This window comes from Chiloscyllium plagiosum, chromosome 7 (assembly GCF_004010195.1).
Source record: "Chiloscyllium plagiosum isolate BGI_BamShark_2017 chromosome 7, ASM401019v2, whole genome shotgun sequence".
Taxonomy (NCBI): Eukaryota; Metazoa; Chordata; class Chondrichthyes; order Orectolobiformes; family Hemiscylliidae; genus Chiloscyllium; species Chiloscyllium plagiosum.
This window is the reverse complement of record NC_057716.1, coordinates 34280116-34346159: the sequence shown is the minus strand read 5'-3', so window position 1 is coordinate 34346159 and position 66044 is coordinate 34280116. Positions and strand designations below refer to the sequence as shown.

The following is a 66044-nucleotide window of genomic DNA, read 5'->3' as shown; positions in this document are numbered from 1 at the left end:
TACAACCTCAACATGATGTCTGAACTCCTATACTCAAATGACTGAGCAGTGAAGGCAAGTGTGATAAACACCTTTTAACCATCCTATCTACCTGTGACTTATATTTTGAAGAATTATGTACCTGATCCCTTAGGTCTCTCTGTTCTACAACATAACCTAGGGCACTACCAATAAATGTATAAGTCCTGTCCTTGATCAACTGGGTCAATGGGCTGAGAAGTGGCAGATCTTTTTTAATTTGGATAAATATGACGCATTGCATTTTGGTAATACAAACAAGATCTCTTTGTAATTCTTCACTGTCCACTATACCACCAATTTTGGTGTCATCCACAAACTTACTGACTATGCTTCCTATATTCTCCTCCAAATCATTTGTATAAATGACAAAAGTGGACTCATCCCCAATCCCTGTAGAACACTGCTGGTTACAGGCCTCCAGTCTGAAAAACAACCATCCATCGCCACCCTCTGTATTCTACCATAAAGCCAATTTTGTATCCAATTGGCAAGCTCATCCTGAATCCCATGTAATCTAACTTTACTAATTAGTCTACCACACGCAGTACCTTGTCAAAGGCTTTACTAAAGCCTCATCAATCTTTTTGGTTACTTCCTCAAAAAACTCAAATCAAGCTTGTGAGACATGATTTCCCTCGCACAAAACCATGCTGACTATCCCTAATCATTCCTTGCCTCTCCAAATGCATGTAAATGCTATCTTTCAGAATCACCTCCAAAAACTTACCCACCATAGGTGTCAGACTCACAGATCTGTAATCCCCATGCTTGTCCTGACGGCCTTTCTCAAATAAAGGTACAACATTAGCCTCCCTCCAGTCCTTCAGCATTTGCATGGTTATAGACGATATAAATATTTCCACTAGGGACTCTGCAATTTCCTCCCTAATTTTCCACAACGTCCTAGAATATACTTGACCAGGTCCCGGAGATTTATCAACTTTTATGTTTTCTAAGACCTCCAGCACTTCCTCTTCTGTAATGAGAACTGTTTTCAAAACATCTAGTGATGGACTTACTCATTTCCCTAATTTAATCTATCAAAACTTCTCATCACTTTAAGTCCTTCAACCTTTTTAATTCCAAGGAAATTAGTCTTAACTCTTTCAGCCACTTCCATAGTTGGAGTCTCTGTCTGCCACTGATAATAGATATCATGGGCTCTCTGCATATCAATGCCTTTCAAAATTGTGCCATTTTTGTCTTTCTATATTCATTCTCACGAAGGTCATGACTTTGCATTAATCTGCTGTAACTTCCATTTGGCATGTTTCTCCCCATTTCAACACCGATCACCAATGTAAAGCTATGTCCTCTACATGAAGATTTCTCTTTAGGTTCTTCACATGAATTCACTGGCTTGGGTGCAGCACCATCTTGTGTTGTTGAATTTATCTTGAATTACATGTGCAAATATTTTGTACAGGATCTTCTCCTTTTGGATGAAACCATTAGTGAAAATTGAACTGAACCACCTGGATGTCTGTAGGCTAATGAATGCACATCTAGATAAGGCGACAGGCTGGATAGAATCTAACTTGTTTATTTAGCAGGATAAAAATTGGGCACTAAGTGACAATTTGCTGTTTATTTTGTGAGGTAAGGATTGCTCACTGCACTTAATGAAATAAAGGTTAGTCACTATTTAAATGTATACAGCTTCTGTGAATACGGATTATTTACTGTAACTATTTGGAATGTATGGATAAGTAAAACCTCTTAAATAGCACAGCTTGAGAAATTTAGCTTTTCCAGTTTAAATTTATCAATTGGGCTATCAATCATCCATTTGAAAGCCATTATAAATTTCCATGAGGATGGTCTGCACTACATCTGTCAAACAGATGGTCCGAACACATTCTTCCAAGTTTCAAGTTTCTTCAAATGTCTTTCATCCACTGTGTTCATGAGCTGAAAACAGAAACTGAAGTGTTTATATCAATGTCCTAAAAGAGATATAGATTGAAATGAACAACATATATCAATTTCAAGATGGTGGTTAGCCAGAGAACTGCTCATTCACTAGAGGACAAACTAAACTCTGTTTTAGTAAAGAAAAATGCTTACAATTATGATGCAGGGTCAACAAGGCACTTGCAAAACCTTTCACAGAACTGCTATCAAACACAATGGACATCAAGCTACTGCAGGAAATATTAGAAGTGTAGACCAAACTTGGACAGAGACAAGTCTTAAGGAGCAGCTTCCAGAAGTAGAAAGATGGCAGGGTTTAGAAACATAATTCCAGAGCTTGGAGCTTAGGCAGCTAAAGGTTCCTTAAAACCTGGAATAACAAGACTACAAATGGTAAAGCACACATATCTCAGAGATCTGTAAAGCCAGAGCAGTCACCGAAATAGGGGTGGGGATCACCATGGAGAATTCTGAAAACAGTGGAGGTAGGCAAGCACAGGGGTGGTAATTGAACAAAATTTGGTACACATTAGGATATGAACAGCAGTGATTTTTATGAGCTTACGTTTATAAATAATGGAAAATGGTGGTTGCCCAGTACATTAGCGTAGTCAAATTTAGAAAAGAAAGACCTGTATTTAGATAGCAGTTTTCACAACGAGACAACTCAGGTCTTTACATTCAATTAAGTACTTTTGTAGCAAGTTATGACACAGCTGTATAAAACCTTGATTTGGCTTCGACTGGTTGATCTGGGGAGGCATTTGAGAAGGTACAGACAAGATTCACAACAATGGTTCCAGCAAAGAAAATTTCAGTTACTTCTGTAGATGGATTGAAGAAGTTCGGACTGTTTTCATCTAAGACTGAGAGGAAATTTGGTAGAGTATTCAAAATCATGATAGGTTCAGACAGAGTGGTTAGAGAGAAACTATTCTTACTGATGGAAGAATCACAATCCAGAGTTAAGATAATTGATGAAAATGCGATGCAAAGTGAAACCTTTTTTTCATGCAGTAAGTGATTGGCATCTGAAATGCATTGGGTTAAAGTGTGGACAAAGTCAATTCAATGGAGGTGTTCAATAGGGAATTGGATTGTTTGAAAACGTGGAAGCAATGGGGAGAATGCATGGAAGTAGATGTACTTCTTTTAAGAGCCAGCACAGACACACCAAGCTGTGTGGCCACTTTCTGTGCTGTAAGCATCCTATGATTCTAATACTTTTGTATTGTCAGAAAAGGCTAGAGCTAATAAAGGCATGGATAAAAGAATCAGTTGAATCACTGGGACAATGTCAGGAAACTGGAATTAAGCAATGGAGATAATATGATTCAGAAGATCATCTCAGGATCAAACAGGATCAAGGTTGCAAACAGGCTGGTTCAATCTTAGAAAGTGACCAGCAAGGTTATCCAATCACAGGAAATGGGCTATGCTCTGATTTGAAATCTTGAAATGCACCCAAGCTTAAAATTCAGACAAGGCTTCAGAATAATCATTGACAGTTTAGGAATACAGACCACTCGTATAAATAGTAGACTGGTCTCATAACTATCCAAGTTTGTGTGATTCATTATTGAACAGTGCTGCATATTTATTCCTGAGCTTTCAGGGTGGCTGCAGTTTATTAAAAAAGGACAGATCAAAATGTTTGATTGTTACTCACTAATCTGAAAACAAAACGTGAGTTCTGCAAGGATAATTCAGAGCACTTAAAGGAGCCCCAGGATTTTAAGGAAAAGAGGAAACCTGCACGGCAAACCATTTGACTGATCTTTCTACAGGAAGTGAAATTGACTTGAATTCAGTGCATCAGTCAAAAATAAATGCCTGTTCTTAAAAGTTCTCACAACCAGTAAGGACCATTGCTTCAGAAGTGATTCTCACATTTGAGGGTTTGGATGCTCCAAAATCCTTAAGCTCTGAGAAGAAATATCCCATCATAAAGGAGATGGTACAGTCAACAGCAGTTTGCAGATACCGGTTGAGGAATAGTAATTGATATCTGCAGAGGATGGCAGTCCTCTAATGCACAAGTGTTGTAAAAATGATGGAACATTAGCTTTTATCTCAATGGTAATAGAATACAAAAGTGAGGAAACAGTACTTCAACTGTATATAGCATTGGTCCATTCCCATCTCGTGTACTATGGTTAGTTCTGAAAACTGAAACTCAGGCAAGACATTGACCTTGGAGTATGTGGATTGCAGATTCACCAAATAATATCAGGATGAAGGGATGATCTAATTTAAGTGTTTAAAGGGATAGAAATGATCAAACTCCTTTATTTTCCCCAGTGGAAGAATCCAGAATAAGGAGGCATAACCTTAAAAGTATCATCAAGAAATGAATTTAGGAAGCAATTCTGCTTGGATATTCCCCAAATCAAATTCTATTTTTTGTGATTCATTTATGGAATGTGGTGCCCATACCCAATAGCTTTTCAACTAAACGGTTTGTAAGGCATTTCAAAGAGCATTTAAGAGTCAACCACATTGCATTGGGTCTAGAGTCACTATTAGGCCAAAGTTAAAATTTTAACTTTGTACACCCCAGTCCAACACCGGCATCTCCGAATCATGACTATTAGGCCAGGCTGGGTAAGGACGAGAGATTTCCTTCCCCAGAGGACATTATTAAACCAGCTGGGTTTTACAACAAATCAATGATAGCTGTCATGATTGCCATTACTTTGAGATTAACTTTCAATTCCAATTTTATTAAAGTTAAAAATCACACAACACCAGGATATAGTCCAACAGGTTTATTTGGAAGCATTAGCTTTAAATCTGTTGGACTATAACCTGGTGTTGTGTGATTTTTAACTTTGTCCACCCCAGTCCAACGCTGGCACTTACAAATCAATTTTATTAAAGTCCATCTGCTGTTATGGTGGGATTTGACTCAGTGATCCTGATTTGGGCCTTTAGAACATTGAACATATACAGCACAGGAACAGGCCCTTCAGCCCACCATGTCTGTACCAACCATAGCGCCATTCTACACTAATCCCATCTGCTTGCACATAGTCAGTCCCCTCTATTCCCTGTTTGCTCATGTGTCTCTGTAAATGTCTCTTAAACGTTGCTATCGTATGCTTCTACTACTTCCCCTGGTAGGATGTTACAGGTACCTACTATCCTCTGTGTAAAAAACTTGCCTCGCACATTTTGTTTAAACTTTCCCCTTCTCACCTATACTCCCTAGTATTTAACATTTCCACCCTGGGCAAAAAATACTCCAACTATCCACCCTATCCATCTCCCTCATAATTCTATAAACTTCTATCAGGTCACCCCTTAACTTCCGATGCTCTGCCGAAAACATTCCAAATTCTTCCAACCTCTCCTTCTCACTAATTGATGCCAAATCAGGCAAAATCCTGGTGAACCTATTTTGCATTCTCTCCAAAGCCTCCACATCCTTCCTATAGTGTGGCAATCTTTCTGGAAGATCTGATATTGCATCCCAAGATCCCTCTGTTATATCAATGCTTCTAAGGGTCATAAATATACTTTCCTCTTGCTTTTGACCTCTCAAAATGCATCACCTCACACTTGCCCAGCTTAAACTCCATCTGGAATTTCTCTCCCCAACTTTCCAATTGATCTATATCCCTCTGCATCCTTTGACAACCTTCCTCACTATCCACAATGCCAACAATTTGCATGTCATCTTCAAACTTACTAATCAGATGCCTACATTTTCATCCAAATTATTTATATTTACATTCCAAACAACAGCGATCCCAACACTGATCCTTGTACAACAACATTGGTCACAAGCATGTCAGCAAAACACCACAACTATCCTCAGTCTTCCAAGACGAAGCTAATTTTGTACCCAACTTACCAACTCACCATGGATTCCATGTGACTTAATCTTCTGAACAAGCTTACCATGAGGGATCTTGTCAGATGCCTTTATAAAGTCCATGTAAATAACATCCACTACCCTATCCTCAATAAGTTTTGTCACTTCCTCAAAAAACTCAAAGTCAAGGTGACTATACTTAATATGTCCATCTTTTTCCAAATGCAAATACATCCTGTCTCTAAAAATCTCCTCCAATCTCCTCCTCCTCTCCTCTACCATTGATGTAAGGTGCGTCGGCCTATAATTTTCTGCCTTATCCCTGTTTCTTAAACAAAGGAACAACACTGGGTACTCTCCAATCTGCTAGGATCTCACCTGTGGTGAAACAGGATACAAAGATCTCTGTTCAGGCCCCAGCAATCTCTATCCTTGACTCCCTCAGTATTCTGGGAGAGATCCCATCAGGCTCCACGGACTTAGTTACCTTAATGTTTTTCAAGACACCTAACAACTTTGCCTTATTATAACACGCTCTAGAATATTATCATACACTTCACCATCAGCCATGTCCTTCTTGGTGAACACCAATGCGAAGCACTCATAAAGGATCTCACCCACTTCCTCTGGCTCCACACATAAACTCCCTCCTTTGGCCTTGACTGGACTTATCCTTACCCTCACTACCCTCTTGCTCCTAATATATGTATAAAATACTTCGGCATTCTCCTTAATCAGACTTGCCAAGGACATTTTATGACCCCTTTTAGCTCTCCTAATTCATTGTTTAAGTTCTTTTCTGCTTCCTTTATATTCATTAAGAGCATTGTCTGATTTCAGTTTCCTAAACTTTGCATGTACGTCCTTTATCTTTTTGACTAAACTTTCAATATATCTTGTCATCCAGGGTTCCTGAATGTTTCCATCAAGACAAACAATCAGGGCTTCGAACCTAGGATTTGTCCCATAATAATGCGATGCAAGGCCCAACCTGCTAATCATATCCCAACACCAACAAGCCAATGATGTAAAATGAGCCAATGGATTCCCACTGTCTCTCCCCTCGTGTTACAGTAACTGCTAGGTGTTCTTTACTGGGAGGCTGTTGTCTAATTCCGTTTTTTTTATTCATCATGGTGTATTGTGCAGATATCTAAATGACTGGAGGCTGCTCTTATCCACCCACCCTCCTGCAAATGTTTTATGATAATCGACAGCTAAGCTCCAACAGCTACCATGCAGCCAAACTTACCTTAACACACATCACCTTCAGGTATGGAGCATTCAGCACCTACAGTCCAGGAGGCATTCGGGAGTAGTTTCCATCAACTGCTTCCCTTCAAATAAAAAAGCACTTGTATTTTTATCACTTCTCACCACAACTCCTGGGATGTCCAAGCACTAGGAATTCACTGAATTACTTGTGAAATGCATTGTTTTGTGGTAATGTTCAAGAGCACAACAACGTTCAACAAACAGCATTCAAGGTGAATGATTTGTTAATTATTATGGTTCAGACTTGAAATGAAGTGCCCTGTTTTTAATGTTATTATGGGATCTTTAATGGGATCTATCAGAGGAAGCAGATAGATCTTGGATTAAACTCTTCTCCAAAGAGCAGCACCTCTAGCATTGCAGCAATTCCTCAATTCTCAATGTCAAACTTGATTATGGGGAAGGATTTTCACAGGATTTCACCACAGAAGCTTGATCAGAAATCCTGAAGTAAAACATTCCAGGGTATGTGTGATCAAGTTCGAGAGTGAGATGTAAATCCAACTTTTGACAGCAACAAGTTTGTATCATTGAGGAAGGGTAGCCCATTTAGGATAGCAGTGAGGAAGATATTTTTCTCTTGGAGCGTAATGAATCTGTGGAAATCTTTATCTAGGACGGCTATCAAGTATATTCAAGGCTGAAATAAACATTTTTTTAAAAATTACTAAGGGTTATGGGGAGAAGGCAGAAAAGTGGAATTGAGAATTATCAGATTGAATCTCATTGAATGGCAAAGCAGACTTGTTGGGCCAAATGGCCTCCTTCTGCTCCTACATTTTATGGTCTTATGATCATGCATTTGGTTAACAGGCAGCAATGGAAAATTCTGATGGGCAGAACAGGAACAATCAGAAGATAGGTTTTAATAAAAACTGTTAACTCTACTGGTATTCACTTACGTCTGTAATGCAGGGAGCGTCACTGTTGGGCCCATAACATGTTGAACTGAAGGCTGGATACTGCTGTGCTGCGCCATGGGGTTGGAAGGTAGCAAGGATGGCCACAATGGGTGTCCTATTGGTGGGAGAGGTGGATGCGGTGTGGGTTGGCCCTGCGTAGAGTAGTGGTGATGGTGGTGCACGGAAGATGGACGAGATTTCTCAGCTTTCACAACAAGTGGCACTGCTGGCTGAACATCCTGCAGTTTTGGAGGAAGGTAACTCATCAATTCCAGAAGACACACTTACACAGATCGAAGGCAGTTCAAAACTTATTTGAAGTCAACTTTATTTTGTAGTGGAAACTGAATATATTTCTGACCTGAAAAGATTGTATCTTCATTACACACTGGTGTAAAAATTGTGACAAAATAGTAGACATATTAAAGTCTTCTGGTTTTACTTAGCTTTTTTGTAGAGGTTAAGGAACTAGGGAGAGAATAGGGCTCCTTAAAAATCATTGAGGCTGTCTATATGTGCAACCACAGGATATGCATGAGATATTAATATTTTGCATCAGGATTTACTGTGGAGAAAGACATGGAAGCTAGGAAACTTGGGGAAATAAGTAGTGATATCTTGAAAAGATTTACAAGGATGTTACAGAGACTGGAAGGTTTGAGTTAGAGCCTGGATAGGCTATGACTTCTTTTCCCTGGAGCATCAGAAGCTACGGGGTGACCTTATAGAGGTGTATAAAATCATGACGGACACAGAAAAGGTGAATAGCCAAGGTCTTTTCACCAAGGTTGACAGTCCAAAACTAGAGGGCACAGGCTTAAGGTGAGAGGGGAAAGATTTCACAACTTTTGTTGTGAGATCAACTTTTGTCACACACATATGGAATGAGCTGTCAGAGGAACTGGTAGAGACGGGTTCAGTTACAACATTTCAAAGACATTTGTACAAATACATGAATAGGAAGGGTTTAGAGGGATATGGGCCAAATGCAGGGAGATGGGATTCGTTTAGTTTAGGAAACCTGGTCAGCATGAATGAGTTGGGCCAAAAGGGCTGCATACCTCTATAACTCTATAACTGAATGGCCTCCTTCAATGCCAGAATAACTCTATGGCACACTTGAATCAGTGACTGTGTTAGACAAGCTGTGGATATTTGAGCTATGGCTACCCCAGAGTCACATTAGATATTGAAAGACCAAACATCGTGGGCACAATATAGGACAGGGAGTGGTGAAGCCTCAGCTAAACCAGTAAAAGTGACAAAGTCCAGGCCTCAACCAGGGAGTAAGAAGCAAGTCCAGGATTAATTGTAGTCCTTGGTTGTTAGCCATCACTTCTCATGTTGTTGCCTGAGCCACCTTCCTTCCACTCCTTCTAAGATCTGACTGAAGAAACAGAATCCAGTCTGGTACTGTGTAAGAGGTGGAGGCTACTTTCAGAAACCTGGACAAGTGCTCTTTAGCAATCACTCATATTCCCAGACTGTAGCCAAAAATTTGATTGATAAATGGATTCATCAGCAGCAAGTTTGGGAGATGTATTCTCTCAAATTGTTGAGGAAGAGGAATGTCTTAATCTTTGCCTGAAGATTCATCTCAGGAGCACCGATATACTATGAAAAAGACAAGTCAATTAAACAGGCCATAGAAGCCCTGACACACAACCTTCTGGTGCAGCAATTTCTCCAAAGTAACCAACCCATTGGTCCCTTAATAGTCAGTCCAACAAAGAAAGACTTCATTACTTGAGCCCTCTTGTTTGAATTGGAGCTTGAACACATGCCTCTCCTGAGAGCGTGCCCTCTGCGCTAAGTGCAATGGCTCCATGTGGGGGACAGATTGGGATGTGTGGCAGGGTGACTTAACATCAGTCAGTTCTCAGAGGAGTATGTTCCTTTTATGCTAACTAACCCGGAAATGGGAAGAGCCTTCCCCAGCCAGCAAGTAGTCGTCCTGGAAAGAGGATGAGAGTCAAAGAACTGAGAGACTTATGCAAATTAAAAGGTCATGAAACTTGAATTATGAAAAAAATGTTAATAAGCAAAAGCAGTTCTGAACCAGTAGGACTTGTAACAGTGTCTGTAACTAACTTAATCAAAGTACATGCTGGCATATCTAACTACCACTTGTTTTCTCTCCCAGCATCCTCTCATTGCTACCTTCAAATGTACTATTTGCAAGATGCACTGCAGAAATTCACCAAAGATCCTTAGAAAGCACCTTCCAAACCCATGGCCACTTCCATCTAGAAGCACAAAGGCAGCAGATACATGAGAACACCACCACCTGCAAGTTCATCTCCAAGCCACTCACCACCCTGACTTGGAAACATATCGGAGTGGAGAAAATGAAGACTGCAGATGCTGGAGATCTGGGTCGAGAGTGTGGTGCTGGTAAAGCATAGCAGGTCAGGCAGCATCCGAGGAGCAGGAGAATCGAGGTTTCGGGCAAAAGCCCTTCATCAGGAATAAGGCTGTGAGAAGACGGGGCGGTGAGATAAATGGGAGGGGGGGTGGAGCTGAGAGTGCAATGGGTAGATGATTAGTAGTCAAGGCCGGCTGCTTCAGATTCAGAAACAATTCATGGTATTTGGTATCTTGTTGAGTTGTCATAGAATGAGTGACATAAATGACACGTACATATTCAGAAGGGCCACCTGAAAATGATGTTCTTCTCTCTAGATGTCTGATTTTCACAAACAATGTCATGGATTTTATCAGGCAACCTTTCCACTTCCAGTTATGAAAACATGTTCAATGCATTGGACCATGCTGAGACATACAGTGACTGCGAGGTATAGAATGGAAGAATTCAAAGGCTCAGTGAACAAGTACAAGTGTATTAGGCTCCCTTCTATTTCAACTTTGCAAGATCAATGCTATCTACACATAAAATTTATTCCTCAGTAAATAAGAAAACAGAGATGCCTGGAAAAACTTAGGAATACCTAATTCATTTTCATTAACTATAGTATTTTCTCAAGTCATAGAAATTGTTGCCACTTGTAATGGAGTGATTCACAATCCTATATTCAAGATATATTGCAGGACATACCTGGCCTTTATCAGCCTGGATGGTTTGTGGTCAGTTCTGAGGGAAGACCACAATTACATTGCCCATGGATGACAGGTAGTCAGCATTAAGGGAGATCCATGGCACAGGTGAGTCCATGGCTGAGAGGCAGACAGTCCTGCACAAGGTCTACAACCTAAAATGTTCAATGGAAGACAATGGCACATGATTGGCACTTCCTAAATGACCCGCTGGAAAGTGTTACAGGAGCTTCGAAACAGTCCAAACAATGTGATGAATGACAGGTGCTAAGTCCTGAGGAAGGCCCATGGCAAAGATGGTCTAATGAATGAAAGGTAGTGTGGACTGTAGTTGGTCCAGAGGGGAGAGGAACTGAGATCGGTTTGTCAGGAAGATTTTCTTACCTGTCCATGAGAAACCACAGGACTGACAGAACCACAGTTGCTGGGCTGACAGAATGCCATTGGAGGTAGTGCTTTCAACATCATATTATGCATAATGATTTGATGCATCTGGGCATTTTGCATTAACATCAGCTCCACCATGTCTGTGTGCAAATTAATAAAAGATTATAGGAAACATAAAATAGTTTTGGGAATACAATTTGTATAAAAACATAGCCTTACTCTTCCACCACAGATTCTCCTGACATATGCTAAAAACATGAATTTTACGAACAATGTATGACCCTTTTTTACACAAGATTGGAGAGATTCGGTTTGATCACATTTGTAGACAGTGCTTCTTAATTGACAATGGCAGTGTTCACATGAAATTGGTTAAAGGACAGAGAATAGAGATGGTGAGAAACAGCTGTTTTTCAGATTAGTTGTCTCCTCAAGTATTGGTATGAGGAGCAATAGCCTGGACTTGAGCATAGAGGGCATAATTCAGACAACACAAAAGTTGAAAATGCAATGAACTGTGACAACTGTAACAAAGTTAAAGACTTAAAAGATCTACCTAGTGAAGCAGCAGCCTCCATTTGCAGCAGCAGGAATGGTGACAGCATGGACCAGGGGGCTGCCGGGAAGGTAGTGCAGGGAACTTGTACCTGAAGTGGGAAGTGGAAGGGGAGGTCCTGGATGAATACTTTGCTTCAGCACTCATTACTGAGAGGGACCTTGTTGTTTGCGAGGACAGCGTGAAACAGGCTGATATACTTGAACAGATTGATGTTAAGGAGGAGGATATACTGAAAAGTTTGAATAACATAATGATAGATAAGTCCCCTGGGCCAGACGAGATATACCCTAGGTTACTAAAGAAAGCGAGGGAAGAGATTGCTGCACCTTTGGTGATGATCTTCACATCCTCACTCTCCACGGGAGTAGTGCCAGATGATTACAAGGTGGTAAATGTTATCCCCCTGTTCAAGAAAGGGAATAGGGATAATCTTGGGAATTACAGAGCAATCAGTCTAATGTCTGTGATGGCCAAAGTATTGGAGAGGATTCTGAGAGACAGGATTTATGATTACTTGGAAAACCATAGTTTGATTAGAGATTATCAGCATGGCTTTGTGGGGGATAGGTCATGCTTCACAAGCCTTATTGAATTCTTTGATGACAAAGCACAAAACACATTGGTGAAGGTAGAGCCGTATATATGGTGTATATGGATTTTAGCCAGGTGTTTGATAAGGTTCCCCATGGTAGGCTCATTCAGAAAGTGAGGAGGCATGGGACACAGGGAAATCTGGCTATCTGGATAAGAATTGGCTAGCCCATAGAAGACAGAAGTTGGTAGTAGATGGAAAGTATTCAGCTTGGAGCTCGGTGACCAGTGGTGTTCTATAGGGATCTGTTCTGGGACCTCTGCTCTTTTATAAACTACTTGAATGAGGAAGTGGAAGGGTGGGTTAGTAAGTTTGCCGGTGACACATAGGTCGGTGGAGTTGTGGATAGTGTGGAGGGCTGTTGTAGGTTGCAACAGGACATTGACAGGATGCAGAGCTGAGCTGGGCTGGGAAGTGGCGGATGGAATTCAACCTGGAAAAGTGTGAAGTCATTCACTTTGGAAGGTTGAATTTGAATGCAAATTACAGGGTTAAAGACAGGTTTCTTGGCAATGTGGAGGAACAGAGGGATGTTGGGTTCCATGTCCACAGATCCCTCAACATTGCCACCCAAGTTGGTAGGGTTGTAAAGAAGACGTATGGTGTGTTGGCTTTCAGTAGCAGGGGGTTTGAGTTTAAGAGCTCCGAGGTTATGCTGCAGCTCCATAAAGCCCTGGTTCGACCACACTTGGAATATTGTGTTCAGCCCTAGTCACCTCATTATAGCAACAATATGGAAGCTATACAGAGGAGTTTTACCAGGATACTGCCTGGACTGGAGGGCTGTCTATGAAGAAAGGTTGAGAGAGCCTGGGCTTTTCTCATTAGAATTATGAAGAATGAGAGATGACTTAATAGAGGTGTACAAAATGATGAGAGGCATAGATAGAGTGAATAGTCAGAGACATTTTCCCCTGGGCAGAAATGGCTATCACAGGGGGACATACTTTTAAGGTGATTGGAGGAAGGTTCGGGGAGATGTCAGAGCTTGGTTCTTTACACAGATTGGGTTCGTGGAATGCACTGCCAGCAGTGGTTGTGGAGTCAGATACATGAGGGACATTTAAGCGGCTCTTGGATAGGCACATAGATGGATGGTTGTTGGAGTGGGGACTGGGCGGTCATTAGCTTGTGAACCTGGGCAGACCACATGTGGAAGATCCCTGCAATGATCTACTGAAAGAATGTAATGCTTATCTTTTTAACTTTATTCTCATTTTTCTAACTCGCACTATGAACAACTGTAAGTAATGTAACTGTTTTCTTTCTTTTTCCATTTATTTCTGTATTTTGTGTCTAAGATCTGTACCTAGGTACTTTGTACTCAAGGTGGTACCATATAGGGCAACGTTATAAACTTCTTACTGTGCTCCTGTATTTCCATACTTGAGTACATGCAGCAATAAAGGAAATTCTAATTCTAGTGCTGGGCCTCTGCATGATCAGTTTAGCTAGTCCCACATATCTGCATTTTCCCAATTCCCTGAAACTGACAGACAATTACACAATTTCCTATTGAAAACTACAATTGAGTCTGTCCCACACCACACACAGGAAGTGAATTCCAGATCCGGTCCTCAAAGCTGCATAAAAGGTGACCATGTTCATTTTCTGTATTCAACAAGTTTATTCCCATAATGAAGTAGAAATCAAAGGTAACGTGCCTGTAATGTTGATGCTTCTGCTGCGGTAAGAGGTCCAGATCAGTTCTGCATGCACTAATGACACTAATGGCAGCAGTATTGATCCTGTGCACATGTAACAATTCCTGACACCATCCAGCTTCAGGGCACTTAAAGTCAGAGTTTTCTGGCCATTGCCAATGAGAACAGATTCCCTTCTATCAATCATCAATCACAAACTTGCATACCTCTCTCTTCATTGTTCTAAGGAAATTTCTTAGCATGGGGCTATCTAAATCTTCATAATTCCACCAAGATGTATATTCATGTACCATTTGCACATGGCATCCTGGTTGGGGCACTCGTGCAGAATTCAACTGTGTCAACCCAAATATTGTGTCATATCATCAGATTGGGTGGAGCTTAACGTAATTTGAGCATTAACTCCTTTAGAACCATTAGCTTATACAATGATAAACAACCCTAGTCTTGAAACAAAAAATTACTCAGTCCTAGAACCATTCTGAAAGATCTTTTCTCAATCCTCTCAAGGTCCCTCATGCTCTAAATGTCTGAGTCTGCACCTTTAGACTTCAGAGAAGATAGATAAAGATTATGTTGGAGAACCAATCAGAATGGGAGTAAAGATTTTATTGAGACAAGTTTGAGCAAGCTGCAGATGTATTGTGGTGAAAGGGAGGACCAACTGTAGATAGGGAGTTGACTGGGAGGAGTTATTTACAGGAGCAGAAACAGAGGAAATGAGGTTGATTTATGGAAGGACAATATAGATGGTGTAAGATGCCTTGCTTCAAATGTGAGCGAGACCTTAGGAGTAGAGAAGCTATGGGAGGTGGGTTGAACAGGTTTATTTAGAGGGACCCGTTTAATGTGCACCATGGGGCAGGAATGCCAAAGGAAAGGACGCAAGGTAAGTTGAGATCAATGTTGAAATCATCCAAGAATGGAAAGAATCGGCCTAGTTTGCTGACCCACATTATTGTCCAGTTATCTTATTTTGAAGTGCAGATGAGTGCTGGTGGCTAGAAACAGGGTCAGGCTCAAACAGCCTGCCCAAACTCACTACAGTGCGACTTGGAGGCGTTTAGAAGACGGTAAAACCCAGGAGCAGAAATTAGGCCATTCGGCCCATCGAATCTGCTCTGCCATTCAATCATAGCTGATAAGTTTAGAACTTAGAATCCCTACAGTGTGGAAACAGGCCATTCGGCCCAGCAAGTTCACACCAACCCTCCGAAGAGTAACCCACCCAGACCTATTCCCTTATTTCTCTACATTTTCCCCTGACTAACTTACCTAACACTATGGGCAATTCAGCATGGCCAATCCACCTGCACATCTTTGGATTGTAGGAGGAAACCAGAGCACCCGGAGGAAACCCACACAGACACAGGGAGAATGTGCAAACTCAACACAGACAGTTGCCCGAGGTCAGAATTGAACCCGGGTCCCTGGCGCTGTGAGGCTGCAGTGCTAACCACTGAGCCACGGTACCACCTTTTTCAACTCCATTTTCCCACTATCTCCCTATTACCTTTGATCCCCTTGGCAGTCAAGAACTTATCTAGCTCTGTTTTAAAAATACTTAATGACCTGGCCTCCACAGCCTTATGTGGCAATGAATTCAACAGATTCACCACCCTCTGGCGAAAGAAATTTCTCTGTAGAGAAACCATTCTAAAGACAAACCAAATGTTGGCATGAATCAGAACACTGAGAGGAAAATTAACAACAAAGAAATGGGAGGTTTAAAAAAAATGTTCTGAACAACAAAGTCGAGTAGCAGAGAGATTGAAGTGTTCATGGGCTCAAGTCAATGAAAGCTATGAAACAGGTATAAAAAGTAATGAAAATAGCTCATGCAATATTGGTGTTTGTCATGAGGTTCCTGTTGTTTAACAAAAGATGGAAATGATGTTAGAGCTCTGCAAGACTCTGGGTGGACCTCGTCTGGAACTCTGCACATCTACTGATGGCAGAGTGTAATTTGTTAATGGGTGTGGGCATCACTGGCTCAGAGAGACAGCATTTATTGCCCATTGCTAATTGCCCTTCAAAAGGTGATGGTGGGCTGCCTTCTTGAATGGATGTAGTTCTTTGGTATAGGGACACTTACAATGCTGGTCAGAAGAGTGTTCCAGGACTTTGACCCAGCAATAATGCAAGAATGACGATATATTTCCAAGTCAAGGTCATTTGTGGCTTGGAGGGGAACTTGCCAATTGTGGTGCACCCATGTATCTGCTACCCTTGTCCCTCTAGGTGGCAGAGGTTGTGGGTTGGAAAGGTCTAAGGAACCTTGGTGAATCTGCTACTGAGGGATGGGAAGAATCAGCCAAATTTCCTGATCCACGTTATTGTCTAGTTATTCTGTTTCGAAGTGCATGTGAGTGCTAGTGGGTGGAAACAGGGTCAGGCTGTACTCTAGAGACTATATGTTAAACATCCTGACCAAACTCACTGCTGCTACTGAGTGACACTAGTAAAGGGAGTGAATGTTTAAGGTGGTAGATGTGGTGCCAGTCATGTGGGATGTTTTGTCCTAAATGATTTGTCCTGGAGCTTCTTGACTGCTATTGGAGCAGCACCCATTTGAGGAAGGGGGAGTATTCCATCACACTCCCGATTTCACCTTGTAGATGGTGACAGGCATTAGACAGACATTTCCAGTCTTAGAACTGGTCTTGCTACAATATTTATGTGGCTGATCGAATTCAATTTCTGAGCAGAAGTGGGTACTGCAGATGATGGAGATTAGAGTCAAAGATTAGAGTGGTGCTGGAAAAGCACAGCAGGTCGGGCAGCATCTGAGGAGCAGGTAAATCAATGTTTCGGGCAAAGGTCCTTCATCAGGAAGGGTTTTTGTCCAAAATGTTGATTTTCTTGCTCCTCGGATGCTGCCTGACCTGCTGTGCTTTTCCAGCACCACTCTAATCTTGACTGAATTCCATTTCTGGTCAATGGTAATCTCCAGGACAGTGAGTGTGGAGATTCAGCAATGGTAATGCCAGTGAATGTTAATGGTGATAAATAGACTCTCTCTTGTTGGGCTTGTGGTACTGCAGTTCCCCTAATGGCTCTCTTTGAGCTTTGTATTTCTATCACATCTCTCAGGCCATTTACCTTGCCTACCTCTAAGTTTCCCCCCAGATGACCTGTATGTCTATGTATTTCATCATTAGCTCCTCTGAGCCTTTCCCATATGACCTGCTTCAATATTGTGTACCCAATCATAAGACCCTGTCGAGAAAAGGATTCATATGAACCGAAGTCAGGATGAAAGAGACACCAAGAGAAACTCAAAAGAACACCTCTATTCTGCACAACAAATCAAAAGCAGGCTTTTTAAAAACACTGAAGAAGGGCTTATGCCTGAAATGTCGATTCTCCTGCTCCTTGGATGCTGCCTGACCTGCTGAGCTTTTCCAGCAACACATTTTTCAGCTCTGATCTCCAGCATCTGCAGTCCTCACTTTCTCCTTTTTAAAAACACTGTCCAGTTTTGAACAAGTTAGAAGCAGGTACTATATTCTGGTCAGATTTCAAGATACGGTTGCAACCAACTAACAAAACTATGTCGATAAGTCCATTCATGTGCAGCAAAGCTTACAAAAACTGTCTGCTAAGTTTTAGACAGTACTAATCAGAGGCATGATCCACTTTTAGCAGAACTGTACACAATTGTCAAAATCAAAATAAGCAACCAGAGGTGTATACATCCACACATCCAATAGTGTGTCTCATATATATACATGTGCCAAGATGAACATTAATGGCAGGCTGTAGCAGGACGCTGAATAATGTTATCTGTAAGAGGTAATTTCGGTTTAAACTTTAAGATGTGCCTGGACCACAGACTGATCTATAATAAAAGACAAAACCTTTGTTTCTTTTCTAACAACCATTTTATATACTCAAAAGTAGAGTAGTTTAAATTGTGCAGAATGCTGACAATTTGTGAGCTATAGTAAAAGCATGCAGGCTCTTGATTAATGAAGCCATTCACACAGCAGAGAAGGATGAGTCCTTCGCTGATAAGACTCCAGGATGGGAGTGCGACTTGAGACATCTGTTTCAAGATTAAAGCTTTTGACTGATAAGACTACAGGGTGAGAAAAACAACAAACTTTGGAGACTCTGGAGCCTTTTGTTGCAGACTTTGTGATAAAAATAATGATGTTTTTAAGAATGTGAACCTCATGGCTTGTTGGAGCCAAGGAGAGGAGGGACTTGTCCTATAAATAATGGAGACTTTGTAAGCCTCAGCGTGCCTTTTCTTTAAGGGTGCCCGACTCTGCAGACTTGACTTGTTAATAAAACTTTGTTTTCCTGAATTTGTCTAGAGCGATTATTGAGAAGCGATTTTCATTTCTAACATTATCCAATTTGGAGTCTACTTGCTGGCACATCCCATCAATAACAGGGGACTAACGACAGCCTGTCCAGAGAAACAGCAGGTTCCCTTGGAGAGGGGAAAGAACTTACTTTTAGAAAGTTACAGGATGTTACGTACAGCCAGGGTAGGCACTTAGTGCAGAAATAGACTGAGACAAATACATCATTGTTCAATAATACATGGTCTAGATAGGCCTACCATTTTGAAAATGAAGATTTATTAGGTTGCTTTCTTATTTATTCTCTTTTAAGTCAACATTCTGATGTGGGCTTGCCACATTTTGTCTTTGACCTCAGGCATGTAAGGCTTTAATCAATTCTGAAATGTGAACACACATGCCTCACATAATGACCCAACTTCCAAACATAAACATAGGACAAAACAACCACTTTTGAAAGGATTTCACATCCAAATAAAACAATGGTTTGAATATTTCTTACCTTCCTTGATGCTGCCTGACCTGATTGGTGGAAGAGTTTGTGGAGGTGGGATCTGTGTGATGAGTGGTTGTTGCTGTGGTAACTGCTGTATGATTGTTGAGGGCTGCTGGGGAAGCTACGGAAAGAAAACCCAGGAGTAAACATTGAAAGGTATACAGAAATAGCTGAGCGACAATAACTGATAGTAAAGTAATTTTCGTCACTGAGCAGCATGCTGCTACAAGAATTGTAATGCAGGAAATGCGTTATAAAAACCTTGTATTCGTATAGCAACTTCCACAAACTTGTGATGTTCCAAAGAGCTTTGAAACCTATGAATCTGGTCAACTCTGTGTATCAAGCTTTCCATCTTGTGGCTCAGAAGCACCCCCCCCCCCCCCCACACCCCAACCTGCCCTGGTACTGCAGACTCTGCTATGTATGCTACAGAGGAAAACAGTGGGTTGAGAAGGTACACAATTTGCTGTGCTCTATTTTCTGTGGGCCCACTTCCTGGCCAGCTAACTTTTCTGTTTCTTCTTTCACTTTCCAATGCCCCTCCAAAAATCAGCCTTCAAAGATCATGGCCATCAGCGACTGTCTTCCAGTTGCCTATGTTGATTTTGTATTTTGTTTGCTAATGTCTCTGTAATACAGGTATGAACTTGCAGCAGGTCAAGACCCTTTGACTCCATGAAAGGGAGTCCATGACTCCATGAAAGATATTTGGCTCCATGAAAGATATTTGGATATATGATTGCCATCCGTTCAACGCACATGGTCAAGCCACTGCAGGCAACATTGCCTTAACAGAACGGTGTGGTGGCTCAGTGGTTAGCACTGCTGCCTCATACAACCAGGGACATGGGTTCAATTACTGCCTCAGGCAACTGTCTCTATGGAGTTTGCACATTCTCTCTGTGCCTGTGTAGGTTTGCTCTGGTTTCATCCCATGGTTCAAAGAGATGTAGGTTAGCTGGATTGGCTGTGCTTATAGTGTCTGGTAGTGTGCAGGCTCAGTGGATTAGCCATGGGACTTGTATGGAGGTGGATTTGAGTGGGATGCTCTTTGAAGGGTAGGTGTGGACTCGATGGGCCGAATGGTCTGCTTCCACACTGCAGGGATTTTATGTATCTGACACATGTATGCTAATGGAATAAGCCGCTCCAGGATCTCCTACTTAATTACATTGTCATACTGAGAAATCCTGATGACGCATCTAAGACTGCAAATAAACATGTTTTTTCCCTGCCAAGCATTTGTTTTCTAGGTCTCTCTAACTTAGAGAATTACACTGAAGATGCTGTGGTAGATTGCAGTGTAGTGTCCTCACTCAGTTTGCTGATGTTCTCCACTCTCTTACTCAGTTAGACCATAGCAGCTACAGCTTTTCGATGCACATGCTAATTTCAGCACCAAGTGACAGATGCTGGTGACTGCAGAATCTAGATACATGAAGCTATCAACAGCCTCCAATAACACATTGCAAATGTTGATGGGATGGTGGTATGCAATATTCTGGTCATGATGCTTATCCTCCTTATGGTATTGATCAAACCAATGCTCATGGAGAAAGAGAAAATCAGCCCATATTTCTCACAGTGGAATGCTAATGCAGCATTGTCTATCTAAAACGACACTCTGATATGGACTTCACACATTTTGTCTTTGATTTCAGACAGGTAAGGCTGACCAGCTTTACATCAATCCTGATAATGTAAGCACATACCCTCTGAATATGACTTGATGGCAAATGAAGTGTCAAAGAGAGGAATACGTCCAGGAGTTTTAGCACCAGAACACAGCCCCTGTTTGACTCCACTCAGAAATCAAAGGGTTCTGAGGATTCTCCATCATTGCTGACCTCACTATCATCTTGTCATGGATACAGGGGATCACATTGAGCAACTTTAGAATGCAACCTATTATGTCCAGGAGCTTAAATAGACCACCTCTGCTCACATCATTGAGTGCTTTGGTGAGATTGCTGAAAGCACTATTCTATGATCACTTTCATTCAAAACATTTTTCTTGGAGCTGTTGGACTGAGGGAATCATGTCATTATGGAACCACCAGTTCTGAAATGATGTGAAGGAATTCGGGGCAGAGGAACATGAATGGGCCATTCAGCCCATTGAGCCTGCACACCTGTTCAACACAAATCATGGCCGATCAAAAACGCCAATGTCAGATGTGTTCAGCCAGGATCTGCAATCTGACTAGAGTAAAAATAGAAATATGTTTAACACAATGTTCAGTGGGGAAATGTCTTTATAGCTGTCACAATCCTGTTCTTGTTGAGGGACACAACTTTTGCATCATGCATAACATGAAGCAACACACTCTCCTTCCAGCAGAGAAATAATGCAATATAATGCAGGGTTGTTGGTTTCCTGTGCTTGATTAATTCAAGCAGACTAGCATCAACTGAAGCTTTGTCGTCAACGGTGCTAGATATTAAAGCTCCTTCACTGAGAGTTTGATACTCAGCTCTTCCACGGAAGGTGGGCTGTCAATGATGTCCAGAGCTTCCCATTCTCCCCAGCAGTAAAGTTCAGGGCACTGTTCCACCTAACTCTTGGTATACTGCAATCAATAACAATATATTTTGGTCTCAACATCACCTTTTTTTTCACAGAAAGACTTTTGATGCCCTGTGTTAGAATACAGCTGGCAAACGTGTTGCCTGTAGACACTACCTAGCAGTCTGAATTTACTTCAAGCAGCTCCTAGGGCATTCTGAGCCTTCTTGCTGAGATTCTTCTTGTAATAAATGAGAACAGATCGCTTGCCTTCAATGATAGGCTTCACAGCAATCCTAGCCTCAAACTAGGTGATGTTTGACAATATTGCTTGCTAAATGTTGAGAATGCAATATTGTAAATCATATCTTGAAATATGTGCCATTTCTCCTCTGCATTCTTTGTGGGAATTGAGAGAGAGTGCTTATTCATTGGAGTTCAGGAACTATTTTAAAATACACTACAAACCTCTGGATATTGCATCTCAATCCAATGAGAAGATATGGAATTCTGCTGTTGTGCAAAGTATTTCAAAAATTCATTATTGATTCATGTGCCCTGTTGGCTCAGTTCATAGCCAGCTCACTTCTGAATTAAAGATTATAGACTAGAGTGCATTTTTAACATTGTACTCATTTGTAGAACTAATAATGCAAACTAAATTGTAGGTACAATGTTTCTCCAAGTGTGATGATACTATGGCTTTAAGAATTGTATTTTGTTGAGGTTTTTTTGTGAGACAGAGCTATCAAGTGGTCTGTTCCAAGCCAATAAAGTAAACAGCTTGTGAGGTCTTGGTGTTTTTTTTAAGTTGCAACAATAGAAGTAGCATATAAGGGTGGGGTCAAGCTCTCACACAACCAGGATTTTAGTTTAACTTCCAATAGCTGTTGGGGTTTGGAAGCTCCTATACATCTCTCCCTGCTACAGCAAAATGCTTGAGTTCTCTCCCTCTCTCACACACAGAGCTTTCTCTTGATGTTCCTTCCTTCTGGGCTGGAGAATTGCATGTGAGACAATCTATTTTACTGAATTTGCCTTTGCCAAGGGTGTGTTTATGGGATGTTACTATATTGTAATAGTTGCTGTTTAGTAGTTAAATAATCTATAATTTTACCAAGTTTTCCAATCAAGTTAAGTTATTCCAATTCTTGTTTCTTTTGTTTGTATCTTAACTATAACGTAAGAATAAGGTGTGTTTTGCTTCAAGGCTGGTAGTTTGAGCAACTGCATTGCATCTGGAACACAATGCCTTCCACTTCTCTTCAAAAATAAGAAAAGTTGGGGTTTAGGTTAACTTCTTAATATATTCTGAGGAGGTTTGGTCTGGTTCATAGCACTTGGATGAAACATTAACCTAGGCCCCCTATGTCAATAAGTCCATGTTAATGACCTAGCGTCCCTTTATTTTTAAAGAGTTTGGTATCCTCTTTTCATCATGCTGATTGCAATTCGGCCAAAATAAAACTGATTCACTGCTTTTTCTCACCTTACAGCTGATTGTGGGATATTATGAGCACAGATGACAGCTCACATTACAATAATTACATTTCAAAATCATTTAATTGTATGAATTTGTGGGCGGCATGGTGGCACAGTGGTTAGCACTGCTGCCTCACAGAGACCCGGGTTCACTTCCCACCTTAGGCAACTGACTGTGTGGAGTTTGCACATTCTCCCCATGTCTGCGTGGGTTTCCTCCGGGTGCTCCGGTTTCCTCCCACAGTCCAAAAATGTGCAGGTTAGGTGAATTGGCCATGCTAAATTGCCTGTGGTGTTGGATGCAGGGGTGAATGTAGGGAATGGGTCTGGGTGGGTGCGCTTCGGCGGGTCGGTGTGGACTTGTTGGGCCGAAGGGCCTGTTTCCATACTGTAAGTAATCTAAAAAAAGAAATGGATGACCTACAGACACCTAGAAGACATGAAGGCTCTCACTTCACTTTTTAAAATTATTCAACAATATTTGATAATAATTGAAAAGCATTTACTGTTTCATAGGAGTATTTAGTAATTACCATTATTACAATCATAACTATTTAGTTATGATTCGGAGGTCTTAGGAAAACCATATTAAAGGCTGCAAGTATCTTTCTAAAAATAATCTTGGAAAAGACACAGTATAGCATTACAGCAGGATAGCTCCACAGGATGCCATGAAGATAGAGACACTTCAGCATTCATAGCAGCAGTGGAGGTTCTCTACTCAAATTATAGACCTTGGAATTGGATTGACACTGCCCAAGGTCACTTCATACATGTAGGATAGTGTGGTATAAGGATTGATGTTATGTTGCAGAGCCTCCAACAACAGTTGATGGTGGGGGTGTGTACATCAGTGGCAGCTCAGAAGGGTCCTCAAATGAAGTCTTATGGGTAGAACTCAAAAACACAACAAAACAAAAAGAGTAATCATGTTGCTGGGGGGAATGTATTTTGGACACCCTAAGAAAAACAGAAGAGCAGATATGTGGGCAAAATTCACAGAAGTGTAAAAGTAGTAAGGTGGTGATAGTAGTGTATCACAACTGGCCCAACATTAACTGGGGTAGTCATTATGTGAAAGGTTTAAAGGGAGCAGCATTCTTAAAACGCATCCACAACAGCTTTATAAGCCACTACACAGAATGCCGTAAGAAAGAGGGCAGTCCTGGACTTAACTTTAGGTAATGAAGCTGGGCAAGTAATTGAAGTATCAGTTCAGGAGCATTTTGTTAACAGCAATCATAACTGTTAGATTCAAGATTATTGTATAAAATGACCAGGGATGGCCTGAAATCAAAGTGCTCCATCTGGGAAAGGCTGATCTTTATAAGACAGAGTGGCAGAGGGAGCAGCAGAGAGACTTCACAGAGGAGCAATCTCGACTCAGTCACAACGACTGAACAGCAGAATGAACAACTCGGGGTCAAGGGATGTTAGGCTACTAACATTATATTACTGCAGTGTTTCCATCCTTCCCTCCTCCTTAATGCAAAACTAAAGGAAAGATAGAGGCTGGTCGAGAGTTTGCTGGAGCCGAGAAGGTTGACTGGTCGATTTGTCAAGATTGTATTGTAATTTAAGTAACTAGTCAATTGGAAATTACCAGCAAAATAGTTTGAGAGGGGCTGCTTTGTGGTGGAAGTGCTGCTGGTCCGTATAAGTGCAGGCTTAAGTGAATAAAGGGCTTCAGTGTGTAAGATGAGCAAGGTGAAAACAAGGTAAGACTCTTATCTTTCTAAGTATAAAAATGGCAATTAGGGCAGTGGTGTGCTCCTTCTGCCAGATGTGGGAGATCAGGGAGCAGTCCAGTATACCTGATGACCGTGTCTATAGGAAGTATGATTAGCTGCAGCTCCTCACAGACTGCGTTGTTTATTTGGAGTGGCAGTTGGGCACACTAAGGAGCATACAGGGAGCAAAGAGTGTGATAGACACTAGGTACAGGGAGATGGTCACATCGCAGGTTCACTCAGGTAGATGGGTGACTGTCGGGGGAGGCAGGCAGTTAGTGCAGGAGTCTCCTGTGGTTGTTCCCCTCTCTGACAGATATACAGTTTTGGATACTGTTTTGGGGGTGATAGCTTCTTGGGGGAGTATAACAGCAGCATTCAGGGCTGTGGCACCACAAGTGACTCTGCTGTAGAGCAGGGTCAGGAAAGATCCAAGCAAGTGATAGTAGTGGGAGACTCACTATTAGGGACAAGGACAGTCATTTCTATGGCTGCATTTGAGACTCCAGGATGTTGTGTTGTCTAACTGGTGCCAATATCAGGGATGTCTCTGAGTGATTTCATGAAATCCTTAAGGGAGAAGGTGAGCAGCCAGAAGTTATTGTGCACATTGGAACCAATGACTTCGGTAGAGCGAGGGATGAGGTCCTGCAGAGTGAGTACAGGGAGTTAGGAAAGAAGCTGAAAATCAGGACCTTGAAGGTAGGAATCTCTGGGTTACAACCCGTGTCACATGGTAATGAGGCAAGGCATAGATAAATGTGTGGTTACGGAGCTGGTGCTAAGGGCAGGATTTCATGTTCTTGGATCATTGTGACCTCTTCTGGGGCAGGGGTGACCTTTAAAGAGGGACAGGTTTTCCCTAAGCAGGAGGGAAGCCAATATCCTCACAGGGGAGTTCGCTAGTGCTACTCAGGAGGGTTTAAACTAGAGTGGCAAAGGACTGGGAACAGAGCAGCAGGTTAGCAAGTGGAGTGATTGAGCGGAACATAGATGTTAGGAACAATAAATCAGAAAGAAAGGACAGCCAGAGACAGGTAAATGAACATGACTAATAGGCTGACGTGTGTTTATTTCAATGCAAGGAATACTACAGGGAAGGCAGACGAGCTTAAAGCCTGGATCAGCACATGGGACTGTGTTGTTGTGGCCATGACAGAGAGAGGGACAGGACTGACTGCTCAATGTTCCATGGTTTCTTTGTTTTAGACAAGATAGAGAGGAAAGTAAAAGAGGTGGAGGAGTTGCATTACTAATCAGGGAGAATGTCACATCTATAATCAGAGAGGACATAGTGGAGGGCTCATCCACTGAGGGAATATGGGGCGAGCTCAAAAATACAATGGGTGCAATCACTCGGATAGGATTATACTATATACCCCAGCCCCCTCCCTCCCAACAGCCACTGAGACATTGAGGAACAAGTATGTTGGCAGATTATAGAAAGATGCAATCACAAGATGCCTTAGTGGGTGATTTGAACTTCCCCAATATTGACTGGGACTCCCTGACAGCAAGAGGCTTAGATGGGACAGAATTTGTTAAGTGCATCCAAGAGGTTTTCTTGAAACAATATGTGGATAGTCCAAATAGAAGAGGGGCCATACTGGAACTGGTATTGGCTATTGAGCCTGGCCAGATAACTGACCCTTCAGTGAGAAAGCATTTTTGAAACATTGATCACAACTCCTTAAGTTTTAAGATAGCAATGAGAAAGGATAAGTCAGGACTTTACAGGAAGGTAGTAAATTGGGGGAGGGCAACTTATGTCAGTATTCGGCAGGAGCTAGGAAGTGTTAATTGGGAAGAGCTATTATTGGGCAAGTCCAAGTTTGACTTGTGGAAGTTGTTTAAAGACCTGCTGATGCAAGTTCAGGACCAGCATTTCCAGTGAGGAGAAAGGGCAAGGATGGCAAGGTAAAGGACCCTTGGAAAATGAGGGTGGTTGTGAATTTAGTCAGAAGGAAGAAAGAAGCATATGTAATGTCTAGGAAGCTAAAATCAGACAGAACCTGTGAGGAATATAAAGAAAGCAGGAAAGAACTCAAGCAAGGAATTAGGAGAGCATGAAGGGGCCATGAATTGACCGTGGCAAGTAGGATTAAGGAATATCTCAAGGCATACTAAACATATATTAAACCCAAGAGGATAAATAGGAAGAAATAGGACCACTCAAGGATCAAGGATGGAACTTGTGCTTGGAGGCAGAGCATGTGGGTGAGATCCTAAATGAGTACTTTGCATCAATATTCACCCAGGAGAAGCTATGAAGAACAATGAGATTAGTTTGGAGCATGCTAATGTACTATGGCATTTTGAGATCAAGAATGAAGTGGGGTTGAGTCTCCTGGAAGAGCATTAAGGTGGATAAATCCCCAGAGTCTGATTGTTATCTACCCCATGTTGATAAGAGAGGCAATACAGGAGATTGCTGGGGCCTTGACTAAGATCTGTACATCCTCGCTAGCTACTGGAGAGATCCCGGCAAGTAGCTAATGTTGTTCCTTTGTTCAAGAAGGGAAATAGGGATAATCCAGGAAACTATAGACAGGTGAGTCTCAAATCAGTGGTTGGGAAGCTATTGGAGAGGATCCTTAGGGATAGGATTTGTGCGCATTTGGAAAGGCATAGGGACAGTAAGCATGGCTTTGGGCAGGACAGGTCATGTCTTAATAACTTGTTTGACTTTTTCGAGGAGGTGACGAAGGTGATCAATGAGGGTAGAGCAGTGAATGTTGTCTACAAGGATTTTAGTAAGGCTTTCAACAAGGTCCCTCATGGTAGGCTCATCCAGAAGATCAAACCGTATGGGATCCACGGTGACTTGGCTGTGTGGATTCAGAATTGGCTTGCCCATAGAAGGCAGAGGGTAGTGGTGGAAGGTTGTTTTTCAGGTTGGATGTCTGTGACTGTACTGGGACCTCCGTGTTGTGATTTACATAAAGACGGAAGATGAGGCGTTCTTCCTCCAGGCGTCTGGTGGTGAGGGAGCGGCGGTGAAGGAGGCCCAGGACACACAACATTGTCTAGTTTCTCATTGTCCTGGGCAGAACAGTTGCCGTACCAAGCCATTATGCACCCAGATAGAATGCATGTGCTGCATCCTAAAAGTTGGTGTGGATCATTATGGATATGCCGAATTTCCTAAACTTCCTGAGGAAGAAGAGATGTGGTTGTACCTTCTTGATCATTGCATCGACGTGGAAGGTCCAGGACAGATTGTTGGTTATTGTCATTCTGACGAATCTGACGCCCCTGGTACAGACTTGGGGTTGTTTTCCTTAGAGCAGAGGAGATTGAGAGGGAACATGATTGTAATGGATGAAATTATGAGGTGCATAGAAAGGGGAAACAGGAAGAAACTTTTCCCCTTGGATGGAAAATGTCCTCACGCAGATGATGGTCGGAGCCTGGAACTCACTTCCTGTAAGGGTGGTAGAAGCAGAAACCTTCATAACATTTAAGAAGAATAGTATTTACATCTGCGCTTGTGATGCCAAGGCATACTAGACTATAAGCCAAGTCCTAAAAAATGGTATGAGAATAATTAGGTGGTTGTTTCTGACTCCAGTGGACTCAATGTGCATCAGGACCTTTTTCTGTGCTGCAGACCTCTATGACTCTAGCAGTTCCTCTGAGCCTTTCCTGTAGGGAGCAGTTTCTAGGGCAAGTTGAGGTGTGTGTGTGTGTATCACAGAGAGAGAGAGAATTAATGGGCAATGAACAAATAAGGATGCAAGGTAAAAACAATGACTGCAGATGCTGGAAACTAGATTCTGGAGTAGAATGGTGCTGGAAAAGCACAGCAGTTTAGGCAGCATCCGAGGAGCAGGAAAATCGATGTTTCGGGCAAAAGCCCTTCATCAGAAATAGAGGCAGGGTGAAGGATACAGAAGTCTAGAATGTGTGACTAGGAATCCACTGGTGTTGGCTACAGAACTGGGAAGTGGCATGCAATTGCTGGTTACTGAGCCAAACTAATTGCCCGAAGGAGCCTCATGCAGCAAGAGAGAGAGAGAGAGACAGAGAGAGAGAGAGACAGAGAGAGAGAGAGAGAGAGCATGAGCAGGATATCAACCAGGAGCTGGAACTGTGTTCCACACAGCACTGAAGTGTAAGAGCCATGAATAGCACAGACCAAATGGCCACTGATAATTTCTAGAAAGCAGGGAGGTGGTAGCTACAAGAGACCTGGGTGAACTATTTGGACAAAACCCCAGAGTTCAGGTGGTTATGAAGAGAAAAAAAATCTCTTTTGTGTCTGGGAGCCAAGGTACTGAGTATTATATTGTTTTGGGAAGAAAGAGTGATGTGAGTAAAAAACTTTTCACACAGCGAGTAGTTAGGGTATGGCATGCACTGCATGGAGATGTGATGGAGTCAGGTTTAATTGAGGCATGCAAGAGGGCATTGGCTGACTATTTGGATAGAAATGGTGTGCAGGGATATATAACGGTCAAGAGACTGACACTTGATGATAGAACTGGAACAGGCACAGTGGGCCAAATGGTCTCCCCTTCTCTGCTGGAACGATCCTGTGATTCTGTGAAGTTAGCTCTGGGTGCTCCTAGGGCTGACTTCATTACCCAGTTGTTTAGAGATTACAAACATCATTCCCTCCAAGCAGTGCATGCGAAGCTGCCCTGATGTTCCATACATGGTAGTTGGACCAAAGGGTTAGTTTCTGTGCTGTAAAACTCTATGACTCTATAATCAATATCAGGCAAATCATGGCATTGACGTCTGGCTCCAGAAGTTGCTGCCACATGGGCCGCAAAGGCCACACAGCTGGAATGAAAATTAAAGGGGCATTGATCAGGAGTTAAACTCTACAACAATATCCTAATGGATCAGCAATATCCATTAATTCTGGATTAGTGGTGCTGGAAGAGCACAGCAGTTCAGGCAGCATCCAAGGCACAGCAAAATCGACGTTTCGGGCAAAAGCCCTTCATCAGGAATTTTTACCTAATATCCATTAATTGCCAATGGAATAAAGAATTCGTTTTTTATGATCTGTATGCAGTGTGTGTGTTTAAATCATCTGTGTGTGTTTATATGAAAATAAGATAGTATACCTCATCAGTGATCCAACGTTACATTTCTGACTATTATATTGTCATGGGAAGAAAGAGTGATGGGAGTAAAAAAGACTTTGCACACAGCGAGTAGTTAGGGTGATGTGATGGAGTCCGATTTTTAATCAAAATAGAAATTTCTGTGAAACAGTTCATATCTGAAAAAAACTACTGCGGATGCTGGAAATCTGAAATAAAAACAGAGAATGCTGGAAATGCGCAATAAATATAGCAGCAACTGTTGAGAGAAAACTGTTTCCGAAAACACGGAGTATTTCCAGCTATGACCGTTTTGCGGTCTCTACTTGAACCACGAGGAATTTTCCGTTGCCTTACCGTATGTTGGATGATCTGAGGTGGTTCTGGTGGATGATGCTGGTAGACCTGAATTGGTGGTGCCTGATGAATGGGCTCCAGCCGGCGGTGCCGTCTCCGGGTTCCTCCCCAGGTATGTGGCCGGGAGCACTCATCCAATATGTGCTGCTCCTGAAAAAGTAACCTTGAATTATACACGCTGGTTGAGCCTATTTAGCATGCTTCACTTGTCCTTCTCTTTTTATCTCTGTTTCTCACCATTTTACACAGCAGCACTTTCAAATGAGCATGTTTAGCAACCTACAGGTGAAAAGGCGCAAACATGGGTGCTGCTGATCCATACACATTCAGTGTACCATGGTTGCTAAGCATTGTACAAAATCCTAAAACAATAACCTGCTTCCGCCTTGGCCAGTGATCAGGCTTTCAGAATTTCAAAACCTTGCAGGGTAGAATGCACCTGCAAGATCCAAGGCTGTCAATAATTCAACTCTGAAAGGGATAATTACACAAATCTCCTCTTTTGCTTTAATTCTTTTCGTTCCCCAAATTGAAATGTACTGCCTGAAAGGGTGACTGAACAGACTGAATAGCTATCTTTCAAAAGGCAATAGACATATGGTCAAAAGAAGTTCAGAATGATGGAAAGAGTTTGTTCTGTGTTGTGTTTTTCAGGCAAGATGGCCTCCTTTGTCACGTGGGCTTTTCAGAAGTCCCTGATAGTCTAGAATAAGAATCAATTTGGCAAAGAACAAGACTTGAAAGCGAAAACTGGAACTTTTAGAAATCAACCATTCACTCGACCAACTGAGTTCTGCTTTGTTAATGCAGATCAGTTTCTGATTCAGTTATGATGCTTTAACACTGTAGAATAGTTAGCTTTACTTAGACTGTGTGGAATTCACCAGTAACTGCGCCTTAACTTGCAGTAAGGCCCATTTCCCATTTTTTTTCCCTTTCAAGGAACATGGACATCACTGGCAAAGCCAGATTTGTTGTCCATCCCCAAATCCTTCAAACTAAGTGGCTCACTTGACCACTTCAGAGGACACTTATGAGTCAATAATATTGTGATGGGATCAGGAGTCACATATAGACTCGATAAGGACACCTTCCCTAAATTATATCAGTGAACTAGATGGGTTCGACAACAATTGATAATAATGGCTATGGTCACCATTACTGAAACCAGCTTTCAATTCCAGACTTACGAAGTCACTCCATGCTCTAGCCACACACTATCTCTGTAATTTCCTCAAACCTCCAGATAGATGAGCTTCTCTGTGGAGGAGTGAAGGCAGAGTGAGGGTCCATAGGCCTCAGGCTTGGCCCCCTGCCTTCAAATACACTATCTGGGATAAGGAGAAGTGATAGTAAAATACAGCTTTCTGTTTTCTGGCCTTGAGCCGATATGTTATCCAAGCTGGCACACAGCCTCCTATTTAAGAAGGGTCAATTTTGTGTGGTAACCTTTTTCTGGTACTTTGGCAAATGTTTTCTTACAATCCATTGATACAACATTCACTCTACTAACATCCAATGTATTCCGCCCCATCAAAAACATCAATGAGATTGGACTATCCAATCTGTCTTTTACCAATCTATGCAGGTGCTCCATCATTAGGTCGAATCTCTCCAAGTGCCTGTCCACCTCATCCATGATTAGCTGACTGATTTGAAGTTACTAAAAATGTCCGTAAAGAGTTTCTTGGATAAGGCAATTACGTTTGCCATTGTTCAATCTAATGGCTATTCCCCTACCTAGGGATAATAGGAAGATTAGCAAATCCTTCAGCTAGTTCCACCCCAACCACCTGTTATGAAAGTTCTTGCCTAATACTGTCAAAATTGGCCTTCCTACAATTTACAGCTTCAACTTTTAGATCTGGTCTATCCTTTTCCATCACTATTTTAAAACGAATAGAATTATGGTCGCTGGCACTAAAGTGCTCTCCCACTGACACCTCAGTCACCTGCCCTGCCTTATTTCCCAAGAGTAGGTCAGGTTTTGCACTTTCTCTAGTAGGTACATCCACATATTGAATCAGAAAATTTTCTTGAACACACTGAACAAATTCCTTTCCATCTAAGCCCTTAACACTATGGCAGTCCCAGACTACGTTTGGAAAGTTAAAATCCCCTACCATAACCACACTATTATTCTTATGCATAACTGAGATCTCCTTACTAATTTGTTTCTCAATTTCCCTCTGACTATTAGGGGGTCTACAATACAATCCCAATAAAGTGATCATCCCTTTCTCATTTCTCAGTTCAAACCAAATAACTTCCCCTGGATGTATTTCTGGGATATCTTCCCTCAGTACAGTGATGCTATCCCTTATCGAAAACGCCACTCCCCCTCCTCTCTTGCCTCCCTTTCTGTCCTTCCTGTAGCATTTGTATCCTGGAACATTAAGCTGCTAGTCCTGTCCATCCCTGAGCCATGTTTCTGTAATTGCTATGATATCCCAGTCCCATGTTCCTAGCCATGCCCTGAGTTCATCTGCCTTCCCAGTTCAGCCTCTTGCATTGAAATAAATGCAGTTTAATTTATCAGCCCTACCTTGTTCTCTGCTTTGTCCATGCCTGCCCTGACTGACTCGCTTCTTTTCTCAACTGTACCAGTTTCAGATTGATCTCTTTCCTCACTATCTCCCTGGGTCCCACACCCCCACCTTACGAGTTTAAATCCTCCTGAGCAGCTCTAGCAAACCTCCCTGCCAGTATATTAGTCCCGTTCCAATTCAGGTGCAATCCATCCTTCTTGTACAGGTCACTTCTACCCCAGAAGAAATTCCAATTTTGATGATATTAGGCAAGAACTTTCAAAAGTTGATTGGGGGCAGATGTTCGCAGGTTAAAGGGATGGCTGGAAAATGGGAAGCCTTCAGAAATGAGATAACGAGTCCAGAGACAGGATATTCCTGTCAGGGTGAAAGGAAAGGCTGGTAGGTGTAGGGAATGCTGGATGACTAAAGAAATTGACGATTTGGTTCAGAAAAAGAAAGAAGCATATGTCAGGTATAGACAGGATAGATCGTGTGAATCCTTAGAAGAGTATAAAGAAAGTAGGAGTATACTTAAGAGGGAAATCAGGAGGGCAAAACGGGGACAAGAGATAGCTTTGGCAAATAGAATTAAGGAGAATCCAAATACATTAAGGACAAAAGGGAAACTAGGGAGAGAATAAGCCCCCTCAATGATCAGCAAGGTAGCCTTTGTATGGAGCCACAGGGGATAGGGGAGATGCTAAATGAATATTTTGCATTAGTGTTAACTTTTGAAAAGGACATGGAAGATAGAAAATGTAGGGAAATAGTTGATGACATCTTGAAAAATGTCCATATTATAGAGGAGGAAGTGCTGGATGTCTTGAAATGCATAAAGGTGGATAAATCCCCAGGACCTGATGAGGAGTACCCGAGAACTCTGTGGGAAGCTGAGGAAGTGATTGCTGGGCCTCTTGCTGAGATATTTGTATCATCGATAGTCACAGGTGAGGTGCCGGAAGACTGGAGGTTGGCAAACATGGTGCCACTATTTAAGAAGGGAACTATAGACCAGTGAGCCTGACGTCAGTGGTGGGCAAGTTGTTGGAGGGAATCCTGAGGGACAGGATGTACATGTATTTGGAAAGGTAAGGACTGACTGGGGATAGTCAACATGGCTTTGTGCGTGGGAAATCATGTCTCACAAACTTAATTGAGTTTTTTTTGAAGAAGTAACAAAGACAATTGATGAGGGCAGAGTGGTATATGGACTTCAGTAAAGCGTTTGACAAGATTCCCCATGGGAGACTGGTTAGTAAGGTTATACCTCATGGAATACAGGGAGAACTAGCCATTTGGATGCAGAACTGGCTCAAAGGTAGAATACAGAGGGTGGTGGTGGAGGGTTGTTTTTCAGACTGGAGGCCTGTGACCAGTGGAGTGCCATAACGATCGGTGCTGGGTCCTCTACTTTTCGTCATTTGTGTGTGAGCATAAGAGGTAGAGTTAATAAGTTTGCAGATGACACCAAAATTGGAGGTGCAGTGGACAGCGAGGAACGTTACCTCAGATTACAACAGGATCTTGATCAGATGGGCCAATGGGCTGAGAATTGGCAGATGGAGTTTAATTTAGATAAATGTGAATTGTTTCATTTTAGAAAAGCATATCTTAGCAGGACTTATACACTTAATGGTAAGGTCCTAGGGAGTGTTGCTGAACAAAGAGACCTTGGAGTGCAAGTTCATAGTTCCTTGAAAGTGGAGTCGCAGGTGGATAGGATAGTGAAGAAGGTGTTTGGTATGCTTTCATTTATTGGTCAGAGTATTGAGTACAGGAGTTGGGAGGTCATGTTGCGGATGTACAAGACATTGGTTAGGCCACTGTTGGAATATTGCGTGCAATTCTGGTCTCCTTCCTATCGGAAGGATGTTGTGAAACTTGAAAGCGTTCAGAAAAGATTTACAAGGATGTTGCCAGGGTTGGAGGATTTGAGCTGTAGGGAGAGGTTGAATAGGCTGGGGGTGTTTTCCCTGGAGCATCGGAGGCTGAGGGGTGACGTTATACAGGTTTATAAAATTATGGATAGGATAAATAGACAAAGTCTCTTCCTTGGGGGGGGGTGCAGTCCAAAACTAGAGGGCATAGGTTTAGGGTGAGAGGGGAAAGATATAAAAGAGGCCTAAGGGGCAACTTTTTCACGCAGATGAAAGTGCCACGGGAAGTGGTGGAGGGCTCCTGTTGAAGTCTGCAAATTGTAAAGCTTTGCCTGCGCATGCAAGGCTCTTGGGGGGTGCATCTCCTCCCGATGCTTACCCTCAGTTTTTGCAGCAAGCCTTTTCTTCGCTTCAGTGCATGGTGTAGCGCATCGCCTTGTCCATCCAAACTGCCTGCACAGAAAACAAACACAATGTTTGACAGGCACTTCAGTTCTCTTTTCAAAGCACAAAAAAAAGTGAACAAATGGGAACAACGTCCCACCACATTGGACTGCAGAAAAGGAAACCAAATTAACACTGGGGAGGAGGAAAAGACAAATCGATGGAGTTTGGGACAGAGCTTATAAAACAGAAGAGCATTGTTTTGGGAGGGTCTTTGAAAGTAGGATGAGAGTTTGCAAAGGTTTCAGGAAACAATTCAGAGGGTGGGAGTACAGTCACAGAAAAAGCAATCATCACAGGTGGAGGGCAGAGGAAGTGGTTTGCATAGAATGTAGGACATGGAACATAGAACTGGAGAGCACAGGAGGAGGCCCTCTGGTCCATTATGTTGTACCAAACATGTCACCAAATTAAACTAATCCCTTCCCCCTGCCTCTGGTCTGTATCTCTCCAATCCTTGCATATTCATGTGCTTATCTACAAGTCCCTCAAACACTCCTAACATACCTACCTCCACCATCACCTTGGCAGTATGTTTGAGACCCCTACCACTCTCTGTAAAAACACTTGCCATTCACATCTCTTTTGAACTTGCTCCCTCTCACCTTAAATGCCTGCCATCTTAAGCGTAGACATTTCAACTCTGGGAAAAAGATTCTAACTGTCAACCCTATCTATGCATCTCATAATTTTATCGACCTCTATCAACTTTCCTCTGATGCTCCACCACACAAGAGAAAACAAGCCAAGTTTTTCTAGCCTCCCCTTATAGCTCATACCCTCTAATCCAGGCAGCATCTTGGTAAACCTCTTCTGCACCCTCTCCAAAGCCTCCACATCCTTCCTGTAATGTGGTGACCAGAATTGAACACAATACTCTAAGAGTGGCCGAACCAAAGTCTTACAAAGCTGCAAGATGACATCCTAACTCTTGTACTCAATTCCCCAAATAATAAAGACAAGCACTTCTTTACCACTCTATCTCCTTGTGTGGCTGCTTTCAGGGAATCCAAGATTCCCCTGTACATCAATGCTGTTCAGGGTCCTGCCATTAACTCTATACTTTTCTTTAACATCTGATCTCCCAAAGTGCAGCAGCTCACATTTACCCGGATTAGACTCCATCTGTCATTTCTCCAACTATATATACAACTGACCTATATCCCACTGTATCCTTTGACAACCTTCCACACTATTCACTATCATCTGCAAACTTACTAACCCACCCATCTAGATTTTCATCCGTGATTTCTTCTCTTTAGTCTTATAACCATACAGCATAGAAACAGGCTCTTCAGATGAACCAATTTTTGCCTTCCTGACATCCTTCTTAAGAATGCCCCTACAATCATTATCGTCTTCAAGAGATTCAGTTGATCTCAGAGCTTCAATATCTTTAACCATCCATTGTTCCCTAATCTGACTAACTTTGCATTTCACTCTAACAGAAACATAATGCCCCTAAACTCTCATTAGCAAACTTTTGAAAGCCTCCCACTTCCCAGTCGTCCCTTTACCTGTAAACTGTCTACTCCAAAAATCTTCTGGAAGTTCTTGTTTCATATCCTTAAATTTGCTGTACTCCAATTAAAAGCTTTAACTTTCATGGAAGACTTATCCTTTCCTAGAACTGTTTAAAACCAACAGCATTACGTTCACTAGTCTCAAAGTGTTCCCCTGCTAACACTTCAGTTACCTGCCTTGCCTTATTCCCCCAGACAAGGTCAGCTTTTGCCCTTTGATAAAGAAACATTTCTTGAACACATTTAACAACTTCTTTACCATCCAAACCTTTAACACCAGAGCAGTCCGCGTCAATGTATGAAAAATTAAAATCCCCTACTACAACAACTTCATTATTCCTACACATATTTGAGATCTCTCCATATATTTGCTTCTCAATTTCCCTGTGATGATTGGGGGCCTATAGTAGAATCCCAACAAGGTGATCATCCCTTTCTTATTTCTAATTTCAACCCATATATTTTCACTAAATGATTCCTCAGAAATACCTTCTCTAATGACAGTAGTGGTGTTTTCCTTAATTAAAAACGCCATTCCTCTTCCTCTTTCACTTCCCTTTTTATCCTTCCTATAACCCAGAATATTGAACTGCCTGTCCCGTCCTTCCCTCAGCCATGTTTCTGTAATAGCTACGACATCCCAGTTGCATGTTCCCATACATGCCTCAAGTTCATCAAGTCTTACCTGTAAAGGCCTCTAATATCGAGATAAATGCAGTTTAATTCTTAAGAGTTACATGGTTCTCTGACTTGCTCTCGTCTGTCTTTTCTAATTAACTTGCCCTTTTCTGATTCAGAACCATCTTTATCTTTATTTCTATTTTCACTGTTACTTAGGAGACCCCCACCCCACTCTCGCCAGAGTCACAAGATACAATAGCAAATCTCCCCACCAGGATACATGTCCCCTTCCAGTTCATCCTTTTTGAACAGGTCTTTTCTGTCCCAAAAGAGATCCCAAAAGAGATCCAAGAAATCCCTGAATCCTTGCACATTGCACCAACTCTTCAGCATTGATTTATCTTCCCTATCCTTTTATTCCTTCCCTCATTAAAACTTGGCAGTTGGAAATAAACCAGAGACACTGCTCTTGATGTTTTTTTTTAACCTTATACCTAATCTCTTATATTCACTGTGCAAAGCCTTAACCTTTTCCCTAACTGTGTCATTCCTACCAATGTGTCCAAGAAGTTCCGGCTTCACACTCTTCTCTCTGACAATATGTCTTTTCTCTCTCTGTCTAATACTCATGATTTGGAGATGCCGGTGTTGGACTGGGGTGTACAAAGTTAAAAATCACACAACACCAGGTTATAGTCCAACAGGTTTAATTGGAAGCACACTAGCTTTCGAAGCGACGCTCCTGATGAAGAAGCGACACTCCAAAAGCTAGTGTGCTTCCAATTAAACCTGTTGGACTATAACCTGGTGTTGTGTGATTTTTAACTGTCTAATACTCAGTTGCTTTTGAAGGAGGCAGCACCATGTTTTATTTGGTTGAGCCGGGTGCAGTGATCCTGGGTGAGCTTCTGCCATGAATTGAAGTCAGCATCACAGTTCTCAAGTGAAGCCTTCAGAGTATTCTTGTAGCACTTCCATTGACTGCCAGACTCAAGCACTCCATAAAAGATTCACTTTGGTAAGTGATTATCAGGCATTGCAGCTGTATGACGAGACCAATGACAGTCTCACCATGACATGGATTGGCACACTCAGAGGTTTTCCAAGGCAGCTCAAGTACAAATGGCTAAAGGTCTGCTGGCACATTGTCCAAGTCTTAATTTCAATTTTCAGACTTTCGAATATAGTAGGTGGGCTCACTGCTTTGTATCCTCAGACTGGTATTCAAAGACTGCTGAATGCTACACTTGTTTTGGCCATCCTTGCCTGTGTCTCCTTGTCAATACAAACAGCACGAGAGAAGACAACTTAAGACAGGTTCTGGTCATAACCTGGCCTCAAGATAAGGCTTTGAGGAGAAAGTGAGGTCTGCAGATGCTGGAGATCAGAGCTGAAAATGTGCCGCTGGAAAAGTGCAGTTGTCTCAGTCAAATCCATCGAACTCAGCACCGCCTTCCTAACCTGCAATCTTCTTCCTGACCTCTCCGCCCCCACCCCAGTCTGACCTATCACCCTCACCTTGACCTCTTTCCACCTATCGCATTTCCGACGCCCCTCCCCCAAGTCCCTCCTCCCTACCTTTTATCTTAGCCTGCTGGACACACTTTCCTCATTCCTGAAGAAGGGCTTATGCCCGAAACGTCGATTCTCCTGTTAATCTGGATGCTGCCTGACCTGCTGCGCTTTTCCAGCGGCACATTTTCAGCTCAAGATAAGGCTGTCCTGGAGCAGTCCAATGCAAAACTTATGTTTTCTTTATGCTGATTAAGGCTGGAAGTAGTCATATCCACTGGAGAACAAGTCCAGACTTCATTGTATACTCTGCTCTGAACCAGCGGCCCATTCACAGCCAGCCATTGGCAAATAGGATTTCAATTTCACAGTTTCCCATGCCCTGGGAGAACCTGTGCTTCGCCTGGAATTGTCTCAAATTAGTAGCTTCCTATCCAGGTGATACCTGATTTAGATGTCAGGATAGGAGAAAGTGAGGACTGCAGATGCTGGAGATCAGAGCTAAAAATGTGTTGCTGGAAAAATGCAGCAGGTCAGGCAGCATTCAAGGAACAGGAGAATCGACGTTTCAGGCCAGAAGAAGGGCTCATGCCCGAAACGTCGATTCTCCTGCTCCTTGGATGCTGCCTGACCTGCTGCGCTTTTCCAGCAACACATTTTCAGCTTAGATGTCAGGATCACAATCAAAGAAGCCATCAGCAAGCATAACAGAGAAAGACATACTGAAGAGGGCTGGTGGGTCACACAATGCCTTTTCAACTCCATTAGTAACCAAGAATGCAAATATAAGGTGTAGAGGGATCCTTGATTTTATAATCAGAGATATGGAGAACAGGGAGCAATGAAATTATGATTAGCTTTTGTAAAACCCTGCTTTGTTATCAACTGGAATACTGTCCAATTCTGGCAACACATTAAAAAACCGTGAAGATATTGAAGCATGGAAAGTTTCCAAAAATGGCTCTGATTATGAGAGGCTCCACTTAGGGAGAGACAATATGAAACTGGATTGTCTACCTACCAGAGGAAAAGCCTGAGAAGAGATTTGTACCAAGTGCTCAACATCCTGAAAGATATGGTCAGCATGGTAGGGAGAAACCATTCATCTAAGTTGCAAAGCAGAGGACACCATACTCAAATAATTGGTGAAAAGAACCATTGGCAATATGGGGAAAGCATTTCTTTAGGCAGCATGTGGTTAGGGTGTAAAATAGAGAGCTCAAAGTGCCTGAGAGTGTTGGAAGCAGATTCCGTCATTGTGCTCGAAAGTTAATTCGGTAATCATCTGATTAGAAAGGATTTGCAGAGAAAAGGGAGGACAGTAGGATAAGCTGAGATGGACCTATTGAGAGTCAGCATGGACACAGCACTTCTATATTCTAACAAGCCTAATGTCAAACAGAAATACGTACAAGCAACTTCAGACACATTTATCTTTATTCAGCTCTGTGTAAGGTCATGAAACCTTACCTAAATTATCATGAAAATCATCAGAGAACCATAAAATACAGAACAGGATTGTTGAGTCATCAAGTCTGAACCACCAAAAATACACTACTATCTACAAAAGTCCCACTTTCCTGCACTGGGCCCAGAACTTTGAATGTTTCCCACCTCAACTACTCTCTCAGGCAGTGCATTCTGGACACCCCCCACCATTTGAGTACTCCCCTCTAAAACTCTTTGAAAATGATACCCCCTGTTATTCACCCTTCAACTAAGGGGAACAGCTGCTTTCTACTCACCTTGTCCATGCCTTGCATAATTTTATACATCTCAGATCCCCCATCAATCTTTTCTGCTCCCGACAATCAATAATAACCAAGGCCACACTTGGAATATTGCATTCAATTCTGGTCGCCATGTTACAGGAAGGATGTGAAGGCTTTGCAGAGGGTGCAGAAGAGGTTTACCAGCTTGCTGCTTGGATTCGTGGGTGTGAGCTACAAGGAGAGGCTGGAAAAACTCAGGTTGTTGTCTCTGGAGTGGCAGAGGCTGAGGAGAGACTTGATGGAAGTCTAGAAAATTACAAAACGCACAGAGAGACTTGATGGTTAGAATCTTTTTTCCCCCAGAGTTGAACTGTCTAATACTAGGGGGCATGCATTTAAGGTGAGAGCGGGAAAGTTCAAAGAAGATGTGAGGGACAAGCTTTTTTTGACAGAGCCTGGAACGTGCTGTAGTGGTGGTGATGGAGGCATAAACAATAGGAGTGTTTAACAGTCTTTTAGATAAGCACATGAATATGCAAGGAATGGAGGGATATGGACAAAGGGCAGGCAAAAGGGTTTAGTTTAATTTGTCGTCACGTTTGAGCTGAAGGGTCCATTCCTGTGCTGTGCAGTTCAGTGTTCTATGTGCTGTGACTTCCTTGAGGAACATTCTCAATAAGGTGCATATGTGGACTTCTAGACAACTTTGAACAAAAATTCTTATAAATGACAAACATTATTGTATCTTTTTTTTATTAATTCATTTTTGTGGGGTGTGAGTGACGCAGACTGGCTAGCATTTATCGCCTGTCCCTAGCTGCCCTTGAGAAGGTCGTTGTGAGCTAAGATTTTTGAAACCACTGCAGTCCACAATGCCCTGGGGGAGGGAATTCTGTGGTTGACATGTGGCTCGAAAAGATAAACTACTGGCAGGACATGTTCAATGGTACATTTACTTGATTTTAGTTTATTATTAAATATTTTATTCTATGTTCTCATGTAATACATATATCTCCAATTGTACATCTTCCCCTTATTTGTCACTCTGAGTATATTCCTGAAGAAGGGCTTATGCCCGAAACGTCGATTCTCCTGTTCCTTGGATGCTGCCTGACCTGCTGCGCTTTTCCAGCAACACATTTTCAGCTCTGATCTCCAGCATCTGCAGTCCTCACTTTCTCCTTGCTCAGTATAAGGGCCAGAATGGACATGATGGGTTAAGTGGCCTCCTTCTATACTGTAACAATTCTATCATTCTTTCTCAAACATGAACTTACGTGCTGTGGATGCTGCTGTATCTGAACGTTCGTCCAAGTTCTCTCGTTCGTTCTCCAGTTTCTGAAATTAAAAACAATTTAAGTTCAACTTGTGGATCTGACTTTTGCGGGGAATACGTTTTGACAAAGCCGCACTTTCCCTTCTGTGCTCAGGGCCAGTTTACTCTTCATTGAGTTTGGGTTCTACAGCAGTCAAGTTCTTATACTGCAACTTCAAGCCAAGAAAGTGAGCACTGGTCAGATATTTTATTATAGAGTGCACTTTGTTCTTGCTTGAATCATATGCTGGTCTCCCAGAAGTAGTGAGCAGGTCATAATCAGGAATGGCAAGCTGGGTTTACAGTTGAGTGCTAATGAAGCAGAGGTGTGCTGCACCCCCCCCCCCCCACCCCCCACTACCCCCTACCCCCCGGCAGTTACCCCAATTGGAATAGCCCATTTTTACATTTAGTTTTTGTCTTCAATTTTTGCATGCACACAAATAACCCCAACTGGGTGTCCTGCAACAAAGATAAAACTTCAAAACAGTTTACCATTTTGGAAGCTGATGAAAGCATTTGTTCTTCATAGGAGCGTAGTCAGAGTCAAATTTGTGACACTACAAGCAAGCTCAGCTATACAGGAGGGAAGGAAGGAGAAAGGAGGAGCGATAGTGATAGCGATATCATTAATTCGGGCAACAGGGAGTCTTCGCGTTTGGCCACAGATATGACTCTAGGATGGTATACTGTATCTCGGGAAGTCATAGAGTGGCTACAGATGTTCTTTTGAGAGAGAGTGAACAACCAGAAATTGTGACTCACATTGATACCAATGACTTGGATAGGTCACACAGTAAGAGGATAAGGCAGATGAATGATTGGCTGAATGGGTGGTGCTGAAGGAAAGATTTTAGATTCCTGGGGCTGGCTCTGTGGAGATGACACCATACAAGATGGGTTGCTCCTGAACAGAGCCAGAAATGAGTTCCGTACATGGCATTTTGCTAGTGCTTTTGGGAAGACTTTGAATTAACTTGGCAGAAGTGTGTGAACAAAGAGAATTTCAGAGAAGAAAACCATGGTCCACAAAATATTTAGAGAGCCAGACAATACTAGTATCGGGAACAGTAAGTTAATAGTTGAAATTGGAGAAATTAACAAACTCCAAGTCAGGGTGACTGAGCACGTGTGTGAATGCATGAAATATAGTAAATAAGATTGGGGAGTTAAAAGCATAGCTAAAAATGTGTTGCTGGAAAAGCGCAGCAGGTCAGGCAGCGTCCAGGGAACAGGAGAATCGACGTTTCGGGCATAAGCCCTTCTTCAGGAAGGGCTTCCTGAAGAAGGGCTTATGCCCGAAACGTCGATTCTCCTGTTCCCTGGATGCTGCCTGATCTGCTGCGCTTTTCCAGCAACACATTTTCAGCTCTGATCTCCAGCATCTGCAGTCCTCACTTTCTCCTCAAAGAGTTAAAAGCATAGCAGATTGTCATAGATCATAGAGACATACAGCATAGAAACAGGCCCTTTAGCCCAGCATGTTTATGCTGACCAACAAACATCGAATTATACTAATCCAATTTACTAGCACTTGGTCTATAGTCTACTATACCCTGGCATTTTAGGTGCTCATCCAGATACTGGTTCAATCTTGCAAGAGTACCTGTCTCCACTACCCACTCAGCCAATATGTTCTATATTTCTACCACCTTCTGTATAAAAGAACCTTCCCTCAGATCCTCTCTCAACTACATTCTCCTTACCTTAAACTTATGCCCTCTAGTCTTAACCACATCTGCCATGAGGAAAAGATTGTCACGATCTACCCTACCGATGCTTCTCACAATTTTGTACACCTCGATCAGATGCCTCCTCTGCTCCAAGGAAAACAAACAGACTATGTAGGCTCTCCTCATAATTCATACTTTCCATTCCAGGCAATATCCTGGTGAATCTCCTCTAAATCCTCTCCAGTGCAATTGCAGCCTCCAACAGTGTGGCAGCCATCTATGGCCTAACTAATGTTTTATTGACTTCCTTGCTCCTATATTCCTATATTACTCAGCTAATGAACGCAACATCCCCTATGCCTTCTTCATCGCCCTGTCTACCTTTGCTGACACCTCTTCAGGGATCTATGGACTTGTACAGCAAGTTCCCTTTGTTCCTCAGTACTGAGGGGCCTACCATTCATTGCATATATCATTCCCTTATTAGACCTCCCAAAATGCATCATCTCATTGTTATCAGGATTAAATTTCTTCTGCATTATTCTGCCCAATTTACCACCTGATCAACAGCAGACTGTAGCCTGACAGCATCAACAATACCAATTTTTAAGTCATCAGCGAACTTATTAATTTCTACATTCACCTTCACGCCATTAACCTACACAGCAAACAACAACGGTCCCAGTACCAATCATTGTGGTACACTGCTGGTCACAGGCTTCCAATCATGTAAACAACCCTGCACCATCACTCTATTCCTCCTGTCTAAGCCATGTGGAAATACATTGTGGAAAATAACAGACATCTGCTCAGGAAGGGCAAGACTCACTGAAAAATATTCCTGAGAATAAGATAATACGAAAAGATATTAAAAGAAGGGAAGGAGGAGAGCACTGCAATACTGGAGAAAGACAAGATCCCAGAGGTTACACCGATAGATTGGGCAGGTTCAGATAGAGAAGAGGAGATTTGATATAGGTTTTCAAGACTATGAAAGGTATGGATAAAAGTAGATCGGGAGAAACATTTCATGCTTGTAAAAACAAAAGAGTGAGGGGACACAGATTTAAACTGATTTGCAAAATAGCAAATGTGATGTGAGAAGATTTTCCACCCAATGAAACCATCTCAAATAGATTTCCTGGAAATGTGCTAGGGACAGATTCAACTGAGGCATTCAAGAGGGTGTTCGATGATTACTTGAAAATAAATAACATCCGAAGGTTATGAGGAGGGGAGGGAGAATAGCACCAAGACAAAATAATTGTTGGACAGCCAGAGAAAACATCATGGGGCCAACTGGCCTCCTGTGTGCCAGAACAATTCTGTGATTCTGTGATTTCAAATTCTCTTAATGGGCACATGCCTCAACGTGTCGAAGAGTGTGGCACTGGAAAAGCACAGCAGGTCAGGCAGCATCCGAGGAGCAGGAGAGTTGATGTTTTGTGCGTAAGCCCTTCATCAGGAACGATGAAGAGTTTATGCACGAAAAATTCCAGCGCCACATTTTTGGACTGTGATTGCTGACATCTGCAGTCCTCACTTTCTCCTGTATGCCAAAATATTCTTGTCATGCAATTTGGCTGAGTGCTGACAATCTTTACCTCATTCATAAACAGAGGAATCTGACAATGGTGCAGGGGACTATTCAGGTGGGAGCACAGAAGTTAAAAGGAATGCACTTGAAAGAGAGGAAAGTGCAGTCAGAGAAGAGATACTGTTCTCTGCAGCCAGAAGCAATAGAATCATGGAATCATGTTGGGCAAAAGAGGTCTTGGTGGCCCATTGAGTCTGCATCAACCCTTGAGAAACACTTTGAGCTTCAACCTAATCGCATTTACCAGTCCTTGGCCCACAGCCTTGAATGTTATGATGTGTCAAGTGCTTATCCAGGTTTTTTTTAAAAGTATGTGAGGCAATTTGCCACTACCACCCCCTCTAGACAGCGCATTCTAGACTGTCACCACCCTCGAGGTAAAAATGCATTTCCTCACATTCCACCTCAACCTCCTGTCTTTCATCTGTGTCTCCTCGTGACTGACTCTTCAATGAGGGGACAGCTACTCCTTATCCACTCTGTCCATGCTCCTCATAATCGTGTACATCTCAATCGGATTGCCCCTTGACCTTCTCTGCTCCAACAAAAACAACCCAAGCCTATCTAACCTTTCCTCATAACTTAAATCTTCCATCAGAGCAGGATCTTAGTCAATCGCCTCTGCACCCACTCCAGTGCAATCACAGCCTTCCTGTACCATGGCAACCAGAACAACACACAGGACCCTAGCTGTGGTCTCAAAGTTCTGTACAACTTCAACATAATTTCCCTATTTTTTGTAATCTGTGCCCCGACTGATAAAGGTAGGTGCCTTTTTCATCACCTGACGAACATTTCTTTCTGCATTCAGAGATCTGTGGACAAACACTCCAAGTCCCACTGTTCCACAGAACTTCCTAGTGTCATGCCATTCAAGGAATACTTCCTTATAAATAACTTCTTCCAAAGTGTATCACTTCACACTTTTCAGGGTTAAGTTCCATCTGCCATTTATCTACCCATTTAACCACTCCAGTTTATATCTAGTAGCTCAAGACACTCAACCTCGCTGTTAACCACCTTTATCACACCCGCAAACTTATTAATCCAACTCCTCCCCACGCCCCTCACAGTCATCTCTGTCGGTTATACACGTGACAAATAACTGGGGAGCCAGCACGGGTCCCTGTGGTATGCCTCTGGAAACTGACTTCCAGTCACTATAGCTTTCTGTCATCACTCTCTGCCTCCTACAAGTGACAGCCAATTTTCAATCCACTTTATCAAAATACCCTATGCATTCCAGGTGCATTTGCCTTCTTGTTTAGTGTCCTATCTGGGACCTTGTCAAAGGCTTTGCTGAAATCCATATATACATACCTGAGCACGATCTCACAAAATTGAAGCATATTTGTTAGGCATGACCTTCCCCTGACAAAGCCATGCTGACTATTCCTGATCACGCCTTGCCTCTCCATGTGGAGATAAATGATCTCTTTCAGAATGTTCTCCAATAGTTTCCCTACCGCTGATCTGTAGTTCTCTGGCTTATCTCAACAACCCTTCTTAAATATCTGAATCACATTAGCTGTTCTCCGACCTCTGGCACCTTCCCTGTGGCCAGAGAGGGATTAAAAATTTGGGTCAGTGCCCCTATAATCTCCTCCCTTGTCTCTCAGAATAGCCTGGGACACAATTCATCTGGACCTGGAGACTTGTCCACTTTTAAGCCAGCCAACACTTCCAATACCTTGTCCTTCCACGTGTCAATTTGCTCAAGCACCTCGCAGTCTCTCCCCCTGGGTTCAACACCTTCATCCTCATTTTCTTGGGTGAATATGAATGTGAAGTGTTGGTTCAGCACTCTACCAATGACCTCTGGTGCTACCCACAGATTACCCCTTGGTCCCTCATGGGCCCTACTCTTTCTCTGGTTGTCCTCTGATATTTGATATACTTGTAGATTATCTTGGGATTTATCCCTCCTTTTACCAGCCAGAGCTTTCTCAATATTCTGAAGACTGTGCTATCTCCCCAGGTGAAGAAAGTTTCCTCAGAGTTGAGAATTTGGAATGAGAGGAAAAGGATCTTGTTGTTATACACGTTGAGAACCAGCAAGACAGATCGGACCAGGAAAGAGATTCTGGTGAAGAAATATAAGCAAGGAGGAGCTAAATAAAAAAGGCAGACCACAAAGATAATAATCTCTGAATTATTACCTGAGCCACAAGCAAATCAGCATGGGGTAAAAAAAGGATTAAACAGTTGAAAATGTGACGAAAAGATTGGTTTTAGAAGAATGAGTTTTGACTGATGGGGTACCGAGAGGCAACTGTAACATTGGGATGGAGTTCACTTGAACTGTACTGGGACCAGTGTTCTCGCAAGTCATATAGGGCTGCAGAGAAGGATTTATACTTTTGGAAGTGTGTGGAGGGTTCATGTGAGGTGAGATTTGATAAGTTAAGCAGAAAGGACAAGGCAATAGTGAAGGTTAGTGATGAAGGGCATTGATAAGCAGTGTGACAAGAAAGGACAGGGTGTACAAACATAACAGTACATCAGCAAATAAGGTCAGAGTTGGGGAAAGTGGTAAAGAAACAGAATTAAAGTTTTTTTTCAATCTGAATGCTTGCAGCTTTCATAGCATGTTCGCTGAATTGATAGCACAATTATAAATGAGTGTAATGCTACAGAATGTTGCATGCAGGTACAGCAAGTAATCACAAAGGCAAATGGAATGTTGGCCTTTAATGCAAGAGGATTGAAATATGGAAGGAGGGAAATCTTTCTAGAATTATGAGGGCATTGGTTAGAGCACACTAAAATACTTGCAGGTCTCCCTACATTTTCCATAGAAGGTCGACTGTTGATTTCTGGGATGAAAGGTTTTCTTACGAGGAAGAATTGAGAAGGTTGGGACTTTATTTTTGGAATTTAGAAAAGTGAGAGGTGGTCTGATTGAAACATGTAGGTGTCAAGGGGGCTTGCTTAAGGATGCTGAAAGGATCTTGCCTCTCATGGAAGAAACCGATAACCAGTGGGCATAGTTACAGAATCGGGGTCTCCCATTTAAGATGGAAGTGAGGGAGATGTTTTTTATCTCAGAGGGTCATTAGTCTTTGGAATTCTTTTCCACAGAGAGTCAGGGAGGTTAGGGCATTCAGTTTAATCAAGGCTGAGTTTGTTTTTTGGTCTGTAAGGGATTCAAAGGTTATAGGTGCGAGCATGTAAGTGGCTGTTGATGTGTTACTGCTGCAGTATGTGGGAATTGGTGGACATTAGTGTGATTCATCGTCATATAGACAGAGATGTACAGCACGGAAACAGACCCTTCAGTCCAACTTGTCCCAGCCGACCAGATACCCTGAAATAATCTAATCCCAGCATTTGGCCTGTATCCCTCTAAACCCTTCCTATTCATATACCTACCCAGATGCCTTTTAAATGTTGCAATTGTATCAGCCTCCTACACATCTGGCAGCTCATTCCATACATGCACTACTGTGGGGGAAAATGTGGCCACTTAGGTCCCTTTTAAATCTTTCCCCTCACCTTAAACCTATGCCCTCTATTTTTGGACTCCCCTGCCCTGAGGAAAAGACTTTGACTATTCAACCTATCCATGCCCGTCATGATTTTGTAAACCTCTATAAGGTCACCCCTCAGCCTCCGACGCTCCAGGGAAAACAGCCCCAGCCTATTCAACTTCTCCCTGTAGCTCAAATCCTCCAGCCTGGCAACATCCCTGTAAATCTTTTCTCAACCCTTTCAAGTTTAATAATATCTTTCCTATAGCAAGGAGACCAGAATTGCACGCAATATTCCAAAAGTGGCCTAACCAAAGTCCTGTACAGCCGCAACATGACCTCCCAACTCCTGAACTCAATACTCTGACCAATAAAGGGAAGTCTGCAAATTATCTTCTTTGCTATCCTATCTACATGTGACTCCACTTTCAAGGAGCTATGAACCTGCATTCAAAGGTCTTTTTGCTCAGCAATGCTCTCCAGGACTGTACCATTAAATGTGTAAGTCCTGTCTGGATTTGCCCTACCAAAATGTAGCATCTCACATTTGTCTAAATTAAACTCTATCTGCCACTCCTTCTCCATTGATCCATCTGATCAAGGTCCCGTTGCACTCTGAGATAACTTTCTTCGCTGTCCACTATACCACCAATTTTGGTATCATCTGCAAACTTACTAACCATATCTCCTATGCTCACATCCAAATCATTTATATAGGTGATGAAAAGTATTGGACCGAGCACTGATCCTTGTGGCACATCGCTGGTCACAGGTGTCCAGTCTGAAAAGCAACCCTCCACCACCACCTTCTGTCTCCTACCTTCTAGTCAATTTTGTATCCAAATGGCTAGCTCTCCCTGTTTTCCATGTGATCTAACGTTGTTAACCAGTTTACCATGCGGAACCTTGACAAACGGCTTACTGATGTCCATATGGACAAAATCCACAACTCTGCTTTCATCAATCCTCTTCGCCACTTCGTCAAATAACTCAATCAGGTTAGTGAGACATGATTTCCCATGTACAAAGCCATGGTGACTATCCCAAATCCCTTTTCTTTCCAAATACATGTAAATCCTGTCCCTCAGAATCCCCTCCAAAAATTGTCCACTACTGATGTCAGGCTCACCAGTCTATAGTTCCTTGGCTTTTCCTTATCACCTTTCTTGAATAGTGACACCACATTAGCCAACCTCCTGTCTTCTGGCTCCTCTCCCATAGTTATCGATGATACAAATACCTCAGTAAGAGGCACAGCAACCTCCTCCCTAGCTTCCCACAGCGTTCTAGAGTACACCTGATCTGTTCCTGGGGATTTCGCAACCTTTTTAATGCACTATACAAGGGGAGTCTGTCTTTATTATGTTTGATGAGAGTGGTTTAGAACAGTGGAGGGGGGAATGGAAGAGGTGTGGTAGAGGGCTGCCTGAATGACACGGAGGAGAAATGTTGTTTAAAATAGGTGGGCATCTGCGATACTTGGTGTTGTGGAACATCTCCTCATCACAGCAGTTGCAAAGCAGACAGTCAGTCACAGTCAGACACAGTCAGTCGCCTGAGGCGGGAATTGAACCCGGGTCTCTGGCGCTGTGAGGCAGCAGTGCTGACCACTGTGCCACCGTGCTGCCCACAGGGCGGAGGATACAGAGTGGGAGGAGGTGTAGTCTAGGTAGGTATGGGAGTCTGTGGGTTTGTCGTAAATGTTGGTCCATAAACTGTCGCCGGTGATGGATGGAAGGATGAAAGTTGTTGGTGGAGTTGATGAACTGCCCCATTCAGCCTGAGCGCAGGATGCAGCACCGATGCAGTCATCGATGTAATGGCGGAAGAGCTGGGGAACAGTACCCGCGTATATACTGAAGACGTTCTATTTGACATAACTGACAGACAGACACTTCTTCCATGGATTTGGAAGAAGTGGGAAGAGTTGAAGAAAAAGTTATTGAGGGTGAGGATTAATTTGGCAAGGCGGAGGAGGGTGTTGGTTGTGGTGGGGGTGCGGGGAACTGGATGGGTTTGTTGGAGAGGAAAAAACTGAGGTCCTGCAGGTGTCATTGTGTAGTATGAATGTGTATAAGAACTGCTCGTCCATAGTGAAGATGAAGCCTGGGGGCCTGGGAACTGGAAGTTTCCAAAGAGGTGGAGGGTGTGGTTGGTGTCCTGGATGTAGGTGGGAAAAGACTGGACCAAGGGGGAGAGAACGGAGTTGAGGTAGGAAGAAATTAGTTCAGTGGGGCAGGAGCAAGCAGAGACGTAGGTCAGCCGGAGTAGTTGAGTTTGTGGATCTTAAGGAGCAGGTAAAACTGGGCAGTGCGGGCCTGGGGTACTATGAGGTTGGAGGTGGTGGAGGGGAGATCACCGGAGGCGATGAAGTGGTAATAGTGGCCTGATGGGCCATAGTGGAGTCATGGTCAAGGGGGAGGTAGGACGTGGTATCAGAGGGCTCAGAATATTACATTTATCTGTGCCTCAACATAGAACATAGAACAGTACAGCACATTACAGACCCTTCGGCCCTTGATGTTGTGCTGACCTCTTATCTTACTCTCAGAGCACACTAACCTACATGCCCTTCAATTTACTATCATTCATGTGCCTATCCAAGAGTTGCTTAAATGTCCCTAATGTATCTGACTCTGCTACCACTGCTGGCAGTGCATTCCACACACCCACCACTCCCTGTGTATAGAACCTTCCTCTGACATCTCTCCTGAACCTTCCTCCAATCACTTAAAAGTATGTCCCCTTGTGACTGCCATTTCTGCCCTGGGGAAAAGTTTCTGGCTGTTCACTCTATCTATGCCTCTCATTATCTTGCACACCTCTATCAAGTCACCTCTCATCCTTCATTGCTCCAATGAGAAAAGCCCTAGCTCCCTCAACCTTTCTTCATAAGACATGCCCTCCAGTCCAGGCAGCATCCTGGTAAATCTCCTTTGCACTCTCTCCAAAGCTTCCACATCCGTCTTGTAATGAGGTGACCAGAACTGAACATAATATTCCAAGTGTGGTCTAATCAGGGCTTTATAGAGTTGCAGTATAACCTCACGGCTCTTAAACTCAATCCACCTGCTAATGAAAGCCAGCATACCATACGCCTTTTTAACAACCCTATCAACTTGGGTGGCAACTTTGAGGGATCTATGGACATAGAACCCAAGATCTATCTGTTCCTCCACACTGCCAAGAATCCTGCCTTTAACCCTGTACTCTGCATTCAAATTCGACCTTCCAAAGTGAATCACTTCACACTTTTCCAGGTTGAACTCCATGTGCCACTTTCCAGCCCAGCTCTGTATCCTGTCAATGTCCCGTTGCAACCAACAACAGCCCTCCACAACTCAACCAACCTTCGTGTCATCAGCAAATTTATTAACCCACTCTTCCACTTCCTTATCCAAGTCATTTATAAAAATCACAAAGAGCAGAGGTCCCAGAACAGATCCCTGCGGAACGCCACTGGTCACTGTGTTCCAGAATGAACACTTTGCATCTACTACCAACCTCTGTCTTCTATGGGCCAGCCAAATTTCCCTGTATCAACAGTCAAATTTCCCTGTATCCCATACCTCCTTACTTTCTGAATGAGCCTACCATGGGGAACCTTATCAAATGCCTTGCTAAAAACCACATACACCACATCCACTGCTCTACCTTCAATGTGTTTTGTCACATACTCAAAAAATTCAATAAGCTTTGTGAGGCATGACCTGCCCCTCACAAAGCCATGCTGACTATCTCCAATCAAACTATGCTTTTCCAAGTAATCATAAATCCTGTCTCTCAGAATTCTCTCCAATAATTTGCACACCACAAACGTAAAACTGACTGGTCTATAATTCCCAGAATTATCTCTATTCCCTTTCTTGAACAGGGGAATAACATTTGCCACCCTCCAATCATCTGGTACTACTCCAGTGGACAGTGAGGACGCAAAGATCATTGCCAAAGACGCAGAAATCTCTTCCCTTGTTTCCCGTGACAACTTTGGGTATATCCCGTTCTGCCCAGGGGACTTCTCTATCCTCATGATTTTCAAAATTTTCAGCACATCCTTCTTCTTAACATTAACTTGTTCGAGCGTATCAGCCTGTTTCACGCTATCCTCGCAAACAACAATACAGCAAAGTATTCATTAAGGACCTCCCCAACTTCCTCCTACTCCAGGAACAAGTGCCCTCCACTATCCCTGATCGGCCCTACCCCGACTCTGGCCATACTCTTGCTCCTCACATAAGTGTAGAATGCCTTGGGGTTTTCCTTAATCCTACCCACTAAAGCTTTTACATGCCCCCTTCTAGCTCTCCTAAGTCCATTCTTCAGTTCCTCCCTAGCTACCTCGTAACCCTCTACAGCTCTGTCTGATTCTTGCCTCCTCAGTCTTCCTTCTTCCTCTTGACTCGACATTCTACATCCCTAGAGGGAGAATGTCCTATAAACACACAGTTATCACTGCCTGGAGCACCACTGACAGGGATGTCCCAGGCAGCTGTCCACATTAAATCAAATGAAGAATGGAAGGCAAATCCAACACTCTTTTGATTCCCTCCCCACACACCACTTTTCGTGTTGCCTGCTCCCTCCCAGCAAAGGAAATGGGAAAGGCAATGCAAGGGGAAGTGGTGAGGGGAAGTGGCAAGCAAACTGGGAGACAACTTCCCCATTTATTTTTTAAATTGTTCTTTCATGGGGTGTGGAAGTCAACGTTGCCCATTTGTTTCCCATCCCCAATTGCCCTTTAACTGAGTGACTTGCTGGGCTATTTCAGAGGGCAGTTCAGAGTTAATCACGTTGTTGTTATGCATTTGAAGTCACATTTGGCTAGACCAGGTGAGTACAGTAAATTTCCTTCCCCAAAGAACACTCATGATAAAGGTAAAGTCATTACAGTCTGATCAGACTATAAACGTGCACATCAAGATTAGAGTGGTGCTGGAAAAGCACAGCAGGTCAGGCAGCATCCGAAGAGCAGGAGAATCGACGTTTCGGGCAGGAGCCCTTCATCAGGCTCTGAATGAGCACAGAAAATTGTTGGAACAATTTCAGCAGATCTGGCAGCATCTATGAAGAGAGAAACTCTGTTTGTGTCAAATTTCGGACGCCTGCAGTGCTGTGCTTTTATTAATAAACCAAAGGAGTTGTCCAACAAAATTATAGTTGAATGGAACAGGCTTTGAAACCCTCAACTGAGTTTAAATTCCACCAGGTGTTGTGGTGGGATTGGAATCCACATGCCAAGCATTAGTCTATTGTCTTGTGCAGTATCAATCCAGTGATGAATCACACCATAGGACTATGTAGTTAAACAAACTTCCAGGGCATGTTTTATCAGTGGCAGACAATATTAAAACAAAACAACCACTGTTGTATCCTGGAAGCCTTTCAGAACTGTTGCGTTTGTTAACTGCCAGATTTGATTTTTCTTTCAAACACTTAAACCCAAGTTACTTTAGTACATTAAACTCATTGATATCCCACAGATTTCTAATCCAAAATTCAGACTATTCTTGTGTTGTTCAGTTGGTCTTATCAGATTACATGGAAACATAGGAAAGAAGGAAAAGTGCACTCAACCTCTTGATGTTGTTCCCATTCAATTAGACAAGGCCTGAATCTCATTTACCAGCTCTTCATCCATATTCCTTCACATCTAAGAGAAATGAACCAGTGCCAATTTTGAAATTTTCAATTGTCCTGACATTGACTGCTTTTTGGAAAATTAAGCAAGCTATACAGATTTAAAATGCTATTTAAGAGAAAAAGTGCTTCCTAATTTCACTCCGAAATGGCTCAGCTGCATTGTTAAGATATTCTTAAGAAGGAGCAGGGACAGCTTATTTTTTTTTTATACTCAGGTTGTAGCAGTGGCCTGGTGATTTCAAAGAGAGATGAGAATGGCGCTTTTAAGTTGGGACATTCTTTGATGCTGTTTGTGGTTCTCCATAAATCATACAAACCTATGAATTAGGATCAAGAGTAGGCCATTCACCCTTGAACCTGCTCCTCAATTCAAGAAACTCATGGCTGATCTGATTGTGGCCTCAATTCCACATTCCTACCCAACCCAACTCCCTTAAATCTATCCACCTCTGCCTTAAAAGTATACCATGAAACTATCTTTGCCGCTCTGGGGAAGAGAGCTCGAAAGGCTTGTGGCCCTCAGACAGAAGACATTTCTCTTCATCTCTGCCTTAGGTGAGAGATCTTTGCTGGTAAACTGTGTCCTCGAGTTCTAACCTCTGCCTCAAGGGGAAATCTACATTCAGCATCTACCCTTTCAATACCCTCAGGATCTGTACCATGGTATTCTGCCTGATGGAAGATCCTTGTTTAACAGTCTTCCCAAATCATTATTTCCTATTCCTCCACTGATACATTTGATCTAGTTATGGGCTGGTGCACTGTTTATGGGCTGATGCACTGTTTCCTGCTGTTTTCATGTTGTATAATCGAACAGTTTGTTTCCTTATTCTAGTCACTTTTCCATGTTATGACTGTAACACATTTCTTGTTTTAGTTTTTAATGCTGTTTATATTTCTTGGATTAACCTCACGCTCCAGAATTATTTTAAATAGCTTTTAATCTTCAGTTCACTCTGCTGCATTTTATCAATGAACTCTGACCTTTTCCTCCTACGCTGTCTTCTTGGATCCCCTATCTAAAGACTGTTTCTTTTCTATCACAGCGCTGCGTTGAGTGTGGATTATCATGTGGAAACAGAGCTGGAGAGTTAGTAATACATCAGTCCACAAGCTCCTCGAACTTGCATTGTCTTTGATCTTGAAGCTGAGATAGTGGTGATCACAAACAGGAACAAGGACAGAAATCATAGACATAATACTGCTCCTGGCCTCAGGCTCCAGTCCCACACCTCAACCCACCCAAAGCAGCCCTGACCCTTGACCAGTCAACAGCAGGACCCCTCGAGATCCAGGACCTACTACTGAGCCCAGTTATGACCCCATGTAGGCCCTGGTCACAGAGACTGTAACAGTGCTGACGAAGGCTCACTGGACTCAAAATATTCACTCTGTATTTTTCTCTCCAGAGATTCTGCCAGACCTGCTGCGTTTCTCCAGGAATTTCTGTTTTTGTTACAGAAGTAAGAATGCTATGTTTCATTTATACAGGGAATTGGTGAGACTATATTTTGAATACTGTGTGTAGTTTTGGTCTCTTTCTTTCAGGAAGGATATAAATAGATTAGAGGCAATTCAGAGGATGTTTATAATATTGATATCTGGAATGAGTGGATTGCCTGATTGGGATGGGTTGGACAGACAGGTCTTGTTTTCCCTGGAACTGAATAGTGGGAGTAACGTGACTGAAACGTATAAAATCCTGAATGATCTTGACAAGGTGGATGTGGAAAGGATGTCTATCCTGGTGGGTCATCTCGGAACTAGGGGGGCTCGGTTTCAAAATTTACAGTTACTCTTAGATGAGGAGAATGTTTTTTCTCTCAGCAGGTTGTGCAGCTTTAGAACTTCCTGCCTCAGAAGGCAGTGGGGGCAGGGGTCATGGCATATATTATAACAGGAGAGTGTGAGGACCGCAGATGCTGGAGATCAGAGCTGAAAATGTGTTGCTGGAAAAGCGCAGCAGGTCAGGCAGCATCCAAGGAGCAGGAGAATCGACGTTTCGGGCATGAGCCCTTCTTCAGGAATTTCCAGAAGAAGGGCTCATGCCTGAAACGTCGATTCTCCTGCTCCTTGGATGCTGCCTGACCTGCTGCGCTTTTCCAGCAACACATTTTCAGCATATATTATAACAGAGATGGATAGATTCTTCTAACACAGGGGAGTCGAGGGTTAGCAGGGTAGGTGTGAATATGGAATTCAAAACACAATAAGATTACCATGAATTATTGACTGGTGTACTTCTTCTATTTCATTTTCCCATGTGTTCATACACCACTAAAAGCTAGTCAACAGCTCTGCAAAGTAATGAAAAAGGCTAATGGAATGATCCTTGGAATGAGACCACACTTGGAATATTGTGTCCAGTTCTGGTCGCCCTACTATAGGAAAGATACAGAGGCTTTGGAGAGGGTGCAAAGAAGGTTTACTAGGATGCTGCCTGGACTGGAGGGCTTGCCTTATGAAGAAAGGTTGAATAAGCTCGGACTTTTCTCTCTGGAGAGAAGGAGGAAGAGAGGAGACTGATCGAGGTGTACAAAATAATGAGATGAATAGATAGAATCAATAGCCAGAGACTTTTTCCCGGGGCAGGTTTGACTGGTACGAGAAGTCATAGTTTGAAGAAATTAGGAGGAAGGTATAAAGGAGATATCAGAGGTAGGTTCTTTACCCAGAGAGTTGTGAATGCATGGAATGCGTTGCCAGTGGTGGTGGTGGAAGCAGAGTCATTGGGGACATTTAAGCGACTGCTGGACATGCACATGGATAGCAGTGAGTTGAGGGGTGCGTAGGTAAGTTACTATATTTTACATTAGGATTAAACCTCAGCACAACACCGTGGGCCAAAGGGCCTGTTCTGTGCTGTACATTTCCATGTTCTATGTTCTATTCTTTATCTCAAGGATGCTGAATGCAAATGGGTGGAGTCACTCCTCAGTTCCTTAAGTATATCTTTTAGCCCCAATCTGGATTGCTGCACTCTGTTAGGAGTGCACATCTCAACATATTGGCCTTAGAAAAGTCCAATGCAGATTGATCAGAATGAATGAAAAGTAAGTGGAGTACAATGATCAGGGTGTTACAACTGAGATATTTAAAATGATTAAAGGAGTTGATCAGATAGCTTGAAAGAAATTATTCCCTTCACACCAACCCTCACCAAGGATGAGAGTGGTGGCAGGGCAGGACGAGGTGAAAACTCCAGAAAAAGTAATACTTAATATTAGGCTTATCTGAGATGCTGCACTAAGTACATCCCATAAAGAATAATCCCTCCCCCAAGAAAAACTATGGACGATTTTGAGTTTGAAAATTTCAGTATCAAGGTAGATAGAGTGTTGGTAAGGCAGAGTATTGACAATTATGGAACTAAAGCAGGAAGAGGAAGTGACATCTCGATAAACCACGATGTAATTGAAAGGTCTGAATGGTTTACTCCTACTCTATGTTTTCAATATTCCTGTTATCCTCTTATCAGAACTCCTCAAATCTTTCCTTTCCAAAATGACACAGTCAAAATAAACAGAACAGTTGGCCTTTTTTAATATTCATTTATTCCCCTCCCCTTGTTGCATAACCTACACTTGAGTCAGCGCATTGAGTTTTCACAAGTAAGGACATGATCAAATAGTAGAGACTATTACATCTGTGCAACGTTAAAGGAGTTTCACTGACATTCTGTCCAAGCTCGAACTCTCAGCCAAAGTGAATAAAAGAGTAGTCATCATTTATTACAATGCAGCCCATGGGATCTTGCTGTCCAAAAAAGGCCTTCTGTACTTGCTTCTAAAACCCCATTTGCAACACATGCAAGTACTTTGTGGACTGTAAACAATATGCCACAGTGTAGCTGAGGTGAGACAACAACAAAACTTTGTAACAAAAAAAAGAAGTTGTTAAATAACCCAAAGTGTAAAGTTTTTATTGGGCTAGTGTTGGCACTCCAAATGCAGTTTACACGATGTTCCACCAATACTGTTGGACAAAGCTACGTGGGAAACCATGGACACACACATGAACACACCACATTCTGTAGTTGGACCGGTAACTGGACTCACTGTGGAGCATTCACAATGTTGAGATTATCATGGACAACATGTTCAATTAAGTGGGCACACTGCTGGTTATGACTGAACAGGCAGAGTATAGGAAGGTGGATAATGGAGAAATCCCACTCTAACATGTACTCTCAGGGGATAGTAGCTGAACCCAAGTCATTCACACCAAGAGGGTCTCTGGTGTACAAGAGGGAAGTAAGAACAATGGTAGGGCTGTAGTGAAAGAGGTTTCAATAGTAAGAGCAACAGTCTGCAATAGATGATATGCAATAGACTCCAAGATGGTATGTTGCCTCCCTGGTGCCAACAAGCTGTGCATCAGGAGTTAGGACATAAAGTAAAAGGTAGTACCTCGAAAGTAATAATTTCAGAATAGCTACAGTTCCACGTGCTAGCAAGAATAAAAACAACAGGATACTAAATGAGTACATAGCTGGAGAAATGGCATATAAAGGAAGGATTCAAGTTCCTGGGATGGTGTTAGAGGCAAGGTACTGACATGGATAGAGGAATGGCTGACTGGCAGAAGACAGAAAATGAGGATAAAGGAGTCTTTTCGGGACGGCAGCCAGTGAGTAGTGCAGTTCCTCAAGGGTCAATGCTAGGACCACAACTATTCACGTTATACATTAACGATTTGGATGAAGAAACTGAGGGCATTGTTGGTAAGTTTGCAGAATTCACAAAGAGAGGTGGAGGGCCAGGTAATGCTGAGGAAGCAAGGAAGTTGCAGAAGGAATTGGACAGACAAGGACAGTGAGCAAAGAAGAGGCAGACAATGTGGGAAAGTGTGAGGTTATGCATTTTGATAGGAAGAACAGAGTATTTTCTAAATGGGGAAAGGCTTCAGAAATTTGAAGCACTAAAGGACTGGGGAGTCCTAGTTCAGGATTCTGTTAAGGTTAACATGTAGGTTCAGTTGATAGTTAGGAAAGCACATGCAATGTTTGTATTCATATTGAGAGGGCTAGAATTCAAGAACAGGGATGTTGAGGCTGTATAAGATTTTGGTCAGACTGCATTTGGAATACTGTGAGCAGTTTTGGGCTGCGTATCTAAGGAAAGATGTGCTGGCCTGGGAGAGCTTCCAGAGGAGGATCACAAGAATGATCCCAGAAATGAAGGGCTTGTCATATGAGGAGTGGCTGAGGACTCTGGGTCTACTCAATGAAGTTTAGGAGGATGAGAGAATATCTCTTTGAAACTTACAGGTCACTGAGGGGCTTGGGTAGAATGGTTGTGGAGAAAATGTTTCCACCAATAGGAGAGACTATGATCTGAAGGCTCAACCTCAGAGTGAAGGGATGACCTTTGGAACTCAGATTGGGAGGAATCTTCAGTCAGTGGGTGGTGAATCTGTGGAACAAATTGCCACAGAAGGCTGTGGAGGCCAAGTCACTGAGCATCTTTAAGGCAGGTATATATATAGATTCTTGATTAATAAAGGGATCAAGGGTTACTGAAAGAAGGCAGGAGAATGGTGTTCAGAAACATATCAGCAACGATCGAATGGCAAAGCAAACTCGATAGGCTAAATTTCCAAATTATGCTCTTATATTTTGCGGTCTAAATGGTTATGAAATAGATGCGATTACAGAGACACGACTGCAGGTTTACCAAGGATGTGAACTGAACATTCAGGGGTATTCATTATTTCGGAATGACAGAGGAAGAAAAGGAAAAGACATGCGATTACGTTGTTAGTAAAGAAGGAAATCATTCCATTAGTGAGGGAGTAGATTAGCTCAGAAAATCGTGATTTTAATCCGTCATGATGGGAAATAAGAAATACGAAGGCCAGAACTTTTGTAGGGTGTTATCTAGAGGCCCTCAGTTGTGAAGATGTAAGGAAAGCCAATAAACAAGAAATCAGAGATGCATGCGATGGTATTTTATGTGAGCATTTCCTGGAGTATGTACATCATTGTTTATTGGACCTATACATTGAAGAACCAACAGCAAACAGACTATTCTCGACTGGCTACTGTGCAATGAGGAAGGATTTATTAACAATCTTGATCTGTAGGTCGCTTGGCAGAGAGCAATCAAATTATGATAGAATTGTTCTTTAAGACAGGCAGTGAAATATTCAAATCCAAAACGAGCGTCCTGATTCTACACAAAGGTATGTGGCACAAATTGGCACAGATGGACTGAGGAACCTTATGAAATGGACTAACAATGGATAAGCAATGGTTCATATTGAAAGAACATGTGCATAAATTATTCATTTCTGTCAGTGTAAAGGTAAAAGATCAAAGTTGGCGCAACCATAGTTTATGAAGAAAATTAGGGACAGCATTAGATCCAAAGTGGCCACGATCATTGAAAGGTGCACAAAGACACCCAGATCCCTTTGTACAGCTACACCTCACCTCCACTCAACTCGGAAGGCAAAATGGTATATTGGCCTTCACTGCAATAGGATTTAAAATCAGGAGTAGGAATGTCTTACTGCAGCTATACAGGCTCGTAATGAGACTACACCTGGAGTATTATGTTCAGCTTTGGTCTCCCTAAGTAAGAAGGGATATACTTGCCAAAGAGAGAGTGCAGCAAAAGTTCACTAGTTTGATGCCAGGATAGCAGAAGTGTCGTATGTGGGGACAATAGTTCAACTACATCTGTATTTATTAGAGTTGAGAAGGAAAAGAGGGGTTCTGGTTGAAACATATAAAATTCTAACAGGGATGGACCGGCTAGATGCAGGAAAGATGCTTCATCTGGTTAGGAAGTCTGGAACCAGGGGACAGAGTCTCAGGATAAGGGGTAGGCCATTTAGGATGGAAATATTTCATCAATCAAAGTGTAATGAGCCTGTGGAATTCTCTACCACAGAACACATAATATATACAAAAAAGATGTTTTTAGTCACTAAAGGCTTCAAGGGGAATGGAGAGAAAGCAAGAATATGGCTTTGAAACAGAAGATCAGCCATGATCATATTGAAAGGAGCAGGTTCAAAGAGTCAAATGGCCTACTCCTGCTCCTACTTCCTGGGGAATAATTATTCACATCCTTGGTAAACCTGCATTCTATGTTTGAGGTCTAATATTGGTGGACAGAGAGGATTCATTGTTACTTTGAGTAATATTAAGCTTTTTTCAATTAATTTGTATGATCCAGGTGTCACTGACAAGGCTAATGTTTATTGCCCCTCGCTAAATACCCAAGAAGGCAACAGTAACTTGATCAAATATTACCCACGTACACCAGAGTGCTGTTCGGGAGAGAGTTTGACCCCGTAGTAATGAAAGAGTGTGATGCATTTCCAAGTCAGGATATTCTATTACAGAAGGGAATAGGGAGACAGTGGTGTCTTCATGCATCAGATATCCTCATTCTTTTTGGTGATAGAGATCATGGGTTTAGAAGGGTGGTATGGTGGCTCAGTGGTTAGCATTGCTGCTTCACAGTGCCAAGGACCCAAGTTCAATTTCAGCCTCGGGCAACTGCCTATATGGAATATGCACATTCTTTCCATGTCTGCGTGGGTTTCCTCCAGGTGCTCTGGTTTCTTCCTACATCCAAAGATGTGTAGGTTAGGTGAATTGGCCATGCCTGTAGTGTTCAGGGCTGTGTAGGTTAGGTGCATTAGTCAGGGGTAAATATAGGGGAATGGGTCTGGGTGGGATACTCTTCGGAGGGTCAGTGTGGACTTATTGGGCCGTAGGGCCAGTTTCCACACTGTAGGGATCCTAAGGTGCTGTTGAGTAGGCTGTGATGAGTTGTAATGATGCATATTCTGGATGGCTGCTCTCTGTGTTTAGAGGAAAGTAGGTTAATGTTGAAGGTGCTGGACGGGATGCCAGTCATGCTGGCTGATTTGTCCTGGATGAAGTCAAGCCGCTTGAGTGTTGCTGAAGATGCACTCATCTGGGCAAGTGGGGAGTATTCTATCACAATCAGTACCTGTGCCTTGTATATGGTGGCCAGGCTTTGGGAAGTCAAGAAATCAGTTACTTACTGAAGAGGTCATGCCTAACAAATTTGTTAAAACTTTTGAAAATGTGATCCAGTGTGTGGATGAGGAATGTTCAGTTGATGTCGTTCGTATCGATTTGAGCAAAGCTTTTGACAAGGTCCCACATGGGAGATTGATTGAGAAGCTTAAAGAACATGGTATTCAGGGAAACAGGCAGGATGGATTAGAAACTGCCTTAGTAATAGGACACAAAAAATACTGGTGGAAGGCTGTTTGAGTGACTGGAGGCCGGTGTCCAGTGTACTATAAGGATCAGTACTGAAACCATTATTGTTTGTTATATACATAAATGATAGAGATGGAAATGTGGGGGAATGTTAGGCAAATTTGCAGATGACACCAAGATTGGTTAACAGCAAAGCAAATGGTTGTAGGTTACAAGAAGATATAAATAGGTTGGACAGGTGGGCAGACCAGTGGCAGATGATATTTAACCCTGATAAGTGTGAGGTGATGTATCTTGGAAGAAGAAGCAAGATGAGGGAGCATTTAATGAATGACAGGATACTGGATATCTTAGAAGACAGAGAGATCTTGGGGTAATTATTCACAGATCCCTTAAGTCAGTAGGATAGAATAGTTAAGAAGTCACCTGAATAGGATAGTTAAGAAGTCATAAGAAGGGACATTTGCTTTAAATCAGTCGTAGAATTGAGTATAAAAGCAGAGGTAATGTTGGAGTTGTACAGAGGAGAAAGTGAGGACTGCAGATGCTGGAGACTAGAGTTGAAAAGTGTGGTGCTGGAATCCTGAAGAAGGGCTTATGCCCGAAACGACGATTCTCCTGCTCCTCGGATGCTGCCTGGCCTGCTGTGTTTTTCCAGCACCACACTTTTCGACTCTGGAGTTGTACAGAGCCAGTTGTAAACAGGCTGAAGTACTATGTGCAGTTCTGGTCACCTCACTATGGGAAGGATGTGACAGCATGAGAGTGGGCATAGAGGATGTTCACCAGGATGTTGCCTCGGCTGGTGAAATTAGATGGGCTTGGATTGTTTTCTCTAGAGCAGAGAAGACTCAGGGCGGTCATGATTGAATGTGTAAGATTATGAGGGGCATGGACAGGTTGAATAGAGAGCAGCTGTTCTCCTTAGTTGAGGGGGTCAATCATGCAAGAGGGCATAGTTTTAAGGTAAGGGGCAGGCTAACTCTGCAATCTAATTTAATACTGTATCACAAGTAACAAACACACAGCGCGTCAGGCAGCAGCTCTGCATGGTGCTTACCTGCAGTATGCCCACACCCAGACACTAAACGGTTCTGCGATAACGACCTTCCGAATGAATTTTGACCCTGTCCTGTAAGCCAATGCAAAACGTTGCATAGACGCGCAAAGTTGCTTACCTTTTCCAACAGTTTTAATTTCAACCTGGTCATCTGGTCCACTAAAGACGGATCTGCAGTTTCCATTTCTCATTCAGGGGCAAAGAATGCGAGAGACGGGGGGGGGGGGGGGGGGGTAGCTCCAAGTTGAGAGTTAGGGGTCCAGGTAAGACTTTGCTACAGGGTGAAAGGTCAGCGGAGCGCTCAGTCCGCAGCAGCGAATGGCTTTTCCTCCCCTTGGGTATTGCTGGCCCCTGGCTGCTGTTTCTCTGGTTGCTAACCCGCTGGTCCTGTAAACAAGGCGGTTGCTGCAGGTAAACATTCCTCTATATTGTGGTTCCGCCTCGCCACTGCTCGGGTTATACCTTGGGGCTACCACAAACAAAGCTGGTACTGCCCCCAACATACAGGTCCCGCTTCTTGGGAGCACTTCGGTGTTTTAAGCTGAAAAGATCTGCACGCCAAATATTTCTCCCTCTCAGATTGCAGTTCCACTCCAGCCGCCTAGCAACCCCCAACGCTGAACATGGTCTTTGAATGCATCTTAAGTGATGTCCCTTATGGGCCATCTCAATTGCTTTTATTTGGGAATCTCAATCCTTCCACATACGAATTAGGAGCAGGAGTAAACCAATTGGTGTCTCCAGCCAGCTCTGCCATTCAAAAAGATCACATTTTTTTGTGGCCTCAACTCCACATTCTAACTTATATCATTTTCCGGGTTAAGTTCCCAATTCAAGTCCATCTTCTGGTTGAGAGCACAATCCAATGCCATTGGCTCTTTCCTTTCTGCACTTTGACCAGTTCTTAATTTGGGTTTGACCTCCCAGCCGCTCCTCCTGTCTTTTTTCGTTGATCTCTCCTAAGGTCTAGTCATTCAGAGAAACTTTGCTGCACTGAAGAAGGAAGCTTTTCAGTCCACTGCAGGGTGGTGCTTCACCAGAACTAACTCTAGCCCACTCCCCAATGAACTTTCAGGATATGTTTTCTTAATGCCTTGGAACAATGGCAAACATTGAGGATAACACCAATCCAGTGGGCAGCACGGTGCCTCTCAGTGGTTGGCACTGCTCCCTCACAGCGCCAGGGACCTGTGTTTCATTCCACCCTTGGGTGATTGTCCGTGTGGCTTTTGCATATTTTCCCTCTGGTCTGCATGGGTTTCCTCCAGATGTGGGGTGGCACAGTGGCTCAGTGGTTAGCACTGCTGCCTCACAGCACCAGGGTCCTGGGTTCGATTCCCGCCTGTCTGTGTGGAATTTGCACATTCTCCCTGTGTCTGCATGGGTTTCCTCTGGGTGCTCCGGTTTCCACCCACAATCCAAAGATGTGCAGGTCAGGTGAATTGGCCATGCTAAATTGCCAGCAGTGTTAGGTGTGTTAGTCAGGGGTAAATATAGGGTCGGGGATTGGGTTTGGGTGGGTTTCTCTTCGGAGAGGGGATGTGGACTTGTTGGGCCAAAGGGCCAGTTTCCACGCATAATCTAATCATGCTTCTGGTTCCCTCCCACAATCCAAAGATGTGGATTAGCCATGCTAAACTGCCCATGGTGTCCAAGTATGGGTCGGCTTGGAAAGTTAGCCAGGGGAAATGCAGGGTTACAGGAATAGGGTAGGTGGGGTGAGTCTGGGTGGATACTCTTCAGAGGGACAGTGTGGACTCAGTGGGCTGAATGGTGTGCTCTCACACTGTAGGGATTCTATAATTACACAAATAACAGGGCATAGAAGGTTGGCAGAATGGCAGAGAAAGGAAATGAAATTTAATAGAGAAGGTAAGGTGGTTCATTTTTGGCAAGAAGGACAGGGAGAGGCAATAGAGATTGACTGGCACAGTTCCAAGGAGGGACTGGGGGGTGGGGGAACTTGAGGTGCATGTGCAATGACTTTTGAAAGTGACTAAGCACATTGAGATGTAATGAGCAAATCATGTGGGATTTTCAGCTTCATAAATCAAGTGATTCAGTACAAAAGCTGAGAAGTTATACTGAACCATTATCAAGCTTTGATCAGATCACAACTGGAGTACTGTTGCCCAAGTTGAGTCACTACAGTTCAAGAAGGAGCAGGGGAGTGCAACTAATTGGTAGCTCTGAAAAGAGCTGGCACAAGCAGAATCGACAAAATAGTTTCCTTCTGTGTTATATAATTACAGGATCTAATTTATCATTTATTCAGGTTTACCATACATGCCCGTCTTTTGTACTCTATGTCTCTACTTATAAAGCCCAGAACCTAATACTCTATTTTAATGGTCTTATCAATTTTTCTTGTCAGTTTTAAAGTTTGTGTATGTAAACAACCATGACTGTTCCATTCCTTTAAAATTCTACCTTTAGGATACAATGATTTGATTTAATTTGATTTATTGTAGTCACATGTACCTAATTACAGTGAAAAGCTTTGTTTTGTGAGCAGCACAGGCAACTCATAGCAAACAAGGACATACAGATCACAGGGTGCTTAAACAGGGCAAAGCTTACAGATTACCACTGCATAGAGGTGTGCAAAGCAAGACCAACATTGGCAAAATCAATATTATTTGAACTGAGAGAGTCTATCCAGCAGTCTAATAACGGCAGGGAAGAAGCTATTCTTGAAGCTGTTGGTGTGTATGTTTAAACTTGTGTCCCA

The 66044-nt window shown here is 42.7% G+C and overlaps 1 protein-coding gene across 1 annotated transcript; it reads right to left on the bottom strand.

The window, feature by feature from the left end:
* Positions 1–7004: 7004 nt before the first annotated feature.
* zgc:112416 (uncharacterized protein LOC550509 homolog) lies at positions 7005–63509 on the bottom strand. Its single transcript, XM_043694561.1, has 8 exons — positions 63432–63509; positions 41627–41687; positions 34917–34990; positions 30130–30279; positions 19001–19115; positions 11368–11510; positions 7930–8168; positions 7005–7089 (listed from the first exon to the last, which is right to left on the bottom strand). Exons 1-8 carry the CDS (start codon positions 63495–63497, stop codon positions 7044–7046), a joined length of 894 nt encoding a protein of 297 aa, XP_043550496.1. The 5' UTR covers positions 63498–63509; the 3' UTR covers positions 7005–7043.
* Positions 63510–66044: the final 2535 nt, after the last annotated feature.

Excerpts from the sequence above, each read along its gene's own strand:
- zgc:112416 (XM_043694561.1), bottom strand. The coding sequence starts at position 63,497 with ATGGAAACTGCAGATCCGTCTTTAGTGGACCAGATGACCAGGTTGAAA. Across the intron at positions 41,688-63,431 it reads AATTAAAACTGTTGGAAAAG|AAACTGGAGAACGAACGAGA; the intron begins GTAAGCAACTTT and ends TTTTAATTTCAG. Across the intron at positions 30,280-34,916 it reads GCTTGCTGCAAAAACTGAGG|GAGCAGCACATATTGGATGA; the intron begins GTAAGCATCGGG and ends TTACTTTTTCAG.